Source organism: Thunnus maccoyii, chromosome 15 (assembly GCF_910596095.1).
Source record: "Thunnus maccoyii chromosome 15, fThuMac1.1, whole genome shotgun sequence".
NCBI lineage: Eukaryota > Metazoa > Chordata > Actinopteri > Scombriformes > Scombridae > Thunnus > Thunnus maccoyii.
In genome coordinates, this window is record NC_056547.1 from 24,419,592 (window position 1) to 24,491,680 (window position 72,089).

The 72,089-nt window shown below is 38.9% G+C and overlaps 2 protein-coding genes and 1 long non-coding RNA gene across 5 annotated transcripts; 2 read left to right on the forward strand and 1 right to left on the reverse strand.

The window, feature by feature from the left end:
- The first annotated feature begins 8,513 nt into the window (after positions 1-8,513).
- Positions 8,514-11,547, forward strand: LOC121913677 (macrophage mannose receptor 1-like). The gene is made up of 6 exons (XM_042436420.1): positions 8,514-8,642; positions 9,000-9,051; positions 10,206-10,598; positions 10,696-11,043; positions 11,132-11,220; positions 11,304-11,547. The coding sequence occupies exons 2-6, from the start codon at positions 9,003-9,005 to the stop codon at positions 11,427-11,429; spliced, it is 1,005 nt and encodes a 334-aa protein (XP_042292354.1). The 5' UTR covers positions 8,514-8,642; positions 9,000-9,002; the 3' UTR covers positions 11,430-11,547.
- Positions 11,548-23,903: 12,356 nt separating this feature from the next.
- LOC121913122 (secretory phospholipase A2 receptor-like) lies at positions 23,904-33,847 on the reverse strand. Of its 3 annotated transcripts, none has more exons than XM_042435800.1 (6): positions 33,742-33,847; positions 26,742-26,806; positions 26,245-26,625; positions 25,754-26,077; positions 25,333-25,427; positions 23,904-24,727 (listed from the first exon to the last, which is right to left on the reverse strand). In XM_042435800.1, the coding sequence occupies exons 2-6, from the start codon at positions 26,776-26,778 to the stop codon at positions 24,626-24,628; spliced, it is 939 nt and encodes a 312-aa protein (XP_042291734.1). In that variant the 5' UTR covers positions 26,779-26,806; positions 33,742-33,847; the 3' UTR covers positions 23,904-24,625. The 3 variants fall into 3 exon arrangements, with proteins under 3 accessions (XP_042291734.1, XP_042291732.1, XP_042291733.1); XM_042435798.1 differs by lacking the exon at positions 33,742-33,847 and adding an exon at positions 31,628-31,692; XM_042435799.1 differs by lacking the exon at positions 33,742-33,847 and adding an exon at positions 26,944-27,843.
- Positions 33,848-50,252: 16,405 nt separating this feature from the next.
- Positions 50,253-68,671, forward strand: LOC121912654. Its single transcript, XR_006100130.1, has 7 exons — positions 50,253-50,720; positions 52,027-52,085; positions 58,374-58,501; positions 58,624-60,986; positions 63,003-63,091; positions 63,503-63,608; positions 66,490-68,671. It is a non-coding gene; the product is annotated as an uncharacterized LOC121912654 (long non-coding RNA).
- The last annotated feature ends 3,418 nt before the right edge of the window (positions 68,672-72,089 follow it).

Below are 72,089 nucleotides of genomic sequence, written 5' to 3' on the forward strand. Positions count from 1 at the left end.
AGAAAGAAATAAATGGTTAGTTAAGCATTACACAGCAGCTTAGAAAGTTTCTTGTCACATTGTTACTCTTCTGATTTCTCTTTGTCTCTGAGGTTTTTTGCCTACATTCATTCTAAATCTGTTTTTGAAGAAACTACCATTTTAGCAGTGTTTACCATTTTTCGCCATGAGAATCCACAGTGGCAGATGCTAACCTTTGCACATTTGCCACCTAGTAGGGGAGTGACAGCCATGGTGGCATCACATGAATACCCTCTATAATTAGCCAGTATCAGCTGAGAAGAATCCATACCATTCCCTAGTCTAAATTAACAACCAGTTCTGTTAACATCACAAGTGTGTAAATTCTGTAAATTAAAATTCTGAAGCAGCACTGCAGGATGAATAAATGAGACCAGGAAAGTATTTTTTGGGGTGAAGTGTTGCTTTAAGTTAGAAACAGTGCTTTATTTTTAACCGCACTAAAAGACCAAGAACAAAAGGTGCGTTCAGAGGTTACAGTAATAGAAAGGCAGAACAGAGCTTCCATCCCTGTCACCGCTGACCTACCCTTGACCTCTCCGTGCAGACAGAACACGCAGCTGGGTCAGCAGAGAAACCTCTGTGACCCAAACAGACAGCTCCTCACTCCAGAACATGCAAATGAGGCCGGTGGCTCCGCCCTGGCTTGTGTTTAGGTGGAAATCCACTGACACCTCCATCTGTTTGCTGCGATGGAAGAAGGAGGGGGAGGGTGGGCGAGGAAGAAGATGCGAGTACAGCGGGAGGGGAGTGGAGGAGAGAATGGGCAAATTGGTGTGACAGTGTTATACATATCTCCTCGGGGCTGGTGTGAATTATACCTCGATGAACATCACATGTGCTCATGTGAACTCCCTTTGCTGTGCTTTTTATTAATCCAAGCAGGGAACATTTCATTCTGTGGTATTTTTGCAACCTGTCTGAGAGCTTTTAAGGGGATTGGTAACTGTATTACACTGGCTTGACTTTGTGAGTCACCATTCTTCACTCATGCACGCGCACACATATAGGCTACCGCACCCACTTTCAAATGCACACTGCACACAGACTCAGAAGTTTAGGTAAAGGATTTACAATGAGCTGACTTTAGGAAGTGTACATGATATAGGCTCTGTCAGTTGTTGTTGCTGTAGATTATCAAGCCAGGTCATAAATAACACTGTCATGCAAGGACATTGTCCCAGTTACCCTTGATGATGAAGACACTTCTCTAAAATAGGAGACTGGTAAAAATATCCCAGAGATTTAAGCATCTCTTGGTCTTTGTACAATATTGTGTTTGTACTGTATTTCTGCCTGCAGGGAACATTGATATGATTATACCATTGTCACCCCAAAGAATAATGTCTGTTTCACTTTCTCCACCCTCATTACTGCTTAGTGCCACTCACCCAGTCTGCACTGAAGCCCTCTCCAGTCTTCATATACGGTTGTGTCCTGTTATTCAACCTGTTAGTCTAGATAATTTCATATTCACGTTTGTGTATGTAGTTCAAACAAACAGGCACCAGCCTTGAGTGCAAACACAAGGCCCAATAGATAATTAATTCACACACATCATGTCATAGGCTTACCTCTCTCCCAAACAACACCCTGTGAAGATATCGGAACAGAAAGACATCTAGACTGTTGGCTAAAATAATATAAAAACTACAGTACAAGCACAAGTCAAATATAGAAAATGATCATAAAGAGACATTATTGTTATAAGGTAACAAAATAGTTCAACATTTTTTGAAACATGCTTACTTTAAGTAAGATGATGATGATGATTTTGATGCAGTCTCATGTCTTTGCATTAAACCTGGAGCCTAAATTCAGGTTTTGGCATAAGTCTCTAAATGATGCACGACTGTACCACCTGACAAACTCATGATGACAACAAAACTCCAGCAAGTCACTGTGCCCAGCTGTTGTTTGCCGAGAAATTGTTTCAGCGCATGATTTCCTGTAAAACAACAAATTATAATTTTTACATTTCCAATTATAGATGGATTAAACAAATTAGATGCAATGTGTTAATTAGTCAGACTTCGAGGTGTTGGTAGGCATGTTTTTGAACTTTTTTTGAACAGACATTGCAAAGCTAGATGTTTCCCCCTAATTCCAGTCTCTATGCTAAGCAAGGTTAATCGCCTCCCACCTCCAGCTTTGAACATAAAGAAATAGTGCTGAAAATATGCTTGTTCATTTTAGATGAGAAGATCTCTACCACTCTCATATCTGTCCATTCAAGACTGCAGCCAGTAGATGGTTAGCTTAACTTAGCACAAAGACTAGAAATGGGCAAACAGCTAGCCTGCCAGCACCTCTAAAGCTCGGACATTATATCTCTTTTGTTTAAGTCGTTATAAACTCAAATGTAAAACTGACACTTTAGTAGTTTTACAGGGGGAAATGTGACAAACTATTTAGTATCTGGTAGTATACCCTTCCTGAAGCCTCCATTGGTTGCCTAGCAATCTCCCAGTGTCAACAAGACTTCAGGAAGTGACTGAAGAATTAGCAAGAATTAGCCTGGCACGGATTATAAGAATTAGGACTAAAGTACTGCTGTAGTCTTGACCAAAGTGGGTTCATTATTTATTGTGACTGTGAATGATTAAGTCAGTTATGTAGAAAAGCCAGCCAGTTATATGGAAGGAAGATACCATCTGTAGGGTCACTGATTTACCATGAACACAGAACCAAATTATGTTTTCAATTTAGTCCCTTTTGTAAACTCACTTTCTAACTGTAAAAAAGCAATCAGATGAACAATTGTTCCCAAGCCTTGTTTTCATAGGCAAAATGGCATGTTTGTAATCAGAAATCACAGAAGTCACATTTGAGTAGCAGACTGTCTGGTGGTACTACTAATTTAGCACAGTGAACAACTGTTCAACAGTATCATCTGATTGAATTCAAGTTAATTATTTTTGCTGTCAGCAGTAGTGTTGGTTTTTATTTCTCGCTCTGAGGAACTCTTGAGTTGTGTCTGCTCCAGTTGTGACTGGAAAGCTCCTCTGGCATCTGGCATAGACGCTGCTGAACAAACACACCTGGAGCTGGATGAGTGTGCTGGTATCTGCCTGCAGTGCTGTATTCAACAGCATCTGATGACATGCCAAATGTGATTTATTTTTTTTTTTGGACTAAATTTGCCTGTCTTAACCTGCCATCATAAACATAATTTTGCCACTTCTCATCTCATGCAGAAGCCAATTACAGTTAAACAAACAAGTCAGTTTAACACATGCATTATGCTGAATGAGAAATCAGTCAACTGCTTCTGAGTCTCCTGAGTTAAAATCTAACTGTGTAACCATTTGCAACAAAGGGTCAGGCTGAGTTAGACAATTTCAGCAAAATATAATAAACACTGATAAATCTTAAAGTTGTTGCCTTATTGCCTTCAGTAGGATATAATGTGATAGCATGATGTATTTGGTTTTAAACTACTTTTAACTTCAGGCATTGCTGGTTTGATTTACAACATTTAAACTCTCAACATTTAAGCTCTTATTCAGACTCAAGTAAGACAAGTTTTACATATAATGTTTTTGATTTTAGAAGTTCTGATTTCTTTGCTGTACCATCTGGTATGATGAAAAATCTCTCACTCTTCACTTCATTTAGCTTTTACTGTGGATGTTTAATTCAGTTTCATCATAATTTGCTTTCATTTGACACAGGACTGCCACTAGATATCTCAACCTCATTGAGCTTAGAGTTAGAGAAGAAAGTCCAGTTTACTCTCTGAATGTAGAAAGTGTTCCCATTAAGATGATTTTACTGATCTAGAGCCTTACAAATCAAAGTTACTGGTCTTCACTGATCATCAGATTAAGCTGCTTGAGATCCTGAAGTGAAAAGAGAATGAAGTTGGCAACTTTAAAGAGTCAGAACATTTACTGCTCCAGAGAAATAATAAGTGAAATCAGGAAATTACTTTTTAAATGAGTAAAGACTAATAAATAATAGATGTACCTTCCTTTGAATAATGAGCTCAACACAGCTCCCTTGGGTAGCAGTCCCATGCTGCAGCCCCAACCTTTGCCCTAGCAGCCTTATCTCCATGTCCAGATCCAACCAGTGACAGTCCAGCCCCAGATCCAGCTCAAACACTGCTGCTGTTGCTCCATGAGGGCTTGTGGCTCTTGGCTGGGGTACACCTCCATCTAGGTCAACAGCATCAGCTCTGTACCATCTGACAACTGATAACACAATGAGACCATTAGTGTTGTAAACCCGTGGCCCGAGCCCAGCCGGCTCAGGTCTACCTGTGTCAGCTCCAGGCCAGAGGGCTTGTCTCCTAGCAGCCTGTCCTCACAAGAAAAACAACAGTATAGGTTGATAACTCAGCTGCCAAAAATTACCATATAGTTACATTTACACCATCTAGCGGTAGTAGTAATAATGACCAAGGGAAGTTCAGATAACGTCAATATAAGGTGACAAATTTTCATATTAGGCAGAGGCAGGTTGGCTGGATGGCTAGAGAGTTAGATGGCAAAAAGTGGACTTAGCTGCAGGAGACCACTGTTCGCTTCGTCAGGGTCGTGTTTCCAACTGCGAGTTGGGACAGTTTTTTTAGAAAACGTAACTTTGATTGTTGTGATGTTTACTGTCGCCATGATGACAAAGGTTGCAAAACTTTAAGGAAGTAACTTTAACCCACATCACATTTCAAGTGAGCATTTTAACCCAAATCATGATCTTTCCCTAACCCTAACCAAGTGGTTTTTATGTCTAAACCTAACCAGACCTTAACCACAGCGTTGTCACACCATAAACATCATTATTTTTTTACAATTACTGCTAATAGAAGCCGCATATTAGAAAACGCTCCCATGGGTCGTTCTGGAAATGCTCCTATGAGTCGTTCTGGAGCGCAGGTACAATCGACCTATGTGTTTGTTTCATTATGAGGATGTGTTGCTCCAAGAGATTAATGATCCCTGGTGCTGCTCAGAGTAGGCCAATCCTTGAGTGTGAAATACACCTCATCTGCCTGGCTGGAGCTCTGATTTATTCCTGCCTGCATGCTTGCCCTCGGTGTCTGCAGGGGGTTGGTCTTTGTTTTCTAGTGTGTGTGTATGTGTGCACATGTATGCGATTGTGCTTTATTTGATTTCTCTCTGTCTTGACTTGATCCAAACCAAATGTTAATAAGTATAAAATCAAACTCTCAAAATTATGTTAATTTTTTGTTTTACTAGCTTGATCATGTGTGAGTGCACTTGCATGGCTGTTTGCACCCGAAATTAAATTTGAATAAGTAGGCAATAACTTGTTGTGTTAATTTGGTGTTAATTTGAGTGGATTAATTTCTGCCTTTTTTCTGTCAGTACTGAATTATGTGCCAGTCTTTTCATAGTGAATCCCTTTATTTATACACATTTTTACTGATTTACTCCCCTGGGTTTGAAAGACTGTGAAACCTCAACACCATTCAGCTTTTAACCATTAGAATGTGTCACTGGGCCTTTTTCCCCTTCTTGTCTTTTTATGTGTAGTCCACTTTGTCTGACATCAGAAAGGTCTCAATAGCTGCAACACAGGCCTCAAGGAGTAACAGAACCTTTACAGTTTGAGATCACACTCTTGCAGCCTTAACTCTTTATGACTGCATCAGGGGTCAAAGCTACTTATTGCTTGAAACAAGACATATTAAAGTAACAATACAGTCTTATTCATATTGAAACTTTTAAGTGACCAGACATAAGACTAGCGCTTAGTACAAAAAACTGGGAAAAGGCACTGTGACCTTTTAGACCCCACCGTAACCCATCGATAAAACCATCTGCTACAGACATGACCGAGGATATGTATGAGGGCTGACAAGAATTTGAAAATAAATGTTTCCATACTAACCCTCTGATAGAAGAACAGGACAAAGTGGTTTTGGTTCTTCTTTGATTGACATGATTCATGTTAAGTAGTTCAAACATCCTAACAGACTATTAGACTCCATCCTTGTTGACAGTCCATGAGTATTACAACCACGCTGGCCACCTCTCTTCTGCTTTATTTTCACTAGAACCTGTAGCACACATTATTTGACAAAATCCAGAAGTTTCCCCTATCACTATTGAAAATACAAAGCATACAGTCTCTTTATATGCAGATAATATTTTACTCTACTTGTACAATATCACTATCAGTTCCAGAGGCTCTTAAAATATTTAAGATCTCTAGTTCTTTGTCAGAGTACAAAATAAATTGGTTACAATCAACTCTGAACAAACAACACAATGATTGTATTGCATGTTAGCATGTTACACAATACTCACAGAACTGTGTACACACACTGGTATGACTGAGTGTTCACAGGCACACTGTGCCACCTTTCCCTGGCTTTCATCTCTAGTTCATTAACTATGTTGCCTATGCTTGTTTGTATTTGTGTTCTTATTTGAATTATCTCTTTTTTCCCTATGATTTGCATTTCTCTAAGGTTCAGTTCATCCCTTGCTAAATTAAGCAGCAAGTCCTACCATTTACAGTAAAACGTTTTTTCTAATGAAATAAAAGCAAACACAACAAGGCTCACATGACCAAGAATACAAATATACAGTAAAAACACAGTTTACAGTTTAACAAACCTGCAAGCTCTATAACTCTGCAGTACAGTAAATACTCTATTATTAACTTACTCAAACTCTTAGTAAGATTTACTTAGTTACTTTAAAATATTACATATTTGTACACATACATTATACAATAGTTAGCACGTTATTTAAAAATGATCAGAAGCTATGTGTCTTATGTAAGTTCATAAATTACAGGAGGTAATAAATTCTCATTAAAATATAGCCTGTGGTAATCAGTTTGGATGCAATTATCACAATGTCATCATTTATGTACAATGAAAATGTTAATGACTTTCTCTGTATTGCTGTGCACTGAAGCTGACAGTGGACTAATCTGTGACTAACGATGTGGATTAGTAGTGACTAATCTAAGATTAAATCTTATATCATCACCTGATCTACCTTGCAACTACACACTTTAAAAACATATCAAACTCTGCTTTTGTCCTGTGCTTTTGTTTTCTCTTCTGTTAGAGACTAATGTGAAAGACATAAACCAGAGGATTCAAATGAGCTGGTTTGTTTGGCAGAACTACATAGATGTACTGTATACAGAGTAGATCATCATTAAAGGAACCAAGAGGAAGATGTCTCACTAAGTAATATCTTTATTTAATACACTATATGTATACGCATATAGATTGGCACAGAATAACTTGTCTGGCAATAGACCCTTATTTTTTTCAACTGTAATATGTTCAACAGACATTAAAATTAAAAATGAACAGGTCGAACAACTCTGGAATATACTATGTTTATTGAAGGATGTAATAAGCCCTGAACCTGTGAGGACTGGCACACCACAGGTCTGCACCCATCTTTCTGTCTTTGCACAGTAATTTGTTAAAGTTATGATTGGCATCTTACTCCATATTGAAAGAATTTCACCACTTCCACCTGTAGCTATGTTTGGATGGCCACTCCAAACTGATGTCAGCTCCAAAATGAGCGGAAGGTGAAAGGAAAAAGCCTTCATGTCACCCTCTGTGCTAACAAGTTGAATTTGGACAGCTCTCTGAAATGTGGCCTTCTTTTTCCTTTGAGAAAGGAGATCACTCGAGGTGAAAATGAAAATCCACTGAATGCAGGGTTACTTGAAACTTGAAGATCACGCTACAGTATATGTGAAAATAAGAGGAAGAAAAAAAGAAAAAGTTGTTGCTCAGTAGGTCATACATACACTGTAGAATAGATACCCATTGCTTAAAAAATACTTAGATTCTTTTTTTAATTCCCAGATTATTATCCCCTTATTCAGTATATTCACATCTCGTCCCCTTGTTCCTACATGTATGTATTTACTGTACTAGTATACCATGGGAACTGGAATCATTACCCTGTACATTGTGGCCCGTAATCTAAAGCATTACCATTCACGTTCTTTTTGGCTTTCTTCCTGTTTGTAATGACTCTAATGGAATGAAGTGCTTTAAATTTTCTCAGTATACTTCATTATTAAAACATTCTCCTGCTTTCTGCTCACTGCATCACTTTCACTGTTCCTCTGAAAAGGTCCAAGATACCTGTGTCTGTTTGCATTACATCTACTGTAGGATTTGAATAAAACTTTAATTCCGTTTTCCCTACACTTTGCATTGGGCTGCATTGATAAAAGACTGAGTTTGAATATACTATGGTTGACAAACACATTAAAATACATGTGGATTACAAAACAAACCATTAAATGCAGAAAATTAACATTGCCATACTCAAAGTCCAAAAGACAATTAAAAACTGCTTTTTGTTTCAGATATACCCAATTTACTTGTAATTTTCTTGTATTTTTATATTAACATCCCAATTCTATGATTTATGATTTACGTTACTGTGTAGAAGAAGGTGTAAATTTTTAAAAAATCCAACAATTAAAGTTATTGTGGATATTTGTAAACCACCTCCTTTTTGACACTAATTTATACCTCATTACACTTTTGAAGACTGTTTAGTCCCGCCCTGTAGGTACATGCTGATCCTTATAAATGATCTGTATCACTGAGACAATTCCACATACTGTGTTGTCAGAGGAAGAGCAGAGGCTCCTGTCAGGTGAGTTTCATTCACTTGATTTTCCCCATTTTAACTTTTAAATGTAGATATTATGTTGAAAGTACACATTTTTACTTACAGTTGCTATGTCTTTGGGAATCTTTAGTCAACTGCCTCTTGTGTCTAGTAAATAGTAGTGTTATTTTTTGTTGAGAGGAGATTTAGAAATTGAAATAATGCATTAATAGAATATTTAGTCATTGTGAACATCTTCACCGCATAGAACACTGGCAATTAATTCTAATATTGGATAATGATGGTGATAAAGATGATTATGTGGTTGATAATAATAAGTTTGACAGTAGCAAAGTAGCAATGGTGATGTTAATAATGAAGGTAATTATATCCATTATACAGTGAATGAAGCCAAGAATGGAAGAAGCAACACTGGTCATCTTACTGCTCTCAGGTCAGCAATGTTAATAACTGCAGCTTTCAGACATACTGATGTCATTTGGGTCCTTAAGTGTGATTGCATTTTTTCCCCTCTGTCTTTACAAATTATACAATGAAAAGGCAAAATGTAGAGATTCATGCTCACGAGATCTATGAATATAAAAATGGCATTTTGAGATGTTGAGGCTCAGTTCAAGTGATGATGTGATGTGTAGTCATGATTAGAGAAAATACCTACCCAGAGAAAGATTTTTTTTTTTATTCCAGGGCCTATATTTACTGTTAAAAGTGAAAATTTGGGCTTAAGTAAAAGATAAAAGTCACTTCACTATTTACTAAGCTATTTATTGAATTTATTTTGACTTTAAAAAAAAAAAGCTCCAAAGGATGGTTAAGAGTAGCTTTTCAGGAACTGGCTGCAGCACAGAGTCAGACACATCTGACAGTGGTTCCCATCCTGGGGGTTAGGACCCAGAGTCTCAAGATGGTTGACAGGGCACAAACCAGAAAAACATATTTCTGCTACACAAAATGAGGTTTATTTTTAAAACTTGTACCCTTTTTCTAGCAAATTACTGGATAAAAGGTTGGGAGCTGTTCTAAAACATGTTTTGAAGTGGCTGTACAATAAATTATTGGTCATGATGAACAACACATAATCTGAATCAACATTCAACATTCTGAATTGGGTAGTTTTAGCTTACTGCTGCTTTCAAATGTGTGTTGTCTCCACATGCACCTTTGATAGGATGTTACAACATTTCTTTTTTGCATTCTGTAGTGTTGCAAGCAAGGATAAATCTGGCAGTGATTTTGTTTGCAATCACTTTCCAATCATCTTGTCTGCACTTGACATTGTGATACTATTTTCCCCTTTTTATAGGTTAAGAACTTATCTGTTTGATTGACAGACACTTGCTTGTATGTCTGATTGACTATTCCTCCTCTGAGCATAGATGTGATCAATCATGTGATCTCCTGAAAGTTGTTCTGAAGGTTTACTCTCACCTTTCCCTGTGAGTAGGACTAAGTTGCATGATAAATGAGCATTCAGATCTGTGTAATCTGAAATCATTCTAATACTACGTAAATGTTTCCCTTTTAAAAATCTGCCATATTTCTAATAAAAATAGAATAAAAAAGCTCTTGTTTAATATGTCTTGTCAGGGCTGTCCACTCTCTCCGCCTACTTCAGCAGAGAATACCACTACGTGGACCTGGAAAAGAGCTGGACTGATGCTCAGACTTACTGCAGAGAGAGGTTCACTGACCTGGCCACCATCGACAACAACAACGACAACCAAAGACTTCTGACTCTTGCAAACAAAAGAGGCAAAAGTGATGGATCTATATGGATAGGGCTTTATGATGACATTAATAGTTGGAGGTGGTCAATGGAGGACAAGGAATTTTATGTTGACAGAGCGGCTGAGTTTACGACCTGGTTTCAAGGCCAACCAAACAATAAAGACGCAAATCAGTACTGTGTAGCTTTCAATAAAAAAATGCAATTGAACGATCTACCCTGTAATAGCTCCTGTTCTTTCGTCTGTTATGATGGTATGAATAAACATTAATTATCCTGCATTTATAAAGGAGAATGGTTGTCATTATGCATCTGTTTTAACACTCGCTTCTGTCTCAATTTTTTTCAAAGCCAACAGTACCACAAGTTATGTCTTAGTGAGGAAGAAACAAATCTGGTCGGTGGCTCAGGCCTACTGCAGGGAGCACCACGGAGACCTGGCCAGCATAAGAAACAAAGAGGAGAATGACAACATCCAACTCACTTTGAAGTTATCAAAGGTTGGGTCGGCATGGATCGGCCTCTACAGAGAACCCTGGGCCTTCTGGTCTGACAACAGCACCTCCACCTTCACTAACTGGGACACTGACCAACCTAATAAGCGCTTGTCAAATCACTTCTTTGGAGCCTTTTCCGCTAACTCTGGGAAATGGACAAGTGCAAAGAGTGAATTGACGATACCTTTCTTCTGTTTCAAAGGTGAATACATAAAAACACTGCATGTTTCTATTAGCATGTAAAATGCTCATGTTTTTACTTTTTGTGTGTTATGTGTTTCATGCCACAGAGGTGACAAAACAAACAATATGGAAGATTAAGATTTGGTCTGTGGCTGACATGAACAGCAAGGAGATTCAACAGCAGGTTTTACAGCAGGTAAGCAGTGCAGTGACATAGGAGACAGTTAAATAAATTAATTACCTGTTTGATATTTTTCCCATATTGCATATTTTGTCTAGTTGCATGCCCGCATGGTGTCAAACGGACTGGAAATCTTCAAAATAGAGTGGAGAAATGTCCTGAGCTACGGTGAGAACCACAAGAAGAAACCTGATGGGGAAGTTAAACGCACAGATGCACTGTGACTGGATTTAACCAATTAATATGTAAAGCTCATTACATGCTGCTCTGAGCTGTCCTATCCTTCAAATCCACTTCTATTTTGGAGCGTTGTTGCAGATTTGTTTTCTGTAAATAGTATCTTTGGGAGACAATGCTACAATTTTGCTTGTGAGTGACATGATTCATCACCTGTTTACACCTGAATTAAAATATTTGCATAAATCAATTGATATTTGAGTGTGAATGTTCATTCTTGTAGTCTTCTTCAGCGGATGGTGTTTTGCAAAAATAAAAAAGAAACTTCATACACTAAGAAGACAGTGAGGAAAGAAATCCCCTGAAAAATCTACCTGTTTTTGTCAAAACAAAGGTATATTGGGATGTCAAATATCCAAATATCAACAGGAATATAGTGTGTGAAATCTATGCATCGATGAGTTGTAGTTTTACTGTATCAAACTTCTTTGGACTAGTGTTACTGATTTTCACATACATTCACTTATGTTTACTTTTATAGTTTAAAAAGAGTGAAGTAATAATTTATCTGAAATACTGTGCATTATTACTTAAAAGAATTTCTGCAGAATTACAAATAAAACTATTGCTTTAGTTGCACAACAGTGGAATCAAGATATTCATTATCTTTAAAGCAACAGCTTTAAAGTTGTTGTACAAAAAAGTGGGTGAAATGACAACATGTAATGTGGAAGGTGTTGCTTGTGGTGATAAAGAATTATCACCCAACTCATTTCCCCTCAGCTCTACGGAGTGTTTTACCATCATTCCACTCATGTTTTTTTCTCTGCCTGCACATTTACTGTTTGTTTCATCAAACTCATTTCCAGCTGTAGCAGGAAATGTTTTTATGAAGAAAGAAAGCTCTGACAAACCTGCTGTATACTATCTAGCCAGCACAATATGGTAGACAGACAAAGTTAGCATCTAGCTGGTGTAGTAGCACAGTAGAGCATTTGTTAGCTAAAGAGACAGATATTTTTCTCAGGAGTTGGTGGAGACTGAATTATTATTGTACTTACATTCGTCAGGTGGCCAGAAACACCACGCCATATAAATGATTTTCATTGTTGCTCAGTGTCTGCCAGATGTGTGAATAGGCATCTTCATAAAGACATACCCATAAGAAAAAAACATATTGATGCATTTTTAATACATTGTTTTATTTATTAGATCTGGAAATTACTAAGTACAAAAGCATTACTGTAAAAACTGTACACCTAGTGTATAATCCGTGGGAGAACAAAGTGTGAATCGTAATTTTGAAACATATTACCTTAAAGCAATTAGAGAAAAATATCAATAGGTATATAAAATGCCCAAACTTACATTCTTACTTTTTGGTCCGTATAATAAAAGACAGGGTTAGAGCTTATAGAAGTCAAAAGAAACTGTAAAAAAATATCAGATCCAGTGTGCAAATTCGAATAATGCTCCCTTCGTTCTGGTTTTGCATCTAATCCAATTGACACCATGCAAGGGAATTCCTGCGGAATCGCATTATCACCTTCTTTTCCCCAGTCCTCAGCTTAGAGTCACCTCACCCCCACCTTGTCCTCTGCAACTGCTTAGCACCCATTTAAATCAACTAGCACCGCCAAACGCCCCTAAAGATGGATAGTGTTGCTTATCAGCCTTTTGTTGGCAGTTTGTCTTGGTTATGAGCAAACAAGGGGGATAGCTGGGCCGCTAATGACCTTGGGGGTGAGAGCCACATTTGTGTGTGTTTGTCTGTATGTTTGCACGTGTGTGCAGTTAGGCATTCTTGAGGGCACGTGGCTTCACGTTTGTGTGTGCCCGCTGCACAGGCAGATACAGGTGAATACACTGTATGTGCGTACTCGGCTGCATATTATATGCATCTGACCTCCTCTCATGGCTGGTCTCTCCTGCTAGGGATAAATCATGGGGATCTGTGGCAGGCTAACCCTGCTGAGGTGATTCATGGAGCTGCTTTCATGACCTTCCATTCAGGTACACAGCTGGGCCCACTTGCCTGATATGCCCATTCATTCATTTGACTCACCACCAACATCTCTATAGCTGCATAATGTTCTAGCAGAATAAAGATGAAATTATTTCAATTAACGGTGTTCAAGGTAGTATGTTTAGACATGAATAATGTGAAATGAATGGTAATATTCAAAATCTTGATGCTTGCGAAAAACTTTTTACACAATGATGATGAGTCATAGAAAGCATGTTGTTTTCTGGATCTCAAATGAAAACTCCTCCACTCAAGATGACTTCATAAAGGTAAGAACCATGCTGCACTCAGGTCATCCAAACAATCAAACTAGTCTATGTTTGGCTCTCAAATGTGACTATTTAAAGTGATTAGCAATGCTAAACATGTTGTGTACATGCTGGGGTGACGCCAGCTGTTGCTCGGCCCAGGAGCTGCATCCCAGTTCACCAGTCCGTCCCCTGCTGGCCCTCCCTGCTTTGCTTACATCTTTAACTATTATATAGTACAAACATTTTGGACAGAGAAGCACATGCACAGAAACACTTGCATCACTCCTGTCTCTTGATTTATTTACTGTATGTACCTTAACCTGGTTGTGAGATTCTAACAGATAGAGATACATGTGATTGAATGCACTGTTACTGTGCAAATGCAAATGAAAATATTGAGCTACATGTTTTATGTAAAACAAGTTTTTATTGGATCAAAAATCCAAAGATGCACCTAACTGAATTTTGACTGTTGAATTTCCATCTACCTGTAGCAACACACTCACACCAACACAGTCTGCTGGTAAATAATTTCATTAATTTATTTTTATTGCTGCATCAAATATACTGTATATGTATATAACCATTAGTATGATACTCTTATGTTAAAATAACAGTGGCCTCATCCTTTTTTTGTTCTGTAAAACAAACTCTATGTTGAATTTCCTAAGAAAACACAATATAAAACATTTCAAAGCACTCTGTTCAGCTAAAGGTAAATGCACCAATGTAACATTTAATTGATAAATCTTTACATATAACATCTTTATTTCACATATAAAATAGTACAGTATACAGTATCTCTGTTCACAGCCACCTACTTTACTGTGATGACACTATTCAAAGCTATAAATACAGTATCTTATGGCCATTAATTACATATCAGTTACAATGTTGTAATTAAGTACCATAAGATGTGTGTAATGTTAGTTAGCAGTATGCAGGTTGTGTCCTTGTGGCTGTGCAGTGAGAACAATAAGCAGCAGCTGTAGTTCACTCACTGGCAATGGCTGTCTAATAATCAATGACTACTGTAATCATTGTACTTCAGTAGGAGTGTTCAGTATTCTTCAGTTTATGAGAGGCTTTCGCTGTCCCTACAGTACTGCAAGTACGGTATAACCTCAACGCCACCTTTGTCTCTCTGTTCCGTCTTTATCCTCCTACTCCACCCCCCCTCTGTGGCAACACAGCTGCCCTCCATCACTTTTCCAGGTCAACTGCAGTCTCCATTCTTCGCTAATCCAAACTCTACTGTGCAGAGGCCACTGTAAATTTTGATAAAAGCACTGCCGCTGTTTACAAATTGCTAATCAATAGAAACATTCTGTCAAAAGGTCCTCAGTGTGAGTATTCATCTCATTGCTTGTGTGGCTGTCTCTCTTTTTTTCTTTTTTTTATTTCTTATCTTTAATGGCCCAAATGCACTGACAGCGTCTGACACATGCGTTTTGAAGTACACCTATTGTTTCAAATGGCCAAACGTGCACCAAAAGGGTTATGAGGCGTATCAAACTACCTTGACCCCCCCTACTATGACCTTGTTTCAATTTTGGAACGTCATATGAGGACCCAGCAACCAAAGCTGTTTTTTCTTCAGCTGAAAAAGAGAGATAGAGCGAGCAAGCTGAGAGCACAAGCCAGCAAGAGAGAGAGAGAGAGAGAGAGAGAGAGAGAGAGAGCTCGGTGGTGGTTGAGCCAGGAGAGTGAGCAGCGGTAGAGTGAATGAGAGAAATAAAACGTTATTATCTGATTGTTTCATGGCAGATACATTCTAAAGGACAAATAAATAACCATCAAACACTCAACAGATGATTTACAGACACTCTTAGTTTTGTTTTCTTCCTCTGTATTTTCTTTCCTTTTCATTCATTTATTGCATCCAACTCATGCAGCAGTAAATACAAAGAACAGGACAAACCTATGTTGGTTCTGTGGTGTTGGCATTTCAAATCTGATGTCCGCAGTGCGCCACAGGAGCATCGAATAACGTGTGTCAATAATGCGTTCAGTGAGGCCTTTAGAGCCCGACCAATATACCGTATCAGCAGGGCGATTTCATCAGCTGATTTAAGCATATTGCCGATAAATCTGTAACAATTAGCACTAGACAAATGTAGTTTGTCCAAAAGCATTGTAAGCATTGGAAACATATGTCTGATTTTCACTGGAAAAATGATACTGATAGTTTGTCTCAAAAGTTTAAACATTTTGCCTTTTCAGAATAACTAATAACCCCTCAGAATATCGGATCTTCACCTTCCATAACAGCTGGCAGCAACTGGTCATTATTAGAGGGATTTTTAGGCCAGCAGCAAAACATCAAAAATAAACTTGCAGACATTGAGAGAAGTAAATGACAGTGAAAGCTGGTCCAGACCCCCTCACTCTCGTTGTTTCCGCAGTGGTGTTTACTCTCAGTCACTGTATCAGTTTGCTGCATCATTAAAGATGTCATGTTTTAAACAGAGTTTTGAATCTGTTGACATAAATAATGGTGGGAAAATGCTTGTAGCTTGCATTATATAGTATATAAGAATACTGGTAAATAGATAATCTGGATAAATTGAGACATAAAAATGAAATGCTCATTGGTGGCAGGTTATTGTAACTATCAAAAATTAACTTGGGCATAATCTATTATATGATTTGTTTAAGTCTATAAAGGACAACCCTTGCTTGCTACCCAGTTATAATGAACAACAACCACAATACCAGTAATAATAACGATAATTCCAGTGAAGTTTTGTGTTATAGTTGCTGTTAGAGTTATGTTTTTGATGATAAAATACTATATATTATTTTTCAGTTGCACAATATCCTGCTCAGTACATCTTGAATCTTACAACTCTTCAATAACTAAATGTAAAGGATCCTTATCAACATTCCTGCTATGTTCTGGCTCTGTTATCTTTACACAATGAAAAAAAATCTGGTTCCTGGGTAGTGGCCTTGTACATACAGTACATACAGTATCATCTTCAATATTATGATCAGTGTTGTTATACCTTCAAACATTTTTGTGCCACTTAAAGCCATTTAGCCATTTATTTGTGTACAAACTCTTCTAAGTTCCATAGCTTTCAGCTTTGCCTCTCAGGAAAGCAGAGAACTTGGAAAGAGCAAAATAGAGCCAAATTTGCAGTGACATAATGGCAAGAATCAATATGACTTTTCCTTCCTAAATGGAAGATAATGGTATCACAATGGAGGCGTGGGGAGCTTGTCTACTCAGCCAGCCCTGATTGATCTGTTACTGCAAGAGTCACTTTGGGACCCGCAAGGTGTCTGGACACATTAGCCTCACCGTGTGTGAGGATATACACACACACATGCACACACACACACACACACACATACATACACAGTAGGTTCACTGTGTCTCTTCAAAGAAAATTCATCGTCAGATCCACTTACACAGTCATATATCATCATTATGTGTTACACATATACCATCCAATGTATCCTCTCAGATTCATCTACATCTGCTTCAGTTTGTGTGTAATTTCCTGTATTTTCCAAAATGGCCTGACAACATTCTGAAAAAAAAAAAAAAAATACAGAAATTACATAGAAGTACAGTCAAGCACCTTTTAATATTAACACTTTATAAAAGCATCTCTATTGAAGAAAAGCTACAGCATATCAAAAAATGTATCAATGTTGGGCAGGTTACTTGAAAAATGCAATTACTTATTACTCATTGAAAAAAAGGAATTACATTATTTTACTAATTACTCACCAGAAAAAGTAATTAGTTACATTATTCATTACATTTCTTTCATTCACAATTCTCAGCTCTGACATACTGTGTGTGCCAACAACAACCCCACCCACTCCACACATGCGTCACATCTTCTGTATTTAACATGTAGAAATGGAAAGTGAGGTACTGTGGTTTAACAAGCAGTTAGCCTTCAGTTTGGACGCATTTACCGACTACCAACAGCTAGCTTAGCCCTTAGTGACTGCTCGCAGGTCTCCACCCTCCAATGTCAAACAAAGCCCTGGTGATTGAATGTAGGCTATCCAGTGGCTAACATTAGCAAACCAGCTAAGACATAACAGACATGTAACTAAGACAACTTTGGAGTTACCAGAATTCATATTCCACATATTAGTGGAGACTATCTGCATCCACACACCTCTACTTCCTGTGCTAAACTAGCATGTCTTGGACAGTCTGTTCGCTAAACTCACAGAGATTAAACTGATATCAACCATCCCATCATGTAAAATAGCAAACAGGCCAACCCCCAAAATGTTGTTGTAACAGTACTACTGGGATTAGTAACAGTGATGTTGTTACTGAATTTCAAAAAGTATTCCCTACTTGTTACTTAAAAACAATTAAGCAAGTGTTACTAAGTATTGAGTTTGCTCAACACTTTATGTTACATGCAGAGTCTTTACGTATCTTTAACCTACATTTGAATTTATTTGCCACCTTAATGTTGCCATGTTCATTATTCTGAAAGATTTATTGCCAGATCAGGCACCATTTCATACAATAGCAATTAAAAGTGCTTTTTAGGTTAATAAAACAATAAAACAAAGAGGCAAATATATTTATATACAAAGAAAACTATACATTCATACATATACATATATACAGTATAAGAAAAACAACACTATGGCCCTGGTAAATGAATGTTAGAGAATGCTAGACTGAAAAAAATTTTTTATTTCCTTTTTAAAAGAATTACAATCAAGAAAAAAGCAGTTGCCCTTGACTTCTTCACCAATGCTGGCTCCTCTATTGGTTTTGGGGGGTTTATAGGGATCACTGTTTTTCACATGCCTTTCCTGACAAGTTGCTCTCATTACCTGCAGAAATCCAATCAACTGCACATTTTCAGCTCTACCCATTTGCAGTGGCTTGTGGTTTCTGCGGTAAATTGCACTGTATGACGAATATGCTTTTCTGCCTCAAGGAAGCTACCATTAATAAAGGCCAATTCTGTGTTCCATTCATTTTCAGCCTTGATTGACACTTGTATTCTGTTTGCAGCTCATATACCTAGTCTCAGTAACAGAATGGCACCATATTTCAAGGTTCATAAGAACATTTATATATTTATTTTGATGTGAGGAGTCTGATTCATGTTGTGGATACACATAATTGTGGCTTATCAGAAGGTTGGTGGTTCGATCCCTGACTCCCCCTGTCTGCATGTCGAAGTGTCTTTAGGCAAGATACTGAAACCTCAAATTGTTCTCGATGGTTGCTGGTGCAAGCTACCACCCTGTGTGGCTTGTGGTCTCTGTGGTAAATTGCACTGTATGACTCAATGACACTACCATTTATAAAGGCCAATTCTCACCATCAGTGCATGAGAGTGTCAGTGAATGGGTGAGTGAGCAGCAGAAAAACAATGTAAAGCGTTTTGGATAAAAGCAGTAATGTGTAAATGAAGCTATTTACCGTTTCATTAAAACCAGCAAAAGCAAAAACAGGAAATAAACCTCAATATGGTCAACCATGAAGAAAGCCCACAGGTAGATCCTGGAGTGGCAGTAAAGACGGAGCAGTGAGTTTTAACAACTTCAGCTGTATGACGTCCACCTGCTAGCTCACCAGCTTTACTTCATTTCAGTCATCTTAGATTTATACAAATAAAGAATTAAATCATAATTAAGATATAGTAAGCACATTATTACTAACAATAATGTAAAAAGAATAATATAATAAAAATAACGCAAAAGTCCATTTGCCTACAGATCCAGTCTCTGCTTTCAGAGACCATAAAGACCAAAGCAGATGTAAATTGGACGTATTCTATGCCATCAGATGTACCCGTCCACTTTGTAGCAATTCATGCACTTCACATGGAAGTGATAACAAGCAGCATTTTAGCATCTCATGTACATACATTTGCATACAAGTATACAAGCTGACATTGAATAATACATAGAGCCTCGCCAACGTAAAAGTGCCATTTAACTGTTTAATGCGATATTAAAGGGTATCCATTACAACATTAGTATGGTGGCCCTCAAGGACCAAACACAAAGAAGACCAAAAATCCAGAAATGCAAAAGATACAACAACACTTTGAAGTGTAAAAGCGCAACCATTATATATAGGTTTGTTTTTTTGAGGGGAGGTTTTGTATGTTTTTTCAAGTGTGTCTTGGTACAATACTCACATGCAATATGTTCATTGAGAAAGTTGGTTTCTGTAATCATTCTGCCTCTCTATACTAGCCCTCAGGAGATTCCTTCTCGGCAAAACTATAATATAAGACATTCTGGCAAAATCTACAGTCCTTGTTCTGTGCAAAAGTTCAGCTTTAGCAGCCGAGTTAGACGAAACAAGTTTGAATAGAAGTAATAATTAAAGCGAACAACCAATATCTCTTTTAAAAACATTGTATTTAGATAGACTTGAAAAAAATCTGACACCTATCCTTTGAGAGAAATATACTCCAACTTAAAATGCTGCAAATCCAAACCCACACACAGACAACAAACACAACACAAACATTAAAAGGTACCCTGTGGAGATTTTGACCATTGCTGTGCTCTGAAGACTTATTAGCTTATTTTAGCCATTTTAAGCAACTAGTTTCACACTATTCTGCTGATTGACAGTTGTTGGCAGGAAAGCACCAAGAATCCTTGCAAATTCTGATTTTCCACTGTAATGGCTGAGAAGAATGATGACTATTTTCCATCGCTTTAATTAGTTTTAGTTATGATTGTTGCAACATGAGCTGCAAGAGTGTGAAACGGTCAGTGTGGCATGAACACATGTGCATTTAATAAATGACAGATAAATGATTGACAGACTTCTGATGCCTCACTGTGTGTGCCCAGTTTAATTTTGAGGGAAACATCACAAATAATTTGAAAATATAAACTGCAGAAGCATATGGTTATAGTCTTTTTTTTTTTAAATAATCACCCATTGTAACATCATCCATTATAAAAAAGTGAGTATTCTCTGCATTTTACTGAGCTTTATACAGGCTACTGTACAGGTGCACTGACTGTGGATTTAACATCCAGTCTGGGATTTGTTAGATCCACATTCCACTCAATATTCTATTAAAATTTAAATTGAGGAGCTTCATTTTGTGCTTGTTTAGTCCTGTTATTAAGATCATGTGGCGACAGCCCAGAAGGAACTTGAACCTCTAGATAAATCAACAATCTATGTCCAAAAAAATGAAAATGTTTTAAATTCTACTACTGTACATATTCATCAAATATGAAATGTTCTACTACTCTTTTCATCTCTGAATATTTTACAGTAAAACAACAATGTCTTTTCCACAGCTAAGTCTAAACCAACAGCTCTATGATCGCCCATAGCGGTCTGGAGCACCTCAAGTGTATCAGTTTGTTTTGTAGCAATTTTCGTGTGTGTTTTTCCTTTTATGTGTGTTTTAGTATTCATAGAATTTCAATAATTGGAGCAAATTCTTTCTCATCTTTGTGTTCACTCTCTTGTACCTGTTGTGGTAATTGCTGTGTTTCTGGATTTGGAGTGCATTTCCTTAATGTTTGTGCTTTTGCTTTTATGTGGATTTTTTTTCTAAGGGGGCATCATAGAAATGCTATGGTAGGAAGGAGGAGAGGACTGCAGTATTTTGCATTCTTCTCAGGCTCGTAATGTCAGTCACATGTGACAAAATCAGTGCTTTTCTTGGATCATTTAGCAGTGATTCAGTTTCGTCTGGGCTGCAAAACACCCTCAGCATGCAACTTTTTGACTCCTCATCAACAGCCAAGACGATGACATGAGAAACCCCTGAAAAAAATCTTCCACTTCCTTTTCCTTGAGTACACAAACTGATGTTTATATTTTAAGCATTGATTTGGCCTTGTCATTGACACCGTGTTGGAAATGAACATCTAAGACCACTACATGGCATGCATACATGTGCGAGTGTGTGCACACTCCTTCACTTTTATCTTCGCGTCTCATTTCAGAAACAACCTGTGAACCACAATCAGTTGTTTTTTAATTCATACGGAAAAGGTGGATTGTGAGGCAGTGACAGAAAACAATAATAAAAATAATGTATGGCTTCATTTGTCTGACCTTGGTCTTTGAAAATGCTCCTCTCTTTTGTCTTCACCTTCATTTATTCACCAACTCTGATAAGTGAGAGAAGGAGTGAAACAAGAGAGAAAGGACATTGCTCAAAGAGAACAGAGTGAGAGTCAGCTTTCCCCCTCATCCACCCTACAGTACACCAGACAGAGGGAGGTAAACAAGTTTCAACACATAAATATTTAAATGTTTCATTAGATGCTGTCTCGTGAGGAGACAAAGGAGAGCTCGGGGATTTAGCTCCAGCAGCAGGCACAAAGTCATACCCAGTCAAAGACAAATCCATTCTGTCAATAAGAACAAGGAGCCTTTGGAGGTGGTGAATTATATATATGAATATGTAAATGAACTATATATGCACACCTAGAATGAGCCATCAATATCTCTTAAAATATGCATGTTAAACAAGTGATTGGCTATACATCGTGTAAGTGCACAGAGGAGACATGTAAGCAACTTTGTTGAGAAATTGTAAGTCATGCTTTTGTATCTGTATCTTCTCTTTGTTGTTTTGACAGTTTTTGTGTTTTATATTACCTTGCGAGGCAGCTGGATTCGTGAGATCATGCAAGAATCCGTCTTGTCAGGCTTCAAGTTATGCGCTTGTGTACGAACCACCAGTGGTTTGGACCAATCAGCGTTACAAATCCAGCTGCCAGACAGTGATAGACAGATGGTTCATCCAATCACTTGTCAAGTTTTTTTTTTTTTGAATGTCCCTGCCCTTTTCTAAACAGTTTCCAAGGACAACTTCTCAGATGGTTCTGTGTAACAAACCATATGGGTGTCAGGTTATTTTTTACAAACGTACTGATTACACGTTTGCCACTCAATATTGCAAACAGATACTTTTAGGTTGTACTTTAGTCATTTTAACTAGCTCACCGTACAGCAGCACTCAATCATATCTTCTTTTTTTATCTGTATTTCCTGAAATGGAAAACTGTAGCATCTTCTTTTGCTTCACAAGTGACATTATACAAACAAGAATAACTACTTTATTAAGTAGAGACAAAATCCATAAGTAATGAAAGCATTATTAAAAATGTTTTCTATTATCAATAAATATAGGCATTTACTGTATATACATTCACAATTCCATTGGATATATGCTGTTGGCTAAAATAGCAGCAAACTGAAACTGAAAACTGGGGGGTCAGGAACCAAATGTCATTAGATTTTTTATGACCTCTCTTTCCTCTCTCTGCTGCAAACTCTTTAATAATGTAGAAAAATCACAAAAGAGCAAAATGCAATTCTTAGTTAAAATCCTCATTTTTAAGGATTTTTGGTATCACTTTCTTATATGACATCCCTGTTTATAAGGTTTATAGGTTGTTAAAAGCTATTAATAAGGAAAACTTGCGGAAAATACTCCTTCAGTACAACACTTGCTTTGTTTTATAGCTCTATAATGATTAGGAAGACCCCTCCAATGAACTGTTTGACCACTTATCTTCTGGAAAAATTGCAGATGCAGAGCAACTTATTAACATTTACAACTGCAGATGGATTGCTGTAAGAATCCATTCTATTAAGCATGTGTAAATGAATACATAGCCATTAGTAAAACAATCATTTACATCTTACATTTTATAAAGGATGCCTTATATGTACAAAATACTGCCAGATTATGTTCTTGTTTTACAAGCGCTGATTATAGGATCTGTTTACATATAGTATTTGTCCTGTATAACAACTTTGTAGTTTCTTCATCTCCCACAGTCTTATAAATATTCACTAAATCTATACATCCGTGCCACCTGCTCTCCATGCCTTCCAAAGATTCCCAAATGTTCTACTAGCTGAATCTCCATATTCCCACAAGTCATACCTTAGATATGATGGAGGACTTATGTGGAGTTTCCACATAAGCCTATCCAGGAGCAAATACAGCAAATCCAAACTCTAGACAAAGATTCACAATCTTTCCCTAGTGTGCTCCTCACCCCTCCAACTGTTTACTGTGTAGAATCCATGTTGTGTGTGTGCCAAATGAATCTCACCAGCCAAAGAGAAATAATGAAAAAATGAGAAGTTTTGGTTTTAAAGGCCAATTATAATGAGTAACCAGCCCTTTGTACATAATCCTGGCCCCAGGCCATGGCCTTAGACTGTAATCTACCATCCTTTTTAAAAATGCATCTTCACCACAATCTGTTTAAACCATGAGGACTTTTTATTTAACAAGTGCACAGATACATATGTTATGAACCCGCTCTTTGACCACAACAAAACGGGAGACAAACCATGCTTAATGTTTTAACAGAAAATAAGTTTATTAACTCAACTTAACTAAATTAAACCAAATTAAAAAGCTAACTAAATATTCACAATATGGAGTGTGGAAATCAGTAGAGCCAGTAGTGTATGATGTGCATAAGTGGAGGATGTGTGTGGGTGTTGTATGGTACAAAACAAAACATTAGCATAAACTAAAACAGCATAACTGAAGCAAACCAGGGAGTGAGTGGCAGCGAGTCCGAGAGACAGTGAGCTGTGCTGCAGCCAGGACTTAAATAACCTGGGAACACCCACAGGTGTTCCCAGTTGTACAAACGATCACCTGCACAAGTAAACAGGCAGGTGAATCACACAGCAAAACAGTTATCTACACCAATTATGTACTTTTTGTTTGTTTAAGTGGCGCTTTAATTATTGTTTATCGCGCTGTTATTATATTGGTGTTTCCTTGCATAACAGTTCTGTTGTGCCAGCCTTATCAAATCTATTTCAAAACATAAATTGTCAAATTATATTTCACCACTATTCATCATCATTAATCTGCATATGAATTAGAAGTAAAGAATACCAAGAAATGTGTTTTTGCTAAGTCTAAATGAATGCATTGGATGAATAATTGTTTGTATTAAAAAAAACAAACAAACAAGTAATAGACAGCATTTATAGTTGAGCCTCTCTCTTATTGAAGATTTCTCCATTTGGTTGCTTCCTCCAGCTCAGTCTGAACTTCTGGATTCCCTGGTCTCTCATATGTTTCTCCATCTACAAGACAGATAACACTTATTGTTGATAACAATGTAATATTTGCTAGTGTTAGTGTTTTTCCATAAGATTTTCTGTGGCTGTTCCTAAATTGTCAGGCCAAGCAAATGTGAACTGTCAGTCAAAACATTTTGTTCAATTAAAAAAAATATAATCTAAGGTTCAACACAGTTGGAATTGGAAGATGGAGCTCCCAACTTCTGAAACTTAAACAAACTAAAGCTACCGTTAAGGACACTGAGGCCATGGCATTGTTTCTGTAAATGTCATGGTTTAAACGGCCAGAGGAAAAGTTTACATTCTACAAGTGACTGTTCAATAAAACCCTCCCCTGAATAGTCACAGCTTTGCATCCTAGCTCTGCAATGTAACCAGGCATGGCAGGTCTGTCAAGCTTTGAATTTCTCCACATGTTAAAGTGTTGTGCATGGTGCTGCAGTATGAGCGATATTCCATATATAAGATGTTTGGATAGTGGTGTCTGATTTGAACTTTTTCAAAACTAAAAACACAAGACCAACAGTGTAAGGAATGGATTAAGCAGTGTGTCTATCTGATTTATTTGTGTTTTTAACCATATCATCCAGACGAAGAATGAGACTGACCTGCTTCAGAACAGCTTCCTGCACTTGGGGATCATTCAGGTCCACAGATCTTTCAGGTTTTAGCACAACCTTCAACAGCTTCATTGTGGGACTCACTGCAGAATAAGGGATTAAATTCATGTGCTTTTAGTGCGGCATAAACAGCAACTACTTGTAGATCCAAAAATTTGAAGGAATAGCCAGACATTTTGAGAAATATGCATATTCAAATTGTTGCACAGAGTTACAGGAGAACATTGATACCGGTGTCATGTACGAGTGGTATCAATCTTCTCATCAAACTCTCAGCAATAAAGAAAATAAGCATATTCCCCTAAATGTCAAACTCCTCCTAAAACAGCCAACGAAAGACATAAAATGAAAATAAAACATTTTGAATTAAAAACTGGATAATTTGTTGAAATGAAATGTGGATGCTTACCTGAACAAATGAATGGACTTTTGTAGTCACAAGGAATATCAGCCCACCCTTGCATAAAATTGGATGCACAAAATTCTCTTCCACCTTGATTGTTGGGCTCGTCAGTCCACCAGGCTCTGAACAAAGAGCTACTCTGGTCAGACCACTTCCAAGAATCTCTGGACAAACCAATCCAATGCGGTTGATCATCGATCACGCTCATGATCGCTTCCTTTTCTTGCTGGTTTCTCATGCCGGTCAAGTCTGTGTATTTCTTCCTGCAGTGACTCTGAGCTGACGACCATGTCATAGGAGTCGTAACTGCGATGTATGTTTTGGAGGTCTCTGAAATTATACAGCATAGCTATTTCATGGACCACTTTCAGCGATGTAGAAAATATAGTAAGTGTGACATGTTCATAAAGCATTCGACAGAATTGGCTGACAGTGATCTTTGATTTTACATACTTTCTAAACTATGAAAAATATTGTCAAAAAAAGTGTATGCTTACCATCATAGCACACTGGTCTTCGTGATTTCTCACATCTCTGGTCATATAGTGTGCCCTGGAATATTTCTATACAATGCTCAGCACTTTGGTGGCTGTTCACTGCTAAAGCAAACCAGTCTCCAAGTGTAGTGTCGCCACCATTGTAGAGATATGTATTGTCCATGGACCACCTCCAGCCGTTAATATCATCATAAAGTCCTATCCATATATGTCTAGTAGAGTTGTCAAATAGTTTTCTCACTTTTTCCCAATCCTCTTCGGTCTCTATGGTTGCCAGGTCAGCAAAATTCTCTCTACAATAACTCTGAGCTTCGGTCCAGGTTTTCAACAGCTGCACATGGTAGTATTCCCTGATAGCACATGATGAAAGTGTCAATAACGCTGAAAGGAAATTAATTCAGTGTCAGAAGTTTGAAAAACATATTCACACATGGTAATTTAGTGAGTGAACAATAATCCATTAAGTAGGACTGTGTATGATTATGTGATGTACTAACCTAGAGACAGTAAGATCACCAATCCTGTCTTCTCCATCACTGTTATACTGTCAAACTGTACAACTCTGCAATAATAATAATTAGGCAAATAAAATCAATAAAAATCACTGATGCATAATTTAGATTAATGAATGGAAATCTCCCTCCATATAAGCCAAGTAGTGATCGCTATGAGATGAGGTTTTATCTTATAAGCTCTTACCGTTGTGTTTTCTCTGACGTTGTCTGTGCTGAATATATAAAGTGACTCTTGTCATGTCAGCTCAAAGCCTTTATGCAAACTTTTCCAACCCTTTCCCTCACCTCTTCACAGGAAACAGGGGTGATTACTTTCCTGTGAATTTAAAGTTCTAGCTCTCCATATCTTCATAATGAAGTTTCATTTTAAACACAGAACTGCAGATAACTAATCATGCGATGGTATGTATTCAAACTGTACATTTTTATTATTGTGAGATAAAAGTGCGCTATCTTTGTGGTAGAAGAAACAATGCCATTATGCAAAATCATTTGACCTTTTTCTTTTTCAGCATGGTCTCACCAATTTGAATGTGTCCAAGTGGTGGTTATATATGAGCCGATGACCACCTCTATAGTGCTTACCTAAGATAATTACTTCATTACAGATTTGTACGTTGCTTTATTCACACTCATTCTAAAAAATCTTTTTGTCACACAGCTTAACTGTACGGTGCCATTTTACTATAAAAGGTAAGCATTACTATGGAAGTCCAGTGTTGACGTTAAAGTTGTAATCATTAAGATTTCTGTCCTGGTAACAGGAAGTGTGGGTTAATAACACAGCAAAATACTCCATGAGCAGCTACTTCATCAGAAATACAGCCAAGGAGCAACCGGTGTACCACTTCAGAGCGCAACCAAAAACTAATGTTTTAATAAGAAGTCAGTCAAAAGTAATTGCAACAGCAATTTCATGCTGCACACAGTGTGAGTAGTTTTTCCACACAATATCAGGGTAGACTTAAGTTTGTTACCTTGCTGAGGAGCTGCAGTTCTTCATCTAACAGCTCTCTGTGACCACTCCTTTGCTAAATCTAAAAATCTTATCTTGTTTTGTGGACACGTTTTTTGATGAATGATGGTAAATGGACTGCATTTATATAGTGCCTTTCTAGTCTTCCAACCACTCAAAGTGCTTTAACACACATCCACCCATTCACACACACACATTCATATGCTGATGGCAGAGCCTGCCATGCAAGGTGCCAACCTGCTCATCAGGAGGAATCTAATCATTCACACACAGGGTGAGTGTGTGGCAAAGCCATTGGCATGATCAGAAGCAATTTGGGGTTCTGTATCTTACCCAAGGACACTTCAACATGCAGACTGGAAGAGCCGGGGATTGAACCGCTGATCTTCCCATTAGTTGACGACCCGCTCTACCTCCTGAGCTACAGCTCACTGCCAGCACTAACCTCTGTGACAAATACGTTGCATTTCCTGTGGCTGCTTCAAAATAAAAGCCAATCTGTGTTTTGCCAGTTGAAACACTTTTAAAGTGAATCAGCAGCAGTAGAAATGTTTGGGTCTGTATCAGCAGTAACTTAATACATCTCTGATACAGTATAAAGAGAGTGAACAGAAAACAGTGAGGCTGATGTCAATTGAATAAAATTAAAAACAGTAACACTTGATTACATGAATGCATAATTTTCTTTGACTCCCCAATGTGTAGGCAGGTAGCTGAATCCAGTACGGGAATGGCGGACTCCACCACTAACAATAAAAGGCACGCACAGACACACACTGAAAGTCCTTGGTTCCCAAATTTGGCAAAAATTATCTTTAAAAACCCTGTCCTGATAGGGAGGTCCCGAGTATTCACAGACTAGTTGGGAGATGCCTGGTATCCTGAAGTCTCTTCCCTGTTGGTCATACCCAGAACCCCTTGTTGCCCAAGGGTACCTCAATTTCCTTCTTGCAATGTGAATGTACAATGTGTGGACCACTGAGGCCATCGGCAGTGCATGAACAGCTACTGGCCTAAGTAACACACAACACTGATGCGGCCCTGTTAAGTCAAACTACACATGAGAGGGATAACAATGCTTTTATTAATTTTTTATTTTTTATTAATTTTAAAAATGGGTGGGTAGATTGGTCCATCACAACAGTTTAGATTGACTTTGGTCATTGCATCAAGCTCTCATCTTTACTGAGGGTACTGGGTGTATCGAAGGTAATATTGAAGCAGCTGAACGGCTTATATTGTTTTGTTTTTCAGTGCTTATTTATTCGTGTCAGTATGAATCTGATTATTAATCATCTAAAATGAAGCTAACTTCCAACTTTGAGAGAAGCTGAGAAAATAATGTTGATCGTTTAAATAAGGTTTGCATGTCAGGGAGGTGAACATGTAAATGATGCCCGGTGATTTTCCCTCTTTCAAAGACTACATGACCTTGAAGCGTTTATGCAGCACTTTCTCAAGAGTAATCCAAATCCAAGAAATGATGCTAATTAGTTTAGCCAAATATGTTTTTGAGGAAATGTATCTGCTGCCTAGATTCTGCTCAAAGGCAACATTGAGCGTAGGAAGAGCTGTATGTTGGGTGTACAAAGCACAGGATATTGACATATATTGGAGATCAGGGTTTGGGTCCTCTGTCCTGCATGTGGTTAGGTTTAGGTAACAGAAGCACTTTGGTAAAGACAGATTGTGGTTTTGGTTAAATATTAATGAAGTAAACAAATTTGGTCTTGTGCTTCAAGTCCCTGTCGAGTTGCTAAATATTTAACCAAAACCCAAGGGCTTTGAGTGCCTAAACTATGAACTATATTGTTTGTGAACATTTTCTAGATAGAGATACAAACAAAAGACCAGAAAAACACAAATCCACTGATATGGGCCTTACAGTACCTACTGCAGATGTTAGAACATAAGCGCTGTATTATGTGGCCGTTAGTGTTTCTGAACATTTGGTTTATCAGTGGTTTTGTCCAACATCTTGTACTGTAAAAATGTACACATTCCTGATCCAAATCCTTGAGAATCCGGAATGCCATTTTACACTACACAATCTATACTGTACAACCTCACAGTAATGGCTTTAAGATACATGTATTTGTTTGCTTGCCTGCATTCAAATTCAAGTGTTAATGCATTTTCTGTGTGGGTGCCTGCGAGCATGTGCGAGTTCTAGAATTACAAGGAAATTGGATTCCTACTTGTCCTTGGTAAGATATGAATTCTTAAGAAAAGAATAAAAAGAATTGATCCCCAAAATAATTCTCAAGCAGGGCCAGAGTGCAGCCAGCATGCTTTACATATAGATCATATCCGTTTGTGTGGCAGCTGAAAGTTATGCGAATGAGAATCATTTCTTTGCTTTGAAACGTATTTGGCTCACTGTCTTCCCTGCATCAGCTCCCTGCCAATCGTTTCTGGTGGCTAAAGCTTCTTAAACTAAATTACTACAGAATCAAACCGTCTGCAGTCTTTGATTCTGTATATGATAAATGATTGATTATGGTCATTAGCAAGATAGAACACTGAACTCTCTCCTCTGCGTTCCAAACTTGTGGTCTGCCAGGCTGGAAGTTCTTAGCGATCTGACTCAGGTAATTATGCTGCACTTTCATTTTCCCACTGAGGTCTTGCAAGAGTCTAATAGCCATGTGCAGAAATGACCTGGCATTACTGCTAATCTGTCCTCCAAAGCTGCAGCTCTCCTGCTCTCTCTCCTCTAATAACATTCATTTGTTATCCCCTCTCTCACACTATCAGTTGTGGAGAGATTCTCTCTGCGGGTATTAGCCTAAAAAGTGAGGACTTGAGGACGCAAGTCATCATCAGGGTTTCACAATTGGGAGTAATCCGTACTGAAAGAGAAGGACAGCGGTGCAGGAAGAAATCTGACTCACAGGACAAATCTCTCGTTAACTACCAGTGTGTCTCCAAATGTTGGGATTATCTCTGAGAGTGCAAAAGTACAGTACATTACAATTTTGGATCACAGTGGGATAAAGGTATTACTATGATCAAAGCAGTGGCGGCTGGTGACTCAAAAAAGTGGGGAGGACAGGAGGACATCCAACATGGAATCGTACAACAAACTGCATCATACACATCATCGTCCCCCACCTGATGAAATCGGAGGGGTGGGGGGCAATTTTATATGCCAATAAAACAATTTGCTTTCAAAAACAATCATTTTATCAACAAAGTGAAATTCAGATTTATAGTATTGTTCTATTGTGACAACAGATTTATGTTCTCATCAGAAACAGACAACATATAACATGATTTACACGTGTTTCCTATCTATTTTCTTAGTATACAGTAATATATAAAGTACCACAAAGTTTATAATCTGATACAGGTTCAGATCAGTGCTGAATATTAGAAAGACTGAACACTAAAAACATTCATAGATCTAAAAGTGTAGGTTCACAAAAAGTATTAATGCATGTATCAAATACATGACTTACACACTCTTATCTATATGCACGACATACAAAATATAGTCTACAAAGTTGACAAAGCTGACATGTTAACCCTTGCTATTCTAGTTACTTTAAGCTTATTACTCAATACAAGGCTTAGCTTAAAAACAGACTGAAGAAACTGTCACAAGCAAGCAGCCAGACCTCCTGCACACTCATTCACCAATCACACAACAGCAACAGGTGACTGAGCAACCACTCAATTAAAAACTGGATCAATTCCAAAAGAATGAATGAGTGACTCCAGACAGCTCACTGTAAACTTCAACAAGCAAACTACCTACAGCACATTATATGATCTCTGCTGCATTCTGATTAAGGAGATAAATTCACACAACAGCCACAGAGACATTTAACCATCAGAGATGAAACTAGCGACCAAAGAGACAGAGAGAGAGAAGCTGTATCTGACTCACGTTATCTGACGTCTTCTGCTTTCTACCATGGAAATGAAGTATCCATGTCATAACGTCCATTTGTGGCTGTTGGTTATCTTGTTTATTAGTTAACAGAACTTTATGGCTGCTGGTTAACCAGTCTGATACATAGACTGTATATAAATATGGACAACGTGTCTCCACTTCCTACCGCTATGCAAAAGTGAAGCCAAAATATCTCCTTTCCAGGAGATGCCATCTTGCTTGTGTGATGTCATTTTGAGCCAGAGCATCACTGTATCATAAGAGCTGGATACTGGACTAAAAATGGCGCCCATTCAGTCCTATAGGAATTGCTCGCCTGGTGCATACGCCAAAAAAACTTTCTAGCTTCCAGGTTTGCTTCCGCGTTGTGCAGCCCACTGAATGTGCACAGTAGTGTTTCCCCTCGCTGGCCCCGCCCGCGAGCTCCTGCTCGGCCTATACACTTTACATTGTGATGACGTCACGGATTTTTAAATCGCTTTTCTCGGCTTGAGGAAAGTTTTACAAACATAAAATCTCCATAGATCAAAAGTTCATAATAGAAAGAGTCATAATTGACCTTGTTTGCAGTTCGAGGCATCCTGTCAACAGTTTTACAGGCATCTCTTTTACAATGGTGGTCTATGGGGAAAATCCTTTTTCGCTGCAATACCGTGAGTGGCCACTGGAAAAAATTAGCTGCAAGGTGCGAAAGGAACACATTTCTTTACTTTAAGACTTCAAAATATGAAATCAGTGGTATTGAATGTTATATCAAAGCAGGTCCAGTTATAAGATTTGCAGTATCCTATTGGATATCTTTTTGTGTTGCACAGATGTGAGAAAAAAAGGTGTGTTAATTTGAGTTAACTGTGGTACTATGCGCAGAGGCCACATGCAGGGTCACAGTATATTACCATTTTGCAAAAGGGGCAAGCTGAATTAGATTCCCACTAATGGTGACTGAATGGTGATCTCTTCTGATGCACTTGTATCATTGGTGGGAGTTGGGCTTTTCCAAGGCTGTACCTTGTCATCAATTCTGTTTGTGATTTTTATAGACATAATCTCTAGGTGCAGCCAGCAGTGGAGACAGGAGTGGAAAACATCTGCATCTCTGCTTTTTCCTGATGATGTAGTTAAGTTATTAATAGACCTTGACCTTCAGCATGCACTTTGAGACAGTGAGAAGCAGCACTTCTAAGTTTGAGGCCCTGGTACACTGCTGGAAAACTGTGATCACCTCCCTTGGGTTGGAGTTTCTGCCCCGAGTGAAGGTGTTCAAGCATCTCGGGGTCTTGTTTACGAGAGAGGGCAAGATAAAGACGAACTGGGTTGCAGTCGGCAAAGATTCAGGCACTATGTTGGGCAAGTTCTTATTGTAGTAGTCAATATAAGCAGCTCCTGTTAATGTGTCAGGGCAGGAGTCCAGATTAGAACCACTGCTCCTTTGCGCTGAAGGGACCTAGTTGAGATGATTACAACACTTCCCTGTGGAAACTGAGACCATAAAGGAGACCCACTGCAGAGACAAAACATACTGAAGAATGAAATATCTTGCATTGGGCGGGTAACATCTTGGGATCCCACCAGAAGAAGGTGGAGAACATAGTTGGGAAGAAGTCTTGGTTACTGTCAGCCTGTTACAGTTACCATCGTCTGCAAACTGTTGGGGTGCAGTTTGCTGCATGCGTGGCTGCTAAAAATTATACAGCTTAATTTTGTAGTAAGCAGACACTGATTACCACTAGTATCAATCAGGATGATGAGTGTACATTTGTTGTGTTGATATGAAAACAAGTTAGTTATATTCATAACTTGAATAGTTCTGTAGTTCAAATACAGAAAAGTAAAAAAAAAACAAAAACGTGAGTGTGTGAATTACAGATAATGCAAGTGAACACAAGAGAAACATAATGGCCAATTTCATTATGTACCAAAACAGAAATAGATAGAGGAGATATACAGAGACGCCTGTCTCCAAAGTAGTGATCTGCTGAGTGTTTTACGGTTATCATTCAAACATATCAAACATTATTTGCACAAGAGTAAATACAAAGAACAACTTGACTTACTGTACATTTCATACAACAGTCATTTTCTAATGTTATCAAATATGTTGTATTTACCAAATCTTCACCGTTTCCTCATAAGTGGTGGAAACACAATCAGGAATGCACAAAAAATGACTTTCAGTCAGCAGACGCATGTTTGTTCAACCCATGTTGGATCCATTTGTATTGGACTGTTGGACACTGGTCAAACCCGTCACCCAGGTCCACTACAGCATTTCCGCATATGTCACTGCCCACTTGGGCGTTTAATCTGACATCAATAAAACTGGAAGTTGTTTGGACTCTGACGGAACATGGCGGGTACAGTCCATAATGTGGAGCTGCTCATTAATTAGGATTTATGTTCTTTGTGGGACCACCTTATGAAACATTACTGCAACAAGTAATGCTCTACAATTTAGCTTCAAACAATGCAAAGATACGATTGAGAAGGGCAGCATTTTTGCTGAGATAGTGTGGAGCTTATTAGTTTATTTGTGGTATGTATTTATGTCAGGCTCGTGTGCCTCACAACACAACCACTTGGATTCCCAATTGGCAACCCATTTCAAGGACCCCATTCATTCAATGTGTTGGTCTGAGTTCAGTTACTGTAGCTTCTTTGTACGTGGAACTATTTTGTTAAAAAAGGTCATTTGTCACAATGACCCCAGAGCCAGATAATAATCTAAAAATGGAAGAATGATTTTCTTGAACTAACTTGGGAAATCTGGGTGGGGAAAATGACTGTGGAACGTTCTCCCTAAATCTGAACTAAAAGGCTGAATTTGCTTTAACTGTGAAAAGCTTACATGGCTACATAAGGGTTAATAAAAATCCTAAGGCTACAATCATGTTACTTCACCAACATGAATGAAATGGGGTATAATTCAGTTCAAATTTACAACCCCCCCATCACCAGCCACTCACACACACGCAGGCATATGCAGCAATCTCTCTCTTATGACATCAATGCAATTACCCCCGCACCAAATCATCTCTTACATCTGCCATCCTACAGATGTCAGGGCGCCTGCAGCGTCATACATTCTATTCATGACAATCCTGATCATTTGTTTATGTGCAGATTTGTCTGCGACTGTAGTTCCATTATTACACATTGTCAGAAGCACCCCGAGAACTATACATCATTTGTTATATTACTATGAATTATGTATTAGCCTTGTGTATGCGATTGTGCATGCATGTGTGGTCTCCCAATTTGGATGTGTGGAGTACAGCAGAGGAAAGCTAATGGACATCTCTGCCACTGCCTCTTGACAGTGGTTCATTTTGTGGTAATCATCGATTGTGATGTTGTTCTTTTGCCTGAGGACATGCAGGCAGATGTACAGCACAGACATGGACATCACTGATAAACCCTCTAGAGGGCTGCAGTCACATTTGACTGGCATTAATGGCAGATTGTCATGTTCTCAGCCTATTCAATTCTATTTCAGTTCACGATGAAGCAAATGATTCACTCTGTAAACATACAGTGTAAATTTAAGATAACACAATATTAGTTTAAAAAATGTAATATTCTTATGTCTAATTATCAGCTTTTAAATATATGTATATGTGTGTATATTTAAAGTATATGTTTCAGTTACATTTCTTAGTTTAGAAAAAAAAACGAAAATGAGAAAAGACCACGGATCCAATAAAGTGGTAATCCTTTAATTTATTTCATTAAGGCATTCATTATCTATATATTATTAGGCTCATTGTTTGGTGCTACACAGCTACTGTTTAGTGTTTCTACTCTGCACTCTCACAGATTGTCAGTCCCAGAGCTTTCAACAATTAATTATCTTTTCTGTGGATAATCTTTGGTTTTTGATATGTGGTGTGTTCACTACTCATACTGATTACTCTGTTCTTCTTCTATGTTTATATGTTTGTTTGAGCAGTTATTTTGAACAGCTGTTTTAATATGAGAGATATTATATCTAGACATTACATTACTATGTTTAAATAGTACTATTTCAAAGCTCCACTTAGCTTTTCCTGGGCTTTCACCATACATGACTATTTGTTATCATGTAACATTCCACAGTGAGACCCCATTTACACAAGGCATTAACATCTGTGTCTGGATATCCTGGATCAGGAAAAACACATGTTAATACCAGGTGTAAATGCATGGAGAACGCAATAGGATCACAATGTGATAACATTGACTAGACCATGTCTGGAGGTGGTCTGGCTCACACTGTGATCGGATCTCAGCCAGGTGTAAATGCAGTCCACATTTCTTAAGGCAAAAATCCACCCAGTAAAGTCTGGCAAAAGCTACAAGTAGCAGCAGTAGCTAGTGAGTCTTGCCTTACAAAAAGTGATTTAAAGATGAATGAAACCTTTCCATGGCATTGCTTATGCCTATCCAATTTGCATACTGAGATCTGGGGCTGGTTTCACAAAGACAGACTTTGACTATGGCTTAGATATAACAAATAGTTAGATCCAAATACTCCCGTTGCACAGATCAGTTTAGTTCTTGACTATCTTAAGCAGGACTACAGTACAATGAATTCTGGTGAATTAAGACTTTTTTCAAAGTATATAAGTATTCTTCTTTTGGAAGAATAGTTACAAGGACATTTTACTGGGAAAATATATCGAAGAGTGTAACAATTAAAAAAAACCTGATAGGGAAAAATTGCAACAACAGTAAACAGTGTTAGTGTTAGTGTTAGAGGGCACACCAGAGAACTAAAGATATAAATAGAACTTCTGGATTTGCATGATGTAAAACAACACATAGAAGAAGAAGAAGAGGAAGATGTATGATTTAAAAAATAAATATGGCGACACTCGAGGAGGTTACCACTGTTATTTCAAGCATACCTGTCACTGTGCAGTGGCCATGACACATTGTACAGATACGGGTAATTGCAGACTTGGTCTATTAACTTGTCTTCAAAATTTTCCAGCATTGTTGTCGCTGCTTTTGTGCCCACTGACCCCTGACCCTGTCACATCCCCATACTGCCCCTACACTGCCCCTACCATTCATGTGCGTACGTGGAGTCAACAGAGGCGCAACTACCGGGCCCCCCTCCCCACACCGCCAAGTGCTGGCGCTGAGAGCAGCTCACCACGTCAAGAGGGAGAGACAGAGGCCAAAGACAGCCAAGAGGAGAACACAGATAAATATAGATTAGGAATGTCTCTAGAAGTAGCGATTGTTTTGATGGTAACATCAGTCAAAAAAAAAAAAGTTTTACTTTGTGATGGTGGTTTTGGTATGTTAATGTTGAGCCTGTAGCTAGTTGATGATTTAACGATATAGCCTATGAGGAAGCTACCGGCAAGTTACATGTCAACAAAAGCTATAACATGGGCCTCAGAATAAAGTGGTGCTTTATTTTTCTTTGAACGGTCTGAATGAGACAGCAGAGGAGGAGAGGCAGGGAGCAAGAGAAAGGGAGCCAGCTGATCAGAGAGGAGAGAGGACAAGAGATGGGGAGACAGAGTCAGCTGCAGCCGGTCTGACTGGAGAGGTCTGCCCTTTAATGTAGGAGAGAACTAGTGCAGCTCTGTCCATGGTGTTGAACAAACAATGCCAAAATCTCCAACTTGAAGAAAGAAAATTGTTGCTTGAAATCCAGGTCTTAAAACCTCAGCAATATAAATTGAAGTTGGAAATGCAGTTAATAATTATGTTGTGTGCTTCTAATACTTAGTAGTTTCTGTAATTTAGGCAAGTCTTAACATGAATTACTCAGAATGCAGTGCTATATTTCTTTTGTCAGATTATTTGAAGAGTTTTCTCTGTTAGTACTCAACTGCTAATTGATTTTGAGGTTTTAACTGAGTAATTATTTATTAAGTCATCAGAATAATTTATTGGATGAATGTATGTTAATTGTCTTGTAAACTGAGACTATATTATATTTGTTACTTATTTAATTTCTTTATGTAACTGAATGGACAGGGGAGGCAGGCAGCAAAGTGGCTCAGTTTCATGGGATTTTTAGTTGTGATTTAAGGCAAAGAAAAGTCTGTCAACATACATCTGTTGTACGTATCAACCAGTTCCATTCTGCTCTTCTGAATCTTGTATGTCCTCTATAGTTTCATTCCAATATTCATCTCTGATATCTTCTCCTTCTGGGTCATTAAGCCGGAGATCCCTTATGATTAGTGAAGTAAACAATCTTGATTATACAGTAGTTGTAGCATTAATTGATAATCAAGCATTTAATATTTGAAACAGATTGCAATTAAAATAGCCTGTTTTTGTCAGATACCTTGCCAAGTTGCACAGATGATGTAGCAGACTCTGTCAGGTGGCATCCGCAGTTCTCTATGAAGACAGTGAAAATGCCTCTTTGGTACTCCAAAAGCCCTCTCTACTGTGTTATGAGTCGAACCGTGAGCTGCATTGTAGTTCCTCTGGGCACATGTAGTAGGGTTCAGGGAGGGAGTAACGAGCCATGGTTACAGAGGGTAACCAGAGTGCCCCAACAGGACTCCATCAATGATGGTGGTGAGGTAAAGTTCAGAGTTCCATAATATTCATGAGTCATGAGTTGAGGAACTGGAGATCGGGATCACAGACAGCCTGAATGTTTAGGCTGTGATATCCTTTCCTGTTTAAAAACAGATGTTCATCAATTGACAGCACCTGAATTCTGACGTGTCCCATCAATAGCTCCTACAATGTTGGGAAACCTTGCAATACTGAAGAACCCACTTTTGATTTTATTTAGCTCACCAGGTTAGTTTGGAAACTGAGGGAGCTTATTTGAAAGAGCCCTCTATACCCTGAGTACAACCCGTGACACTGAAGATTTGTGAGACCCACAGTGTCACCAACAATATTTAGGAAGCTTCCTGTTGCATAAAATCTCAACGCAGTGCAAACCTGTAGAAGGATGCTGTGGCTTCTTAATATGGCAGGGCTCAGTAGTTCTGCTAATTCTTCAGTCAGGCTTAGGATAGTTTCCTTGGGCAAACAAAAACGACTGACGATGTCCTCATTGCTGTATATTTCCAGTAGGTTACTGCAATCTCTAAAAGCTCTTTCCCTTCTCATTGCTCGCTCCATAACAATGTTAGCAAACCTCAAATTATGTGCCATGTTTTCCTCTTTTTTGCTGTTGGGTGTAACTGGTCAGTAGGTGTCACTGTTACTATGGTAACATGGGTTTCAGGCTTGAATTAGCCAGGGGGTAAGGTGTCTAATATTTGGCTTTGAAATTTTTTTTTGGTGAGATGGTCTAATTGCATTAGACTAATCTATGAGCAAAATTAAGACTGGCCTAACATAACAGACCAATCTAAAATATCTGTGAAACCAACCCCTTATCACAATCCTAAACTGTTTGGATATAATGAGATGTGATGTTACTCAGTTGCTGTTTATGGTCGGTGCCATCTTTTTCATTTGGAGCCAGGGCAAATTAAGAAATGTGGGGAGATATCTTTCACACTCTGGAAACACGGCCCACTACCTTGGACCGAAGCGACCAAAGCTAGCTTACTGAAAGAGTGTGCACCAAGCAGTGCACACTTGGGCTAACATTAGCTACTTTAGCAGATATCGTAATCAAGTAACATTAAACTTACAGAAATATTGTAACAATAGTCTGACTCAGTGTGAGTCCTGGAGCCATGGACAGCACAGACCAGTAATTTCCAAACACTTATTAGAGGGCCCAAATTTAACAACTGAGACTATAATCTCTTTGAAAAAGATGATTGACTCAGTATTTCTAGTTAGAAGTTGACGCTTTTTGAATTTCAGTCGATTCGAGCCAGGGGTTTTTTGGAGCCAGCATCTAATGGCTGGCAGTGGCATTACACTTTACACCACTGGCTTCAGCGTTAAGCCGTGGTAGTTGTCACTTGATTACAATGCAGGCAAAATTGAGATAACATGAACGCTTATTAATACCAGGTGTAAATGCAAAGGCCTGTGGTAAACTACTAAAGATACTGTAACTTGTGAAGAAAAAGGAACAATTTCAAATACAGCCTTATGGCCATGCAATTTACAGTATTGGGATAACAATCAGGATAATGAGACTATGATAAAGGTCAGAGAGAAAATATATATAACTTTCACAGTAACCTATTACATTTGCACATTACCAGTTTCAGATGAAGAGTTGGATTTTGAGGCTTGCTTTTAGTCAGCCTCAGCCTCTGACGCTGACCAACTGACTGATTTCTTGGTTTAAACCACATTGGTCAGAATGACAAGGTACAATGTGGTTGTTGCTCCTCTTTACTCCTCTTAACTGAAAATAAGGTTAAAGAATTATATCTAAATACGCAGTTAACTCTTAGTATAATCTTTATTATTATAAAAATATTGCTGAAAATAGGAAACTCTCAAGAAAAAGACCACATACAAAATATATACAGTCACACTATCATTATCAAAAAATCTATTCCAAACCCTGTCGGGAACCTGAGATTTAATGGAAGACTTTTAAATGTTGTTTTGTCATTTTCACTATGTTTTCTTGCTGCTGCCACAGTGTGCAAAAGCTTACAGTATCTCTCTGCTGTCCCTCCGGATAACTCAGGATCACCCTGTGCGTTGTGAAGTATATGATGACAGGAGGACTTGTATGGCCTGACGATTCTATTTTTTCTTTGTCTTGTACAGCAATCCTTGCCAAAAGCTTGAAAACCTCACTTCTTACATCTCCAGTGCGGGCCTGTGGCAGACCACAGTGACGCAGATTCTATCTCCTGCTCTGTATTGTCACTTATCTCCTGCTACTGAAACTGGTATGACACTTTTTTTTCCAAGGGTGATGAAATGATATGACAGTGCCCTCACTGCTTTCAGAATATGAGCTTTCTTCAATTGTCCTCTACTTTGTTCATCTTTTCTTCTTTTCTCTGCACCTATTTGGTGTATGGATTTCTGGTTGGTCTGTCAAGAAGAGGGCAGCAAAGACATTCAAATGACATGGCTTCAGTGTCCATTACCAGGCATTTGCATCGTTACTAGAATCCCTTTTTGTAATCCTTACTTGATGAAAGCTTTAGCTAAATCAACAAAAAAGATAAAAGCAGTCGGGCTTGTCAAACTGTGTCTATTTGGTTAGCTTGAAACATCATCCAGCTAGCCTGAGCTGGATGATGTTTCAAGCTAACCACAATAACTTTTTTTTTTCTTCAAAGGAGTACATTCCTAAAGCTTTTCTTAAAGTTTTAGAAAGAAAATTCAACATCAGATATTACTTATGCAAGCTGACGACTCTGTCTTTGACCTCACAACATTGTTGCCTGTTGCATCATCGTCTTGTGCAATCTCCTTTCCATCTCTGCACTCCAAACAAACTATAGATATGACAAGCATGACTTCCTGTACATGACAGGATTAAAAAAAAAACCTCCAGACACTGGTTATGTGTCACTCCCTTGGGCACTATTCACAATATAATAAACACTCAGTACTTTATAGTAAGCTGTACAGTAAATTGTGATCTTAAGACACTTGAGGAATGTCATCATTTTGTATCATCACTCACAGTTGTTGCAGTACTGTAATTTTCACAAAACATTTCATTGCATGAATTTTGATCAAAAGTAATGTACATAGTACATTACAGTAGTGCTATAAATTTTATTTTTTTCGTCCATGGTACAAATTTTGAGGGTATTATATACTGTACATTTTACACCAAGAATTCCTCATCAGTAAACTTATGAAATTTCAAATTCTACATGTAATTTGTTATCTTTAAGGTTATAAAGATTATTTCCAGTTTGGATATGAGACTTGAACTGGCTATTGCCCAACTTGGTCCCTGCATTCCCTATTTGACAATCTTTTGTTGATAAAAATCACTTATTTTGCATTGTCTGTACAGTACTTAATCTTAGGATACCTTGGTTGTCTCATTTTAGGATTTTTTTCATAATAATAATAATTATAATAATAATATAAACATTATTTATAAAGCAAGTTACAAGGAGCAGACAACCACCATTGTGCTATAAAATACAAAATAAGACAAAAATTAAACAAGACAGACTTAAAACACAGTGGATAGAAACCACTGAATAAAATAGAGAGAGATTAATTAACTAAAACCAGGGCAAGTTATGTGCAAAAAGTGTGATTTTAGAGGTAATTACAAGAGCACACAGACTCAGCTTAGCAGATCTTCTCTGGCAGATCGTTCCAGGGTCTTGGGTCCTTGACAGAAAAGGTTCGATCAGCCCTGGTTGTTAGCCTCGACTCTGAGAAAGCTAATAAGCCACGGCTCGAGAATCTCAGGTTACATGAAGGTTCATAAGGATTTATCAGTTCAGTAATGTAGCTAGGTGCCTGGCAGGGCAATGCTTTAAGAAACATACAATCAATTCTAAAACAAACAGGCAGTCAGTGTGAGGAAGCTAAAACATATGTAATATGATCCCATCATATAGTTGTTGTTAAAAGCCTTGTGTTTAAATAAAAAATATTGATGGTGTAATTGTAACTGTTTGTAATTTGACTCCTAAATAAAATGGTTTAAAAGAAAATATAGAGCACTAGATAGCAACTATGAAGTGATTTAGGACACAGCCAAATAAAATGCATATAGCTTACTGTACCTGTAGGATGAATATCTATTTTGTTATTGTATATTGCCAGTAAAGACAACTTAAATCAGCTATGTACAAGCAATTGAAATTAATATATTGTGTATCCTTTCCTAGTTACACATAAATACAGGCCCCATTCATACCTCAGCGTCAGAGCTGAGGGTCAGCCATGTTGCAGCCAAGCAGTGGAGCAGTTTTAGAGGTTCAGCGCCTCGAGCAAGACATGCCGTGAATGTGATGTGGTTTTGACTCTCTCTCTCTTTCTGTCTCTTCTGTGTCTGTCACTGTGATGTGTCTGTCTCCCTCTGGCTGTCAGCTCCAGGTGAGACAGGTGACTTCTGTATATATATATATATATATATATATATATATATATATATATATATCCATCCATATAGGATGGTATATCCAGACAGAATGATGACATCACCATGGAAACACTGCTATATCCAGTCTCTACACAAGTTCTTCCTCCTCTCTCTCTCTCTCTCTCTCTCTCTGTCTCTGTGTCTCTATCATTGGTTTGCCCTCTTCTACAGAAGATTGAAAACCCTTGAATGTCCAGACCCCTACGGAGAGAACTCTGCATGTAAGATCTGCATACAGACTTCCCTTTCCGACCACGGCACTCTCTCACACACACACACACACACACACTCGTGCTACTTAATAAATTGTGTTCAGCCACTGGTCTGCTGTGCCCCGTGGGTCAGTGTGTGGAGCAAAGAGACATTAATCATTCTGAGGGAATGTGTGTAAGCAAACACTGGCTGAGCATCAGCACCCTGCATCTGTGTCTGTATGTGTGTGAGTGTGTGCGTGTGTGTGTGTGTATATACAGTATGTCTTTTTTGTTATGTTTGTGTTTCTGCATGTATATATGTCTATCTATACCTGTGTGTGTATACATGGGTGCATCTATGTAACTTTCTCCAATTTAAACCATTATGTATTATTGTGTATTAATGTGTGTGTGTGTTTTACCGTGTGTCTTCATGTGTCTGAGGTAAACGTCAATCGACCTGTCTGCCTGCCCTCAGGCCTCTTTCTCCATCTCCATCCCCCTTTACAGCGAGCCTGCATCTCTTCACCACAGCTTTATTGCTTTCTACTCTCCTTATTCGATCCCTTGTTCTCTCTCTTCACTTCCCTCATTTGCGTGACACTTTGTGCACCTTCCTGTTCCCAATTTTTGCTTGTGCAATTTATTTCACTTGCTCACACCACTCCCCACTGGCTCTTTTTTTATTTCTTTTTTTCACCTTCCTTCAATCTCACTCCCTCACATGCATTATCTATTAGCTGTGGCTTGTCAGGGCTCCAGTCCTGTGTAATGGGAGACAGGCGGGGCAGATTGCGCAGCGTCACATTAATTTGCTGTGGCTAACTGTTCGTACATCAGAGCAGAAATCAATGTGCCACCCCCAACCTTTATCTCCCCAGTGTCAATGCCGCTGACACAAGTACACCAGTTGCCCTTTCCAGCACCCACGGTTTCTTTTGTCTGCCAGCCCATACTCACATCCACAGAATGGGTCTTTAAGAGTTTTTCCTCCTACGGAAAATTCAGCTTTTTATCCAGCAAGCTAGTTATATGCTTATAAATATTCAAATTTCCTTTTTTGTTCACAATAGCAGCAGGGCTCTAGGGATGGCAGTGTGAGTGTGTTGGTCCACCACTTTTATCCAGACTGAAATATCTTTATAACTGTTGGATGGATTGTCATCAAATTTTGTACAGACATTCATTGTTCCAAGAGGATGAATCCGAATGACTTTGGTGATCATCTCACTTTTCCTCTGGTGCCACTAGCAAGTCAAAGTTTTCACTTATCCTGTCCAATATCTACTGAATGAATGGGCACAAAATTCTGTACAGACATTCATGGTCACTAGATGATGAATCCCCACGACATGATACTGACTTTTAGTGCCACCATGTTGTTGACATTTGTGGTTTTGAGTGAAATGTCAAGGCAGCAACAATGGAATGCCATTACATTTTTTTTTCAGGTTTGCATGTTTAGATTAATTGAAATAACTTTGGTTATCCCTTAACTTTTCATGTAGCACCACCATCAGGTCACTCATGACATTCCCATCAGCCCCAGCTGTACTTTATGTTTAATACTAATAGCAAATGTTAGCATGATAAGACACTAAACTAAGATGGTGAACATGGTGGACAGTATGCTGCTAGACATCAGCATGTTAGCATTGTAATTGTGAGCACGTTAGAACAAAGTAGAGTTTCTGCACACTGGAGTTTAGCTCCAAAAAAATGTATCTGACTGAAAAAGGCAGCTCATTGTGAGCATGTTGCAATGCTACCATTAGCATTTAGCTCAAAGCACCACTGTGCCTAAGTACAGCCCCACAGCTAGCAGGGCTATAGTCTCTCAGTGCTGTTTCACAGTGAGCAGGTAAATACTTCTGCTTTACTGCAGCCTTTCTCTGATCAGTGATTCTTCTGCTTCGCCTCATGTTTTTTTCATTATGTACAATTGTCAGTTGCATCCTCTCACACCTTCAGAAATCAGGATAATTTAGTTTCCTCGCCTTCGAATGATCAAGGGAACCAAACAGCGTTGATGTCCAATGCTCTTGTCATCCTGTCCCCCGACGAAATCAAAGTGGTTGGAATACTTTCACTGAGAAAGACTAATTATGTTGGAAACAAATCAGGAGATAGAAGATTCTGATACTGAGAGGAGTGTTATAACAGAAGTAACAACATATTTTTAACTAGCATGAAAGTCATTACACTTCTTAATGGAGAGAAAAATATAACTACTGTCACTCAATACCACCAAACACTGCCAGTCTGGATGTTTTCGTTGCCTGTATGCTTTGTGCGTGTGTGTGAGCTTTCAAGTGTGTAAACTATGCATGTCTTGTCCTCCAGAAGGACTCAGAAGAAATGTTTTGATGAAGTAAGCATCAAACACCTAGGCTCTCCACATGCCCTGCTTATCAATAAAGGCCTTTAATCAGAGAGAATTGCATGAGAGGCAGGAAGTATTTCAACTCCTATTGTGTATTTCATTACTGATGCATCAAACCAGATGAGGCACATGACGGTACAGCATGAAAGCATTGGAGTTTTTGTTTATCTCCTCATGTGGAAGGAGCCGGGATGAAGGCAGATGCCAAGTTGGGAGTTGAGCTTTCTTACTAACTCCATTCCGTTTGAAGTGAATTAAAGAATGTCTCTTCCTCATTTTTTTTGTAATGAAATATTTAATTCCACCAAGACTGAGAAGAGATTAATTAAAATGGTGACTTGCAAGCGAAATTTTCTTTTCTTCTTCTGCTTTCATTTTATTGTCTGTGATTAGGAATGTTCTCTTGTACTTGGGAACACAGGGAATATTTTCAGCTAACTAGAAACTTCTATTGGAGAGGCTGAGTTGATTTTAGAAACGGTGTCTTATTGATGTGTTTTCTTCATGTCATTGTTGATGGACATTAAAATGCATCATTCACTGGTTTATATTTCAGCAGGTCGTAGGTCAACATGCTACATGAGAGCTGTAAACTTTGTCCAAAATCCCAATCAGGACCATGGACAGCACCCACATCGGCTTAAACACAGTGAGGGCTATAGTACATTAACTTATTCTACATTCTAATGCATATCTTTCTCTGGTATTTTACTGGATCACTTTTGTTGCCCGTCCCCACAGCAGAACCCTCTCCTCCTTCACTGGTGAAGCTGCCAGTTCTCTGAAAGTTCAAATTGGCCTTTGTCCCAGAGAAAAAATGTCTCTAAATACATTCTCCTCCTCATTACTCATACGCATATTCCTTCCTTGTCTGTTCAGTGTCCAGTTTGAAGATAGATTGATGTTAATATGATTGTACATTCATGTAACTCATGCAAAAGTAGTTTTCACATACTTTTCACTGTGAAAAATACTTAATCATCACCTTCAGTGCCTTCAGTAATGATTAATCTGCAGCTTAATTTCTTGATAAATCTAATTGAGTTTGAGTTGGGGACCCTTGTTGCATGTCACATTCCTTGGTCTCTCTCTAATCGCATTTCCTGTCATCTCTCTGCTGTTGACTAATAAAGACATAATGCACCTCAAAACATGTCAGAAAGTAGTGAAATTGCAGATTTCATTTTAACAGAGGGTATTTAATTCACTATATTGGAAGACAACCAGCAAATATTCATATGTGAGAAACTAGAGCCAGTGAATTTTGACATTCTTAAGTTAATAAGAAATAACTTAAATAAGTGATTGATTATCAATTGCCAATTAATTTTCCATATCAGTTTTTTAATATATTAATCAACTAATCATTTCAGCTTTATTTTGTTGTATTTCTAGATAGATAGATACAACCGTTTTTCCAATATTGTCACTCATTATCTGTTTATATACCAGATGGTGTCCAGGTGGTGTCCAGCAAACGACGTGGGCTTCACAGACAATTGGCGGACTTTCTGGGGAAGACCTGGTGTGATTAGGAGAGACGGCATACATCCCACATTGGATGGAGCTGCTCTCATATTTAGAAATATGGCTGAGTTTGTAAGTAGACCAAAACCATGACAACCCAGAGTTGAGACCAGGAGGCAGAGCTGCAGTCCTACATGCTTCTCTGCGCTTCCATTAAAGCAGTTACCCACCCAAAACCACACAGAAACTGTCTGCCCCCCGACCACTTACATCGATTAAATCCAAAGTAAAAAAAAGAAGAGTTATTCATAAAAATCTAATAATAATAAATACCACCACTGCAACAGTACAACAAAATAGGAGAATTAAATGTGGACTCTTAGCCTAAATGAATTGACTCCCCCCAGTCATATTAATACTCACATTGCTCAAGACACTGGCCAAGGAGGTGGAGTTGCAGCCATTTTCAACTCAAGCCTAATTATAAACCCTAGTCCTAAACTTAATTATAACTCATTCGAAAGCTTTGTTCTTAGTCTTTCACACCCAACCTGGAAAACTTTACAGCCAATTCTATTTGTTATAGTTTACCGTCCTCTTGGCCCATACTCTGAATTTTTATCTGAATTCTCAGATTTTTTTCTATCAAACTTAGTCCTAAATACAGATTAAGTAATTATAGTAGGTGACTTTAATAGTCATGTAGACATCAATAATGATAGCCTTAGCACTGTGTTTACCTTATTATTAGACTCACTTGGCTTCTCTCAGAGTGTAAATAGACCCACTCACTGTCTACCACCACACCCTTGACCTTGTTCTGACATATGGCATGGAAATTGAACATTTAACAGTTTTTCCACAAAATCCTATTTTATCAGACCATTACTTAATAACTTTTGAATTCCTATTACTGGACTACATGCCACTGGACAAAAATGTCTTCACTAGATGTCTATATGATAGTGCTGTAGCTAAATTTAAGGAAGCAATTCCATCAGCACTGAATTCAATGCCATGTCTCAATATTACAGAGGACTGTAGTTTTAGTCCCTCCCAAATGGATCATCTTGTTGATAGTGCTGCAGGCTCATTGCGAACTCCACCTCATCGCCCCTTTAAAAAATAAGATGATAAAACAAAAGGGGTTAAGCTGCATGGTATAACTCCCAAACTCGCAAATTAAAGCAAACACTGCAAAAATTTGAAAGGATTTGGTGTTCCACCAAACTGGAAGAATCTCGCTTAGTCCGGCAAGATAGTCTTAAAACATAAAGGAAGGTCCTCTAAAATGCCCCAGTCACCTATTACTCATAAATGGAGGAAAATAAAAATAGTCCTAGGTTCATAACTCTATTGATCCACATATTCCTATAGCTCTCAATAGTAATGATTTCATGAGCTCTTTAATGATAAAATTCTAACTTTTAGAGACAAAGTTCATAACCTCCTGCCCTCAACCAGCATCAATTTATCCTCAAACACAGGAACCTTAGAAACAGCTGTAAAATCTGATATATATTTAGACTATTTTCTCCAATTGACATTCCTGAACTAACTTCAATGATTCCTTCATCTAAACCATCAACCTGTCTCTTAGACCCCATCCCAACTAGGCTGCTTAAGGAAGTCTTACTCTTAGTTAGCACTTCTTTACAAGATATTATCAATATGTCTTTAGTAACAGGCTATGTACCACAGTCCTTTAAAGTAGATGCAATTAAACCTCTTCTTAAAAAGCCTACTCTTGATTCAGGAGTTTTAGCCAACTAAAGACCCGTATCTAACCTTCCCTTTCTCTCTAAGATCCTTGAGAAAGCAGTTTCCAATCAGTTGTGTGACTTCCTACATAACAATAGTTTATTTGAGAATTTTAAGTCAGGATTTAGAGTTCATCATAGCACAGAAACAGTATTGGTGAAAGTTACAAATGATCTCCTAATTGCATCACCACTGACCATCACATTCTATTACAGAGACTGGAACATCTAATTGGCATTAAAGGAACTGCATTAAGCTGGTTTAAGTCCTATTTATCAGATCGATTTCAGTTTGCACATGTTAATGATGAATCCTCCATGCACGCAAAAGTTAGACACAGAGTTCCACAAGGTTCTGTGCTTTGACCAATACTGCTCACCTTATATATGCTTCCTTTAGGTAATATTATTTGGAAACACCCCATGCATTTTTAATTGTTATGCAAATGCTACCCAGTTATATTTATCAACGAAGCCAGATGAAACCAATCAGTAACTAAACTCCAAGCATGCCTTAAGGACATAAAGACCTGGACGACCTGCAATTTTCTGCTACTAAACTCAGACAACACTGAAGTTATTGTGCTTGGCCCTAAACACCTTAGAATCACATTATCTAATGATATAGCTACTCTGGATGGCATTACCCTGGCCTCCAGCACCACTGTAAGGAAGGAATTATTTTCAGAATTTTCAGAATTATTATCAGTATATCTCCTTTAACTGCCACATAAAACAAATTTCAAAGACTTCCTTTTTTCACCTATGTAATATTGCAAAAATCAGGCACATCCTGTCTCAAAAAGATGCAGAAAAACTAGTCTACACATTTGTTACTTCTAGGTTGGATTATTGCAATTCCTTATTATCAGGCTTCCCGAACAAGTCTCTAAAGACTCTCCAGCTGGTCCAGAATGCAGCTGCACGTGTACTGAAACAAAAATTAGGAAAAGAGATCATATTTCTCCCATTTTAGCTTTGTTGCACTTGCTTCCTGTAAAATCCAGAACAAAATTTAAAATCCTTCTCCTCACCTACAAAGCTCTTAATGGTCAGGCACCATCATATCTTAAGGAACTCATAGTACCCTATTACCCCACTAGAACACTGCGCTCCCAGAATGCAGGTTTACTTGTAGTTCCTAAAGTCTCAAAAAGTAGAATAGGAGGTAGAGCCTTCAGCTATCAGGCTCCTCTCCTGTGGAACCATCTTCCAGTTTGGATCTGGGAGGCAGACACCCTCTCTACGGCTTAAACTAGGGTAGTAGGCTTAAAACTTTCCTTTGGTTATGCTTCTATAGGCCTAGACTGCCGGGGGACTTCCTATGATGCACTGAGCTCCTCTCTCCTCCTCCCCCTCTCCAGCTGTACCCACTCATGTACCATTAATGCATGTCACTAATCTGGCATCTTCCTCTGAGTTTTTGTGCTTTCTCGTCTCACAGGTTCCTATAGATTTCCGTGAGCTTCCGTGGGTCGTGGTTGCAGACCCTGTGCTGCTGTGGTCCTGCTTGACACCCACACCTACTATTATTATTACTAGTCATATTTCTATTATTATTGTTGTTGTTATTGTTGTTATTGTGCTTCTCTATGCCTCTCTCTCCTCTCTTCCACTCCTTCTTTCTCTCTCAACCCAACTGGTCAAAACAGATGGCCGCCCACCTACAGCCTGGTTCTGCTTGAGGTTTCTTCCTGTTAAAGGGAAGTTTTTCCTTGCCACTGTCACCAAGTGCTTGCTCATGGGGGAAAATTGGGTCTCTGTAAAATAAAGAGTACAGTCTAGACCTGCTTTATGTGAAAAGTGCCCTGAGATAACTTCTGTTGTGATTTGGAGCTATATAAATAAAACTGAATTGAATTGAATTGAATTGAAATTCAGTTATGGGTGCCCACAGAAGTTACAGTTCTTGACAAATACGTTAATAAACACTTACTGCTTACAACTAGTGTGTTACAAATCCTTTTATTAACTGTTTCAATACTGATTATAAATGCTAAATATAGGGACTTGAAGTGAAGTGTCACCACATAAAAAAATTGCACTGTTTATTACATAGAATGCAGTGTGCAGCGAAATTTCACATCTGGACACCCGAAGAAGACTTTCTTATTTGCCTGTTTTTAGCCCTTTTTGTCCCAAAGTTAGTAAAGCTTACTTCTTCACTGCATTCTTTGTTGTTAGTGTTCTAGAAGTTCCTGATGCAGTAACCAGGCTGTGATCCCTCACTGGCTTCCCGCCGGTGAATGATGTGGTTGAGTGTTTGCATGTGTTCACTGTAATGTGTGACCAGGCTGAATGGACCAAGGAATGAATCAAGGTGGAGTGTTTTCACTGTGCACAACCACAACAATAGATTATTACAATAAATTATTTGAATTGTAATTGTAATTTGCAGCATGGGATGTCTCCCACTCAAATGTCCCCTGACTGGGTAATTTCTACAGAAATATCAAGGCAAAAACAATTTTGATTAGTATTTAGTCATTTCTATTTGTGCTGCAAGTGTAATCATACCCTTCACCTGCAGAATTTACATATTCTCAGTAATTAGTGTGAAGAATTCCAACACAGCCTATGAATTTAGTGTCTGTACGAAAGCACAATGCTGCTCAATGATTGGCTTTCCCAGTATATCGACTACCATCCCCAGTCTACCCCTCCAACACACACACATACACACACAAAGACACACAAACAAGTCACTGGTACACTCATGCATCAGAATGAGAAACGGCAAGGTGTCCTAATCTTAACGGGAGGGAGTGGGGGCATGTGTAATTTCTTATCCGCCGCTAATTACAGCGGTAACAAGACCCAGGAGAAGTGACGGCTGCTGGTTTAGACGTCTGCCGGCTTGACAGCAGGGTTAATTAACAGCCTTCCACCAAGATTAAGATGGGACAAAAACTAAATAGATCAAGATACACACACACATACTCAAGCGCAGGCACGCATGAGGTGCGCACATAGACACGCTAAACAGCCCTTCCACTAAGAGCTTAGATTAAGATAGCCACACCATCCTATCTATTTCACCAGAAAATTAGCCTCCCGCTCGGTTGGACAGGCTCAGCAGACACAGAGCCATCGTCTCAGACCTAATGTATTCATTCATACACCTGTGTGACTTATTGATACTGGCACATGCACAGCAGAATCATTTTGGTGATCCTCTGAATATGGCTCATGAGAGAAAGCAGAGAAAGTAAATTGCATTAGGGAGCTGACAGCTATTGCATACATGGCTGCAAACCCTTTAATGCCCATGTTGTATTCCCTGCTGAGCACATACAATGACCCTATCCATCTTTCCTCTCTCTGTAATGTCATAAAGTGTGAATTTGGGTCTGAAAGATTTGTCTAAGCCCTGCCTAATATGTCCCCATCTCCACCTTTCCTGGTGGTGGTGCGTTCATGCAGACACACACATCTCACTGCCAGGTTAATGTGGCACCACATTCATTGGGCTGTAGCGTGTGTTGCCTCCCTTACCAGCTGTCGTAATGTAACTCCTTTAGAAGACTCCATTTGGACGGAGAGGCTGTATGAATAAAAGAAAGCACTTTCTTTTTCGCTCCCTATCTACTCTAAATCCTCCCCTTGCTGCTATCTTTGGCCTGCAGGGTTAGGAGATTGGAACCTGGAGACACACTGTTGGTGTGTTTTGCCCCACAGAGACACGGTAAGGTTCAAGAGAGAGAGAGAGTGTGTGTGTGTATGTGTTTGTCAGAAATGCATCAACATGTCAGTTCTTTCACATACTGTTAACAGTGACAATGTGTCAAACGTGTCAAAACTCAGCTGCAAGTATATTCCATAAACATGACATCATGCATATGCTTATAGGTAAATTAAGACAAAAACATTTAGCTGGTATTATACAATAAACAAACAGTAGTTGACATTCATTGTAAAATTGCTCAATACTACAGAGGCTGTCAAGGGAATAGCCTAAGTGATAATACACAAAAAGGTGTCCTTACATATGAAAATAATGAGGTGAATACTCTTCCCTGGAGTCCATAATCATCAGAACACCTCATAGAGCATTTTCACACTTACACCACGGTGGTTTTGTCAGTAGTTTAATATACAGTACCTTTGTGTACTGATTTGTAAGGGTTAGGTTAATTGTTGAACTGAACTATTTTTGAGGTGTCGTAATAATACTGCCAGCCAGTTGGAGACAATTATTTTTGGAGCGATGGTAGAACAGCTCTTAAAGGAATAGTTCACCATTTTGGTAAAACAAGCTTATTCACTTTCTCTCTGAGAGTGAGATAAGAAGATCAAAACCACTCTCACATCTCTGTGTTAAGTACAAAGCTAGAGCAGACAATAAACACTGAAAACAGGTTGACCCTACAAAAATATGCCTACCAACACCTCTAAACCTGACCTTAATACATTGTATCTTGCTTGTTATACATACATGTAATACATAGACATAAATTTTAAAAAAGCAAATGGTTTATCTGCCCGTCACTGGCAACCTAGCTGCACAACCTGAGCCTGATGGGAATATCAATTGTTTGGAAGGAATTTGGACATACAACCAAACTATTAGACAAACTGAAATTATGACCTGATGATGGCGCTAAAAGAAAGGTCAGGGTTTCAAAGTTGTTCAAATTCATCCTCTGAGGACCATGTATGCTGTACCAAATTATGTTTCCTATAATGTGTAACAGAATAATCCTGATCAATGTTATCTTAATATCCAGAGTGAAATGTCATTTAGTTGTTTTCCCTTCATTATCCAGTCTGGTATTAGCTTATGTTAATGCTTAGGAGGGGGGATATTTTTTCAGTATTGACTGTATCAATCCTGTCTGTTGTTTGAGAACAGTTAACATTCATCTCGAAATAGTTTAGAGTTGTTATATTTTTAAGCCGAGTTAATTGGTCCACACTTATCGTCATTTTTGTTGGCGCTAATTCTGACTCTGGAACAGGTCATCTCCATTTATACTCCCATCTACTGATTGCCTCAGCTGTTTTTACATCCTGGGAAACAGCTGTCAATGAGCACAACACCAGCCCTATTTGATTCACTGAAAAAATTGGAGTCATTGATGGCGATTCAGAGGTCTGAAATTAAGCTAGATGAATGCCATTCATGCCACACCCTCACCAGATGAGGCCTTTATCTAGATTACACGTCTCCCAGTGCACGTAAACTGCAGTCGCATCCCTTTTCTCCTGCATACATTCTGATTCATCTGCTGTTTCAGTGGTGATGTCCACGATGTATAATGCAAAGCTGGGGATGGGAGGGGGTGGGGGGCTGCTTCATGTGGAAAGAGGAAGGAGTCCCTGCTCCCATTAGAAAGAATAAGTTGCAGTGGCATGTCTGCTAACAGTTTCCTACATTAGCACTCCCAGCTCCCAGAGAGTCATGCTTCAATGACAGCACTGTGCTCAAAGAGGAACTGGGTGAGAGGGACCGGCAAAATGTGGGAGGGAGTTAGGGAGGGAAGGAGGGAATAGAGTGAGATGTCTGACCTTAAAGCAAAGCGAAAAAAGCTACTGGAGAAAGCTGCTGGAGAGAGGAAGGGCAGACGAATAAGGGAAGAGAAGTTTGGAAGTTGGTGCTGCGCTGGGGGGAGGATGGAGTGGCCGCAGTGGCTGTCGATAAAGACACTGAAAAAGAGACAAGAACGAGCGGGTGATAAAAAGGGAGAAAAGGAAGGGAGGGGCGGCGGAGAAAGAGGAGAGAACGATGACAGGAGTGTTGGAGATGAGTTGGAACAGCGGGGAGGGGGAGAGAACGATGTCTGCGATTGAAATGCAGAGAAGAGGATGGAGCGGGGGGGCTGAAAGTTTCATGAGGGTGTCACTATGGAAGCATCGAATTTTCTCACACCATCTGTGAAAGAAGCATTCCTCTGGGGCAGCTGATGCGGAGCTCGTGTGTGTATCACTGTGTATTTGTGTGCTACAGTGGGTGTTCGGGGACTTGTGGCGGTCTGACTGGCCAGAGGATGTGTTTTCTATTATTCACATATCAACAGTGCATTCAGCAGGGAAGAGGACACAAAAATGTGTGCAAAACAGTGAGAAGAAGAAAGACATGCCCATGTATCCAAAGCAATAACCTGGTCTCAGTGTGTAATTCATGGCCTTCAGCTCCGCCATACAGTACATTTCAATTGAACTCCCCTAAAACCCCTTCTTTATTTCACGCTCCTATTCAGCATCCTCTACAGCAGCCTTGTGAGTTCTCTTATGACCATTTTCACTCACCTGCCGTTACAAAGATTGCTGTTTTCCTTCCCACCGCAGGACCTCACGTACTAAAACGCTAAACGAGGAAGGTCTGCGGTCTATTTGTCGTTAATTGGCACGGTGCTACCATAGATTACCGAACATGACAGTGTCTTTTTCAGAGAAATCTATCTGCCGTGACCTCTCTGGCACTATTACAGCAAGGTCAGAGAACACAGAGGGAAACCAATCAATACAATATTGAGTGCGAGAGCGGACCAAGTCTGATGCAGAGGGACAGAAAGAGGGATAAGAAGAAAGAGGACGCGGGCACAAAGGGAGAGAGTGGAATTGTAAAGGAAAAGTACAGAGAAAAACTGGGAGAGTGAAAAAAGGGTTAAGAGGAATGACCAGGGAGGTGAAGGGATGGAAAGGAGGGAGGCATATACAGCAGGAGATTGCGAGCCGTGGGTGAAGGATTGAAAAAGTAGAAATGGAGGATAGGAAGGCCCTGAAGGTGGCTGCAATCTTGCGAGAGGTAGCAATATCAGTCTACAATACTGCCACAGGCACAAACACACAAGCCGACACCCGTGGATGACTGTTGGGTTTGAGAGATGGTCAGTCTAGGGAGAATATTCTGTAGCCACAGGCAAAACACATATTGCCCCAGGGAGGTGTCTGATAACACTGTATACAGTAAATTGTATACTGTATACTGCATGCTGGGTGTGGGAGTGTGTAGATGTATGTGTACATGTATGTATGTGTATGTGGCTGTATACGTTTATATTGTAGTATGTGGAGAGTAAGCGAGTGGGGGTATTGTTTAAGTATATGTCTGTGTGAGTACACATTGTACATATTACATACCTATATATGGTGGTGTACACATCTGTGGTATGATGTATACATGGTGTATACATCTGAATCTGTGTGCATATACATCTGTATGTATCTGAATTAATTTCTACATACCAAATAGGAATGCAAGCAACTTTTTGTACACCTGAACTGTTGTGTACTGTGGCACCCAAAGACATGACACCGCTGGACAGAGTATACTGTAAAAGGACTGAGAGTGTACTCAAGTCAAGTCAATTTTATTTGCATACCCAATATCACAAATCACAAATTTGCCTCTTTACAGTCTCTACAGCAATACAACATCCCCTGTCCTTAGACCCTTGGTTCAAATACGGAAAAACTCCCTAAAAAAAAACGTTTAACGGGAAAAAGATGGAGGAAATCTCAGGAAGAGCAACAGAGAAGGATAGATGTGCAATAGATGTGTGTACAGAGCAGAACACAAATGATATAGATATAGAATACAGCATTGTACAAGATAACAAAATTATAATGGATTTATAATATATATGAAGAATCTGATGAAGAGGACGCTAAACAGCTTCCAGGTGCCTCCAGAACAGAATAGAACCTGAGCCATGTGACCTCCATCAACATAGATACCTGGCAGGAGGACAGATAACACATGCACACATCAAACCATTCACATACACGGGAGAAGAGACAAGAAAATACATTATTCACACAGGAGAGAGAGAGAACGATAAAGACATCATTCAGAGAGAAAGAGAGAGAGAGACATGATTCAGGCTGAAGTCCTGCAGGATGGGGAACCAGATCCAAAACCTCAGGAAATGGCACCGACAGCCAGGGAAGCAGAGCCGTTCCAGGATGGGTGCTAGTCCAGAAAGAGATGCCTGAGAGACAAAAGAAGACAGGAGGAGAAAATAGAGGGGCACACAAATTGGACGCTCATGTGCTTGTGGAACAAACAAACAGAAGGTTAAAGAGACTGTTAATGGTTATCTAACGGTTCAGAACAGAACAGTAATCAATAATCTTGTTGGCAGATCAGCGCTTAGTAAATTCATTGTGCACTGCCATGCTAGTAGCTCTGTGAGGCTTTACTTTCACAAAGTAGTGCTTTGAACTAAATGATTATGTTAGCATGCTAACATGCAATGTTTACCAGGTTAACCATCTTAGTTAAGCATGTTAGCGTGCTAAAATTTGCTCATCTGCACTAAATTAGCGAACACAAAAAGTACAGCTAAGGCTAATGGGAATATTGTTAGTTTTGTAAATATTTAGTCATAAACCAAGGTATTGGACAAATTGAAATTTTGACCAGATAATGCCAAATTTTATGTCAATTCATCTAACATTTTGCTTAAAACTACAAATGTGAACCACATGGTGGCGCTGGAGGAAAAGTCAGGTGGTCACCAAAGTCATTAAGATTCAACCTCTGGGCACCATGAATATGTGTACAAAAGTGTGATTGTTTTAATGCTTCTTTGGTATTAAGTCCTGTCTGAAATACTAGCTGATATTAAATATCATTATTCTTCACATGGAATTCATCACATTGATTTGTCTTGGTGAAGAGTCCGGCTAAACTGTTTTTTCGTGTGATAGTCATTGTTCAGCACCACACAATGGATGGCAACATGCCATCCTCTTAATTCTTACTAGCTTATTAATGACCTGTTCATAAAATAAAAGATAATACTGAAAGAAGAGCTGTATTTCATACCTGATATTTCGCTTGTATGACAAAACAATTAGTGCTTGTTCAGACCCAAGCTTTTGAACCAATAAATAAAGACAATTAAACCAAGGGAAAGGGGAAGTAGGCAAGCAATTTACTTGAAATTTCCAGAGGCTGATGGCGAGGCAGCCTATGCAAAGAATGTCTGTTTGTTTACAAATTGCCAGAGTTGAGTTTCCTCTAGGATTTATTCAACTCAACTAAGGATTTATATGAAGTTCCAATGCAGGGAGGTGTGCCCTTTACGTGGCGAGGCGGAAAGTAAGGGACTTTCATAGACATGAGTTTGCATCCTGTCAGAGGCCTGCAAGTAATGTTACTCGTATCGGCCGAAGTAATTATGACGTGGCGCAGTTCAGATGACGTCTATATAAGGTGACAAATCTTCATTCGGAGGTGGCGGGTTGGGTGGATGGATTAACCCGAACTTGCCAAAAGTAGATTTTGCAACAGGAGACCACTGTATGTTTCCTGTTTCCAACCACAAGCTGGGACAGTTTTTCAAAAACCGTAACTATGATCGTCCCCTAACCTTAACCCTGTGGTGTTTATTGTTGCCATAATGACATATTGTTGCCTAACTAGTAAGGATGAGCGAGTACACCATTATCCGTGTCTGTATCTGTATCTGTTCAACCAACTAAATTATCTGTATTCTTACTCGGAATGGACGGGGCTTAAACCTGAAATGGATATGTTTGATCAGAAGTTGGGTTGATCAGAAATTTATTGTTTATTAAAAAACTATTTACAGAATTGAGCTTCAGATCAAGATTCAAGAGGCAATTTACAGAAAAGGTTTTTATAAACTTGAATGAATAAACTTCAGCGAATCAATGAACACAACACATGCAGTGTTAAGAAGTCAAATGCATAAACTAGAGTTTTCATACTCAACATAGCTTTCTTTTTTTGGATTTTTTTTACTTTTTAAGAATTAAATAAGTGTGACGTTTGTGTGCATGATTGCAGGGTTTTTTCAATACCTAATGTTTTTATTCTTTTTTGGGGGGAGGTGTATTTTTTATTTCTTCACAAAGTGAAACACAATGTTAATTATGTGGTGTGGGCGTGTGTGTGTGTGAGTGAGTGAGAGGGAGAGAGAGAGAGAGAGAGTGGGAGAGATTGTTCTACTGATCAAATATTCCTATGCTATTTTTCAAATCCTCATTTACTTTAATGAAGACCAGTTGTTCCAAGGCAAAGATCTAGGCTTGTACGCTGTGGACTGACTGCTATAGGGCCAGCACTGAAGCTTGCCTGACCAGTATTTCACTGGGTTTATCACTAAGGCTGATGTCCCCATCTGGCAGGTACGCCTACACATCACCTGATGGTGCATGTGTCCTCATTGGAGTAGCCGATTTCTTTTTCTGCAGGAAGGAGAAGACTGAGCTGCCACTGGTGACATGTGTCTCTTCTGTGTTTCTTGCAGGTGCAGCCACAGGACCACACAGATCCATCCTACAGACAGATGTCCTCTTCATTGTCTCCACATCAACACTGTTTGGGAAACAGCTAACTTTATTGTCTAGCCTAGCTTTAGCTTTTCCCTGGACTCAGCAGCAACCCGATTACAACTCTGGCATCCTGATCATCACTACCATCCATGACAGCAACAGATTCATCCCCATCAACTTCAAGAGTTCCCAAATACAGTGACCTGATGATGGAGTACAAGTCATGCAGGAGGGGGATGACCTCAGAGATGGAGACACTATGTTTTGAGAGTGCCTGTTTGACCTCCACCAGCTGCTGGAGCATATAGAATGTATAGTTCCACCTTGTTGTTATATCTGTTATGAGCGTGTGCAGAGGGAGATCCAGCTGCATCTGCAGCTCATGTAGTCTGTTGCTGGCTTTGCTTGAGCAATGAATAAAGCCAGAGATGCCTGTGGCCTTGGAGAGAAGGGATCTCACAAACCTGGTCAACTCCAGTGCTTCGCCACCAAGTGAAGTGTACAGGACACGCAACGAATGTGCCCATAACTCAGGGCCTTCACTATGTTGGCTGCATTATCTGAAACAACAAACACTATTGTAATAGACTGCTCAACAGACTCTTCCCACGCTCTTATCTTTTCCTTAAGGCAGCACAGAATGTTTTCTGATGTGTGCTCAATGTCTAGCACACCAACATTTAGCAGCCCTGCTTTCCCCTGTACTGAAGACTCCCCTCCACATTCACACCAGTGCCCAGTAATACAGAGATATGTGTGAGCATTGTGGTAGCTGGTCCAGAGATCAGTAGTGAGGTTGATGACACCTCCCTCAGCTGCCTTAAGTGACTGGACCAACTCCCCTCTCATTGCCTCATAAAGCTCAGGCACTACAGTTAGACTGAAAAAGTACTTCGATGGGATCTTATATTTGGGCTCTGGAAAGGCAAATGACTTGAAACCTCTCCCCTCCACCACAGGGAAAAGCTCAAGATTAGCGCAGATCATTTTACCTATTATCACTGTAATTTTTTTTGACCAAGAGTGGTTTGCTGGGAATTGCTGCTTGGCTGCAAATGCCTGATTTGGTGGGCTTTCTCATGTGATGAACATATAACATGATTATGTAGAGATGATGTATTATAATGTTTTGAATCCCTACCTCAGCTGATTTTGGACTTCCAAAGCTTAGAAATGGCTTTGGAGGGATCCCTTTCACAAATGGTGAAAGAGTCCTATACTGTAGAGGTCCTCTTGGTCTTTGGTGGAGGAGGACCACCATAACCAGATGCAATATTGGTCCCAGTGGGGGGAAAATGGGTAGTTTCATTGCCACTGACTTGATCCTCACTGCCCTATAAGGTTGAGCAAACCCTGACTGCTGGTTCAGTGTCAATGAAATTACACTCTGTATCACTCATTGTATAATCACTGATGGTATAAGTTTCAAATAAATAGCATAAAAATGTGAGAGAGTGGGAGGGAGAGAGAGAGAGAGTGTGTGTGTGTGTTTGTGTGTCTGTGCAGTCAAACACATTGGCTATGTAACAGTTCAATATATATCCAAATATTTAAATCCCATAAATAAAGTCTATATATATTTAAGGCCTTAATTTGTAATATTTATACTATTATTTATTGTTATGAGCTATAGTGAGAAAAAGTGTCAGGCACTCAGTGCATGAACAGCCATATTTAATAAAAATAAATAATGAAAATGTGTTCAGCAAATAATGTGTGTGTGTGTTTGTGTGTGTGTGTGTGTGTGTGTGTGTGTGTGAATGGATGGTCAAGTAGTTATGTGCTATAGTAGATACACAATGCAAGATTCAGCCTGTTTTTTTTATTTGCAGCCTAGATCATTTTTATGAGTGTGTGAGTGTTACGTGTATGTATGTACATGAAACAGTGTGTATTGTGCATGATCGTTGTGATTGTACCTGTGTGTCCATGTATGTGGGTGCACATTTCACATTTGTCCTCTTTCACCTTGTCCTCTAACAGATACAAGGCTGCATGTTCAACATGTGCACGTGCAGCATAATAACGTTCACCATCACTCCTCTCCTCTCCATTTCAATACTGTTTCTCTCTCTTTTTGTTACCATCACACTCATACGTGCAAACACACACACATGGCACCACACTTTCTCTCTCTGGAAAGTACACTCCACGCCTGCCCAGCAGCCCTGGAGTGTGATTCATGTGTGTTTTTCTTCCTTGCTGTTCTGCGGTTGGAATATACAGTAGCTAAGGCTGAAACCACCTGTTCTCCCTCTAGGAAGAGATGGAGAGGCAGAGATCGAAAGAGAGTACAACACAAAGTTAGGATGCTGCAGAGAGAAAACGAAAAAGAGAGGTTAGCAAGAAATAAAGAGAGCTGGAAAGTTTTGAAAGAGTATAGGATATGGAAAGATGAAGTGGAAGAAATTTAAAAAATGTTCGGAAACACAAACAGACATATAGAGGTAGATGAGAGAGGTTTCACATTTCACGCTGGTGAATAGAGATATAAAAGCAACACATATTAACGCGAGTTTGTGTGTGCAAGTAGCAGATAACGAGGTGGCGTCTGAGTGCTCTGTGTTTACTCTAATTAACTACATCAATACTGTCAGACAGCTTTTCAGGCTTTGATCGACTCCCCAAGCCTGCCAAAAAGTCTGCAAAACACACCCGTCAATCACAGCCATCGTCTTTTTATGCTAATCTTATTCCAAAAACAAAGGAGTAAGAAAGTCATTCATTTACTTTGCAGAATGAAATGAGTGTCGCTGGTCAAACTGGATAGCGGGGAGTGTTTTCCTCCGATTGGGATTCAACTCTCATTCCATCTCTATCTACTTCTTCTCCACCCATGCCTCTTTCACACTCATGACATCCATTACTTTTTTTCCTGCACACACACACCTATGTATACATGCACCGCTGGCCTGACGTTGAATATGTAAATCGACATCTGCTCCAGTACCCAATCTCCAGCCCTCACCATGTGTCTGATATGCTAATGCAGCTAACACAGTTTCTTCACTCCACATCTTCCCTCCTTTTCCCTTCCCTCCGCTTCCTCTCCTCAGCGCCGGTTTACCCGAGTCTGCCAAGGATGAGCAGATGAGGCAGAGGAGGGGAGGGAAAGAGAGAGTTGCTGAGTGTGGGAGGAAGGACAAAGCTCCAACTCCTCTGGCGCTTTCGGTGCTTCTCCCTCGTTAACCGCGTAGGTCCCAACCCACCCCTACCGTTGCCGTTTTCACCGACAACTTATCAGCCGTAATGAGCTCAGAGGTTGAAACCTTGCAGTCACATTTGACACACCGATACTGCAGTGTACTGATGCACACAGTTAAAATGCAAAAAAAGTCATGCATTCAAGCCTGCATGTGCAGCATGCAACCTTTCCGCTTGCAAACACAGCCATCACATTTGCATTGAGCAGTGAGATGGATGGCGTCCCATTCCAGGGGCATTGTTCTCAATCCAAGTCCTGGAGTGTGCTTTGATTTATAAAGGATGAAATGGGACAAGACCTGTTTCCCAGAGATCCCCAGTTGGCTGTGTTCACAGCTTTTTCCGCTTTGACTGAGTTCTGAGTGAATACATGAATGCTAAAAGACACTAGCTGTGGCTCTCCGCTTTGCTGGCTGCATGTGAGGCCACACTTGCTGTAAGGGGGCCTTTTCGAAAATGATAGGGGACAGTATAGCATGTGGGTGTTTCTCCAAATGTTGTAAGGGGTCTGAATGTCTGACACAAATTGATGTCCCACATAGCCTTACTGTTTTTTTTCCTGAGATGCAGATGAGAACCATATGTCTTTCTGCTTCTATAAAAATGGGAACAAGTAGTAAAAAATTATCGAACACCCAAGTCGAGTCTTCTTATTACACCACGCAAGCAAACACATTTATCACGCAAGATCTCATTTATCAAGGGAGTGTATGACCCAAATGGATCGCAAAATGAATCTGCACTAATTTCCTTGAAAAATAAAACATTTATCAATTTGATCTCCATTTGCACCAAGAAGATCAATCTCACATCTGGACTGAAACGTGTATTCTCAGTGGTCAGGACAAGCAGTTGTCTGTAGGGTCTACATCCATGCAAACTTAATACATCCTCAAACGTTATATAATACCATATGATGAAACATGCCACTTTACTTTGGCAATTTTATAGAATCAGCAAAAGAAAGAGACTTGTCAGACAGTTTGTCCTTCAGCTAAGTGATGTTGCTGCAATCCTTTTTGTATTTCTAATTCAAAGCACAAAGTATATATTAGCATCATCATTATTGTGAGGAATTAAATTTGCAGCAGCAAATTAGCACCGGTCAGAGCTAAACTCCACAAACATGTTGCAATTCCCTTTGAACTAGTCTGTCGCTCCAAGGGATGGACAAAATGATGGAAACACTACACGAAAGGCTAACTTTGAAGCAGCTAAATCCTAGAGGCAGCAACAGAGGTGAGTCACTTTCAGCTGAATGCCAATTAGCAGCATGTCAACCTCAAAAGAGGCCCAACATTCAGCCAATTTTGAGGTCCAGTGGTTGGTCAAAATTGAAAGTTTGCAACTTTAATGTGAACTTTTCAATTTGACTCTCATCTATTTAATCTGTAAAGTAACTTTCTTGAGTCTCAGTTGCCTGGCAGCCTCAGGGAAGCAACAAGACTTTAGGAAGTAACTGCGACCAGCAAAGAAATAGTCCAGCATATAACCTCCTGTAAAACCACAAATTGTTATTTTTACACTTTGGTTTTCTATAGATTAAACAAATGAGATATAATATGTTAATAAGTGAGCTTCAGAGGTGCTTGTAGGTGGATTTTGTTACATTTGGACAGATCCAGACTAACTGTTTTCTCCTGTTTCCAGTCTTTATGCTAAGCTAACCAGCTGCTGGCTGAAGCTTCTTATTGAACGGACAGATATAAGAGTGGTATCGATCCTCTCATCTAACACTCAGCAAGACAGTAAGCAAGTAAGTGTATTTCCCAAAGCATTCCTTTAAAAGTTAGCTTTTCTGAACAAGAAATCAATGGGGGTTATTCTTAACTGAACAATGGAGAAGCTGCTGGTCTGTACTTTCATGCCAATGTACTGTATGTGTGTTTGTTTGATGAGATCCTGGATCCTGGCAAGATTGGGTGGTTGGTCTAATCAACCGTAAAATCATGGATTGTAAAAATTACAGAGATATAATTACTCCATATACTATTCCTTAATTCAATGCAAGTCTGTGTGAAAGAGTAATTCTATCCTTGAGGAAACCCAGGCAGGATATAAAAATAGTTACTTCACCACTGATCACATCTTTTTACTGAAACATTGATTTCTATTGTTTTGTCTTTTCTGTTCTTTATTGATTACAATAAGCCATTTGATACAGTTTGGAGAGATGCATTCTGGCACAAACTGCTGAAAGTAGGTATTAATGGCAAATTCCTGGATGTATTAATGAATATGTACAAAAATATCAAATCGTGTGTTTTTGTTAATGGTATCAAATCCAAGATTAGCTGGAATTAGACAGGATGAAACTTTATCACCTGTTAGAAGAATATCTTCTACAGATTGATTGTCAGCCTTTTATGATTATTGACACCATGATAGACAGTTACATTTAGAGTATGGTACTTTTACATTTTGGTTTTCTATGGATCAAACAAATGCAATAATGAAGAAAATAATGGATCAAGTTTTTGTATTTTTGGACAATTCAAAGATGAAGGTCAATAAGGTTACAGTATTTGGTTGTATTTGTAAGTTTGCATGTAATGGAGAGGATCTACAGATTGATTAAAATATCTCAGTATCATAATAAATTATGATGGTCTGCTAAAGATAGCTATTGAAGAGCTACATAAGAAAGCCTATAGAACTTTGGATTTATTTACTAATAAATATAGAAAATTAGATTTACCATGTAGTAGATTAGATCTTTTTGATAAGTTAGTGACCAAATTATTTGTTATGCATGCGGGATATGGGCATTAAACCGCCACTAAAATTCAGTATACATGAGTGGGCAAATACCCAATGTGTGTAGTACATAAAGGGGAATTGTTGGCCTCTGGGAGTGGTTGCTAGAAAATAAAGAAACTAATATTTATATTAACATTAACACCAGAATCCCAAAAATTTCTGGAAGATATAAAGGCTCAAGGGGTTCTGTAATTTTCGTAATGACAACCGTCTGAAAGAAAAGTGTGATGTCTTGTTTTAATGTGACATTGCAGGTATAGTGACTGTTAGGAAAAAGTACTTGTCAAAGTAGTATCTACTGTATATAATATTTTTACATTCAAAAATGTGCTGGGCTGTTTATGTACACTGTTGGGTTGCTCATGCTGGTTCAAAGGGGTTCATTTGCAGCTGAACAGCTGGTTGAGTTACTTTCACCCAGCTGGTTCATTCATTTTCCCACTTGTCCATTGTCAAACTTTCTTGATCCATCTCATACAGTTGGGGGGGGGGGGGGGGGGGTATTCTGTAACAATTATTGCAAATATTGAAAATTTGCAATTCAATGTGTGGTGGTCTTTTCTGTCCCACTGCACATTTTCATCTTAACAGTTTTTGGTAACATTAGCTGACTAGCTAATAACATTACATATGCAAGAATGTCATGTGGTAGTCAGGTGGGAAGGATGTGAAAAAAATATTTGAATATCTGAAGGTTGTAGCCTGATGTGTTCTAGGTGAAAATCTGAATTGGGCCTACAGAAAAGGAAAATGATAGTAATATATCCTGTGTATTGATAAAAGGGCATCTTAAAGACTTCTCTTACTCATTGAACTGTCTGACTCTGGACTGTCTACCTCACTGATCCAACTAACAGACCTGACTTATTGGCTCACCTAAGTAACAACCTGTCTGACTGTCTAAAGTGGTATACATGTCTAATTAACTGCATAACTGACTGGGTTGTCTAACATATGTCTTTGATTGATCTATCAAATGGACATCTCTTAGCATTCTCTCCTAACAGATGCTTCCTGCAAGCCCACATCATTTCTTCAAACAATGTTGTTGTTGTTACATTTGTTTTCCATGTTTTCAAAATTGATCAGATATCACAAGACTTCCAGAAGGAAGGTGTATCCCAAGGCAGCGGGAAAACCTTTTGAAAATTGGGCTGCTGTTGGTGACAGAATCCTTGCATATGCCCAGATATTTTGTATTATGTATTTCAGACTTCTATAACACAATATCAATTGATAAATACAACTTTGCTGTTTGCCTTTGTATTGAGAAACTTGTTGCTTGTTGCATTTGAGCCTTCCATTAAGTAACTCTAAAATATGCCACTAAGTGCCATTTCTGGATTAAAAATGTCCATTCTATACTCCATTATCCTTGATGCTATAGATTATGTCTGCTCTGCTTCCCTCTGCCTCTTTCTGTCCTTTCTCTGTCTACCTCCATCTCTGTTGCATATCCAAACGTGTGTCCTTCAGACGGCCTAAGTAAAGTCGGCCAACAAATTCAAAATAGTCCTTATGAATTTAAAAACCCGGCACGTATGTATTCATTGTCAGTCATTTTACCGTGATAAAAAAAAAAAAAAAAAATCTAAAATGTCTCTGACTTGTCTCACATCCTTTTGAAAGCAAGCCCTCCAGTGAACAGCAATCAGCATGGAACAAATATGTTACTTTTTAAATTTTAAACAGTCCTTAATAAGATGTTACAACACTTCCTGTGATTATAATAGGCTACGCAATCAATACTCTTATAGTTACCAATCAACACCAGGGCAGAAAAGTCAAAAATACTGCTTCAGAAATATCAACTGTTATATATAGCATACCTTTTTAAATGTTAATGCAACACTATGTATTATGCTCAAATTGTGTAGATGCTAAAGGTTAGAAAGTTTTGAAGGTCGTGCCAACTCTGCTTCCACCATCCATCTACAAGAGAAGAGGAAAAGTCTTCAGACCCACCACTGAGGAGTCCCAGAGGTCATTTATTGACATGCAACCTTTAAGTTTTGCTTTAGTTTTTGAAGGTTTTTACTGCTTGATATGATTGATAACTATGAAGTTTAATTTCTCATTTCGTTTTACATTCACAGTTTGTTATTTTTTCTTTTCAAACATTCTGGCCCTAAATTACCTTCATAGATAACCCTCTAGTGATTACGGGAGTTCTGTAGCCAACTATTTGAGATGGAGCAGATTTTTATGATGGCAGTGCCTAATACTCTCAAACACAGGGGCATGACTGAAGTTACTGATGGCTAAATTGGTCTGGTGTTTTATCTACAGTCCTTCTTTTTAGCACCAGGGTTGTTCATCATATCCTGTGTATTCATGAATAGGAGCTTCCAAACAATGAAATTTATTCACTTAACACTATACCTGTAAGATCTGATGTGTGCAAATAGCAGCGCAGGTGTGTGGGTTTGTGTTTTTAATTGTTAATGACATTATCAACATTAAAGTAATATTAACAATAGTATTATTTGCCCAAACTACTATTTCAAAATAAGTTTTGTATTAAGTTGCAAAGACTGGGTTTGAATACAAATTTAATTTGTTTGCCTTAAACATATTTGCATTCTCATATTTTGCAATGTTTATACATATTTGCAATCGATGGTTTTTGGTGATCTTACTTTTATTTCTTTTTTGCATTTTGATACTATCACAAAGTAAGCTCCATAACTTCAGTTTCAGTTATATTGCAACACTAAGTGACTGATGTGTAATTAACAGGTGGGGGCCAACATGGTTGAGTATTTACAAAATACAGAGACCAATTAACCGTTCTCGCACATTTTGTGCCTTGGGGATGAGATGACTACATGCCAGGCCTTCACCAATAATTTCTGGCCACGCCATCGAAACAGACTCCTTGCTGGGGGCTGTTGATGTTTGTTTCAAGGCATTCTCTGTGTTTGACATCAATTACACCAAGCTGTTCAGTTGGGTTATTTTTCAACCCAGCATTCTTTTGAGTATATGTTTCTGTCTATTTTGCTGTCACATTGTAATAACCCTAAATGTATATGTAAATTGGGTGCCTTCTTGAAGAATCTTTAGCCTTTGTTTAAGTTATTTATAGTGCACTTTTATTCCTGCTGTGTGCTGTTGTTTTTTCATTATTGTATCATGTCATTATTATAGTTGAGGTCCTCGACTTTCTCTTTTTGTACTTTAAGTGCATGTTTTCCTGTCACATATTTAACTGCAGTTTAAGTTGTCTTTTCTTTAAATTGAGGAGGATACTAAATATGATCCACACCATATTTGTGGTCTTCATTCCATCATTTTTCATACACAAGAGTTACAACAGAGAACATTTACCAGGACGACACTATGAACAACAATGTGTGCCACTGTACTATATATGCTGTGCTGAATATGTAGATGGAGAAAAGACGTGTTCTGTGATCACTGGAAAACTTTAGATTATACAACGCTTGTTTATATTTAGAGTGAACAGATCACAGAAAGAGGCCAGCAGTAATGTATGAGTCTGAAGAAGCGATCCAATGCTACTAAGTCACTCCATACCTTTCATGGAGTGTAATAATTTGCTTTGGTAATCAGGACACAAGCTCTGCATCCCAAGAGATGGGAAAACTAGCAGCATCGGCCACAAATGGAGCCTTGCAGTAGTTCAGGCAAGGCCAGAAGATGCTTAATATACACATTCCATATACCATCCGATCATGTATGACCATGACCTATCCATATAAACTAGGTGATCCCTGTATAGTGCTGTACAAAGTTTTGATGTCATTTGAATTCTCAACACTGCATCCCACTATACTGCTAACTTAACTCCCTCTACTCCCCCAGTCTCTTCCTGCATTAGCATTTAGATGTAGGTGAAATCAGAATGTTTTTCTCTTTATGCGTTCTTGTTCATTCAAATGTTGTGTACCCAAGGTTCGGCTGGTTGAGGGGGGTGGGGGTTCACCAGCTCAGAGACAGTTCATGTCGGGTTCACACAGATTTGTTTCTGAATCATCAGAGCAGAGCCGAACCACCAAATTCAAATGTTTGTTATTGTTGAAATAAAGCCTTGACTCGAGTGTCCTGACTGAAATGTAATGATGTCATCTGCAGGGCATATGCCAACGCTATCACATACTGAAAATCCCATTACATTACATATAAATGTGCAGAACTAAACAAAGTTCATTTTTATGGTTTAAAATCAGATTTTAATCTGTGTTCCTAGGCTTTATACATACACAGTTATATCAGCCCTGAGAGTTTTAGCCAGGAGCACAAAGGTTGTAAAAATATGTCAAACACAAGTCTGAAGCAAAGACTGACAACACAGATTTAACAAAACTGTATGTATACATGACTTTAAAGGAAAGACATCCAGTCAAATCAGTGTAAAAAGACAGAAACATAGAGATCTGAGCAGTATAATAAAAGTTATATGGAGTAATAAAACCATTTCAATTCATTGTCTTACTGCTCAGAAAAAGCCAAATGATGCCTTCAGCGCACAGTGGGCCTCATGCAAGAACCACTCGAATGGACAGATTCATTCTTAAGTGACACGTATGACTGATTTTGTCACATTCACCAACTTTCTCCCACTTATCTTAGAATTTTCTCTAAGATATGAATATATTCACAAATTGTCCAGGCCTGTCCAACAAGGAATGTACAGATAGATAAGAATCATACTACTTTAATCTGAAAGAATTTGGAGTTTAAATAACTAAACTAAACTTATTGGAACACCTTCTGTTCACCATATAATCATCATCATGGATTGCCAATATACTGAGATTGTTGTTTGTGGTTTTTAAATTAGCATATATTGGCATGACAACTTATTTCAGTAGTTCAGTAAGTAAATTCTCTCACTCTGCCTCAGGGTCTTTGTGCAGGTCGCTGTCCACGATCAGGACAATACTCTCTTGTCTATTTCCATGACTGTCACCTCCTCTTGACCTCCTCCCGTCTAAGTCATGGACCGTTTTTAGCATCTAATTCTGAACCGTTCCCTCTTTTATTTCTGTCACACTGCAGCTCAACCTAATAATATTTTCTCATTGTTTTGGGTCGCCTAATATGACTACTGACACTGCTAAATTTGTTAAGAGTTCATAACTGCAGGAGCTGGAGCAGGGAAAGAATATGAAAATGCTCCATGATACCCAGTGTCTGCTTTCTATAAAAGCTTAGTTGTGGATGTGTGTTTGTTCATCAGCCTTCTGCTGGGTGTGTTTGGATGTTCGGATTGCTCCATATGCCCGTCTGGTGACTGAGGAACATAGGGTCATTTCACAGAACCAACTCCATCCTGTGGAGTAAACACTGCTTCCTCGTGACGTCCCTGAGTTTCAACAGGATCATACGCATCATACACTGGGTTTCATCAACAGCAGGATGAAGTCAGATCCCTACAGCGGCGTCCCCAAACACCCAGTGTAAACATCACTGTGCCTTTATAGTGTAAACATCATTGAACCCTTATAAGAAATACATTTCTTAGCTCGTTCATCCTGCAGTGCACTGGAGGCTTTCCTTCTTGAAGAAAGCTCCTTTGTGAAGTAGTCACGGTTAAGGATGCAGTATGAGAGCTGGAAGCTTCTCCTACCCCTTCTTAGACACATGATACATATCCTTAAGATGTTCATGTTATTATATCCTCCACATGACTGAGATGAACAAAAAAAAAGTGTATTTATGTACATAGCCATGAGCATGAGCAATTGTATCTATCATGCTGCATTTTGTGACTGATTTTTATGATGTTCAGGGTGCAGTTTTTGATAAATGAGGGCCATTTTGACTTTAATTGAAGGTCAGCTGCAGCTGAGCCTTTAGTTGTAAAACCACTTTGAGCGTTTTGTGTCATATTTCAAAAAATGCTTGTACCTTTCCTGGCCTTGACCCTGGTTTAAATACAGATATGTGAATCCTGGTTGTAGCTGTAATAAAGCACATAGTCTTGAACATAACCAGAGACAGGAATTCTAGCTTTCTGAGCTCAGAGAGAAAAAAAACCCCAGCTATGATTGGGAGCATTTACTACTTTGCCCTTCTCCTCTGGTAGTGTGTGTAGGCCATTGGTGTTAATCATCTGCACTCTTTCTCAGCATTACAGTGTTTATGTATCATGCACACTGTGTGATGTGTGTGAATTTCATACACTTCATAATAACACCTTCTTGGGTGCTTGGCTGCACTGTAGGTGGACAGCTCGTTGTCAGCCCTTCATCCTTGACATATCATGCACACACATGCGCACACACACACACACACACACACACACACACACACACACACACACACACACACCGCACAGCCACACATAGATCGCCCCATCATTAGAGTCTGGAGCACAGACAGACATAGGGGGAGGTGGAGTAGAGATGGATAGACAGAAAGGAAGAGAAAAAGAGAAGATGGATTCAGGAGGGAGGATATTCAGGCGCATCATTAGCACCAAGGATGGAGAGATCTAGGAATAGAGGAATATAATGAAGATAAGACAATTCATTTGGGATTTTAAATTCACAAAAATATGCAAAAACGTGGAATGTGAGCAGAGGCTTTTAACTGCTCGCACCCTGTCAAGCCTGCACAAAGTGATACATTTCTAAAGCTGGCCTAATTATCGATTGCTTCAAATTGTCATAGGATGGGCGAAGCGCATTTATCCCAAACTAATTACCACAAGTTCAATTGTAATTAAAAATAAATGTCATAATATTGTGTGAATGTGTTAAATATTGATTTCTTTGACCATTAGGGAGCCATATGTGTAAAAATGGATACAGAGATGAAGCAGCTTCCCAGTGTGAAGTTCATTAAGGGAAGCAGTGACAATTAGCCAGACATGCTCACCAGACCAATCAGAAAGTCCTACTCGGATATTTTATTCAATTTCTCTGTGCAGAAATGAGCCAATTTCCACAGGAATGTGCATCTAGAAAAAAAACCCCACTTTGTAAGCAGTTTGTAATGAGCAGGACTCTCGGACTGACATGTATGCGCTAGTATCCATCTAGCTTAGCTTATCCTGCTGAGCCTGAAATAGCAACAGTGCCTGGAGTTTGATTATCATTAATTCAGTTTAATTTCCTCCACCATAACTGAAACATTCATATCCGCACATGAATTATTGGGTTTGAATATCTCAGATTGCATCACAGGGAAAGGCTCGGAGATGGACTTGAAATTTTAAGCAGGGCTCAATATTTGAACAGTGCATTCCAGGAAACCACATAGAAGTTGTATTGACTTCCATCACTTGCGTTTCACTTTAGCTCTCAGAGAATATTGAGTTTATTGAAACAACATCAGCCAGTCTCCAAGGGACAAAAGTGGTGTGTAACAAAAAAAAAACGGGAAGGGCTGCAATTACTGGCTTAGAGGGATGATTCAGAGATGACAAAGAAAAGAGTGTTTGACGTCAGATTCACCCCCAAGATTCAAGATGGACAAAATTGTTCAATTACATGTCTACAAATAT

What these genes read in the sequence shown, in the direction of transcription:
- LOC121913122 (XM_042435798.1), bottom strand. Translation starts at nt 31,656, where the DNA reads ATGGTAGAAAGCAGAAGACGTCAGATAAC. An exon ending in AGCAGAAGACGTCAGATAAC is followed by an intron (nt 26,807 to 31,627) that starts GTGAGTCAGATA and finishes TTATTATTGCAG; the next exon opens with AGTTGTACAGTTTGACAGTA. An exon ending in GGTGATCTTACTGTCTCTAG is followed by an intron (nt 26,626 to 26,741) that starts GTTAGTACATCA and finishes ATTTCCTTTCAG; the next exon opens with CGTTATTGACACTTTCATCA.
- LOC121913677 (XM_042436420.1), top strand. Translation starts at nt 9,003, where the DNA reads ATGAAGCCAAGAATGGAAGAAGCAACACTGGTCATCTTACTGCTCTCA. An exon ending in ACCTTTCTTCTGTTTCAAAG is followed by an intron (nt 11,044 to 11,131) that starts GTGAATACATAA and finishes TTCATGCCACAG; the next exon opens with AGGTGACAAAACAAACAATA. An exon ending in AACAGCAGGTTTTACAGCAG is followed by an intron (nt 11,221 to 11,303) that starts GTAAGCAGTGCA and finishes TATTTTGTCTAG; the next exon opens with TTGCATGCCCGCATGGTGTC.